This window comes from Cajanus cajan, chromosome 4 (genome assembly GCF_000230855.2).
Source record: "Cajanus cajan strain Asha chromosome 4, NIPB_CcT2T_4, whole genome shotgun sequence".
NCBI lineage: Eukaryota > Viridiplantae > Streptophyta > Magnoliopsida > Fabales > Fabaceae > Cajanus > Cajanus cajan.
The window spans coordinates 54547558-54619646 of record NC_138520.1 but is presented as its reverse complement, the minus strand read 5'-3'; the positions used below and the strand labels follow the sequence as shown (position 1 = coordinate 54619646).

Below are 72089 nucleotides of genomic sequence, written 5' to 3'. Positions count from 1 at the left end.
GGTTTAATCCTTTAACTCCTTTAGACTTGATTCTTCTTCCTAATGTTGAACATTTCATTCATAAGGAAGGGGCTTCAAGAGCTGAGTTTGTTAAGAAAATTCATGAAAGGATTAAAACTCATATCCAACTCCAAAATGAGAAGTATGCTCAACAAGGAAATAAAGGCAAAAGACCTATGATCTTCGAGGAAGGTGATTCGGTTTGGCTTCATTTAAGAAAAGAACGTTTTCCAAAACAAAGGAAGTCCAAACTCAGTCCTAGAGGAGATGGTCCCTTTCAGGTCTTACAGCGTATCAATGATAACGCTTATAGACTTGATTTACCCTCTGATTATGGAGTAAGCCCTACTTTTAATGTTAGTGATCTAAAACCTTTTGTAGGTGCTAGTGATGATGAGGAAGAGTCTTCAGATTCGAGGACGAATCCATCTCAAGAGGGAGGGAATGATGGAAAAGCATGGGTTAAAGGCCCAACCACTAGAGCTATGGCCAGGAGATTACTTGAAGACTTGTTAGCTTCAAAGCTTAGTGGGCCCAATGGGCTTGGTGGGCCTAGGGTGCTTCTCACTTGGACTACACTTGATTGAACACCATGTTTTATAGCACATTCTTAGAATAGGAAGTTACTTTGTTTTGGTCTTGTATTTTGACCATAGTTTAGGGTTTTTGCATTTTGGGCTTGTATTTGGGCTTCTTGGCTTTGGGCTTTTAATACCCAATATTTGGCTCATTTTCTTTCTTGTAATTTTTCCTATTCATTGTATTTTCTTGACCATTGTATTTAGGTCAATAGATTAGGATTTAAGGAGGATTAGTAGTTTAATTGGATTAGGTTAAACTAGGTTTAATTTATGATACATTTAAGTTACATTTTGAGTCACATGTTTTACGCCACCTTGGCTGAACATGAGTGACTCAAAATTAACCCTAAATGCATCTTAAATCACACCTAAATGCACCTAGCCTAATGTGAACCGGACATGACATGTGTGTGTTAAGTTTTGAATTCAAAATTTTTGAATTTTTAATTCAAAACTTGGCGCCACATGTGAAGCCTTCACATTGGCGCCAAGGCTCTTGAATCTGGATCCATTTAAACCCCTCCTTCACACATTTGTAAACACTTTGAGTTGAATGAAATTTGAGAGCAATATTTGCCAAGTTTCCCTTCAAAGTCACCGAAAATTCTCACCTCAAAACCCTAGGAGAGTTCATCTTTTTCCTTCTCTTTGAAGTGAGCAATCCATTGCTCCTTAAGCTTGGATACTTCCTTCCAAGCTTAACCTCATTCCTTCCGAAAATCTTCCTCCATTAAAGACTCCATTCCATTCGTTCTTAAGCTCCTTGAAGAAGATCCGAGCTAAGGTGAAGCTAAGGAGAAGAATCACATTCACTCCTCCTACCTTCTCCATCAAATATGGAAGATGATGATCAACCCAAACAGATCCCTTGGGATCCTAAAGTGTTTGGCATACCTAGTAAAGTACCCATGTATATAAGTCAGAGTGACATATTAGAGATTACAATTGTGGATATTGTAACTATTTGAATTAGTTTTAATTTTGTTTTGTTGCTTTTATCTAAGTTTATTTCTAACCTTGTAGATTTATCCATAAGTTGAGTGTGGATAAAGGGAATGATAACATTTATGGATTTTTGGAACCCGAAGCAATCCAAAAAAGTGGGAACAAAGCAGATGAAATAGAAGCTTGCATCCAGAATTCGATGTTTGACTCAAATAAAAATATTTACTTGGCCCCTTACTTTTATGAGTAAGTCTACTTGTATATAATTGATTATAAAAATTTTTAAAATGTATTCTCTATTACTAATTATTTCTCAATACAGTGCTCATTGGCAACTTATAATTATCTGTCCTATGGAGAATAGATCTTTATGCTTTTGTTCAATGTATAAACCTCCTCCTGCAAACATCAAACAGTTATTAGATAAGTAAGTTGTTTAAAAAAACTACTTTGATTTATTGATTATCATTACATTTTATTTTAAACTATAATAATAATATCATTTTATTCTAGGACCATGGAAGGATATCATATACTTAGGGGTTCAAAGTCGAAAAAGAAAATGCAGTGGTTATTTGTTAAAGTAAGAAATTTTTATTCTAATAATGATATTTTTCTAAGGTATTTTGTTTTGAATTACCATTGTTATTAAAATTAATTATTATATTGTTTTTGTAGTCTCATAAACAAATAGGAAATTATGAATGTGGATACTATGTAATGGAGGCAATGCATACTATTGTTAATTCACAAATAGTATCTGGGTGGACTGAAGTAAGTTTTACAATTTTGAAAGTTTTTATTTTAAATTTTCATTTTGTCATGTTTTATGAATACTTCTAATTGTTCTAATTTTTCTTTATAGATATTTATAGATCGATCACCATTGTCATCAGAAGACATCAACATCATTAGGGAGCAATGGGCTACATTTTTCATTGAAACACTAAATAGTTAGGACTTATTCTTTATGAAATACTTATTATGTATACATTATTGTATTGAATATGTTTCCGAAAAGTTCTCTTGTATTTTGTATGTAATCTGGTCCATTGAAAATATATCATTTTCCTGGTATTAATTTGCAGGTTTTGTTCAGAAACCTTCTCAAAACAAACTAATCATTTTAAAAAAAATTCACAACTTTTAAGATCGGTTATGGTAATAGCCAATCTTAAAAACTGGACTTTTAAGATCGGCTATCCCAATGACCGATCTTACAATTTAGACTTTTAAGATAGGCTATTACCATGACCGATCTTAAAAGTCTAGCTTTTAAGATCGGCTATTAGCATGATCAATCTTAAAAGTCCAGCTTTTAAGATCGGCTATTATCGTGACTGATCTTAAAAGTTGGACTTTTAAGATCGGCTATTGGAGTGGCTGATCTTAAAAGCTGGACTTTTAAGATCGGCTATTGACGACCGATCTTAAAATGTCTAACTTTTAAGATCATCTCTTTTAAGATCGGTCAAAGAACCGATCTTAAAACTCAAAAATGACCGATCTTAAAAGTGTTTTTTCCACTAGTGCTACCAGGGCAATGCACAAAGATAAGCCAACGGCTACACCCTGAACTAAAAAAATAGCTTATGGCTGATATCTTTAAAAATGCCAACCTTTTCGCATGGTTGAGCGTCGACATGCCAGGTATAGATCCCAATCTTATCTCCCACAGGTTGGCGATCCATAAAGAAGTTAAGCCAGTGGCCCAGAGAAAAAGAAAAGTGGGAGGAGAAAGACGACAGGCTATCGCAACCGAGACTCAAAAACTGATGAACGCCAGCCTCATTCGAGAAGTCTGATACACCATATGGCTGGCCAATGTAATACTCGTCAAGAAGATCCTAGGGAAGTGGCGCATGTGCATCGACTACACGGACTTGAATAAAGCTTGCCCAAAGGACGCGTACCCCCTACCGAGCATTGACAAGTTGGTCGACGGAGCCTCTGGCTATGCCCTCCTCAGTTTCCTGGATGCGTACTCTGGATACAATCAGATCATGATGTACCCAACAGACGAGGAGCACACAATTTTCATCATCGATCAGGTTAACTTCTACTACCGCGTGATGCCCTTCGGCCTCAAGAATGCGGGAGCCACTTACTAGAGGTTGATGTACAAGGTCTTCCGCCAACAAATTGGGAGGAACATGGAGGTTTATGTAGATGTCATGGTCGTGAAAACCACATCGGCCGAAGCTCATGCCGCTGACTTGGCTGAGGTGTTCAACTAGATACGGAAGCACAATATGCACTTAAACCCTGAGAAGTACGTCTTCAGAGTCCAGGGAGGTAAGTTTCTCAGCTTTATGATCACCAACAAGGGAACTGAGATCAACCCGGAGAAGTGCGAGTCCATCATACAGATGCGAAGCCCCCAGACTATTAAGGACGTTCAAAGGTTGGCGGGCAGGTTAGTCTCTCTCTCACGCTTCACACCCAGGTTGGCAGAAAAGGCAGGACCCATCTTCACCCTGCTGCGAAAGTCGAAGAACTTCGAGTGGACAAACCAGTGTGAAGAAGCTTTCAAAAACTTCAAAAGCTTCCTCGCCACCCCACCAGTCTTCCAAAGGTCAGACCATTGTTCTGACCTCCTACTCTACTTGGCTGTAGCAGAAGAAGCCATCAGTGTAGTAATAGTGCAAGAGCGCCACAAAGAACAAATCCCCATATACTTCATCAGTCGAGTCCTCTAGGACACAGAAAAATGATACTAGATGATTGAAAAGCTAGCCTTGGCACTAGTCACGTGTACTCGGTGTCTCCGACCTTACTTCCAAAGCCATCAGGTCATCATAAAGATAGACTACCCAATTAAGCAGATACTAAGAAAACCAGAGCTCGCGGGATGCATGATCGCATGGTCAGTAGAGCTGACCGAATTCGGCATCAGATACGAAGCCCGAGGATGGTGGAAGTGAGTAGAAGTGGTTGATGTTCTTCTTCACTCTCCACCTTAAATCCCTTTCTTCTCTTAAGGTTGACACGCCAATGAAGAGAGAAACACCTTGAAGAAGCTTCAATGATGGAGAAGCAACAAGGAGGTTCGGTAGCTTCTTCAAGAAGCTAGAAGATTGAGGCACTAAGGCACAAAGGTTGGAAACCTTTATGAAGGAACCTAGGGGAGAAAGTTCTCCATGAATTTCTAAGGCTTAGGAAGAGATAATTTGAGAGAAAATTCTAATTATTATTCATCCAAAGTGAGGGAAAAGGTTAGAGTTACAAATATATAGAAGGAGGTAGCTTAGGGAGCAAGCTAACTTTAACCATGGTTCAAGTGAACCATGATTAAGTTGCTTGACCGTCCAAGCTAGTTAAGAAGCTTGTGGAGCAAGCTTCTCACTTAGCTTGCTTGGGAAGCAAGCTAAGGAGAAGCTTGTAGCACAAGCTTCTCAAGGCTTCCAAGTGTGAGAAGCAATTTGGCCAAAGGTAAAAGCTAAGGCAAGCTAGGCGGCCTTGGTTCCATTTTGCTCCTTGAATTAATTTCAAAAATGTTTGGTTTGGTCTAGTTAGGTCCATCCAAAGATGATGAGACCTAGCTATATCAAACCTATGAAAAATTAGGAGAAAAATGAGTCCAATATGTAAAATTTTGCCTAGGCCCAATTCTGGCCCAATTACTAGTCACACCCTCAAGCATTGCTAAATGCCACCCCACTTCTACTACTGAAAAAATAGAAAATAAGTGTACTTCAAAATTAGGTTAAATGGAGTCAAAGTCTCCAAGTAACCTTCCCTAGAAACAATATACAATGATCAATAAAATGAAATAAAGTGCCTCATAAATACAAAGGCAAAAATAAGCCTATACAAGAAACTACTATATTTACAAACATAAAAAAAGGTCTTCAAAATCACCCCATTCCTATTGGTTCCTTTAATGTATCACCTCTTGGATTCCTTGACCTTGGCATATTTCCATCAGAGTACCTCTTAAAGCCCAATGCCTAGCAGATTTCGTGGCCGAGCTCACCCCAACCTCTATAGAAGAAAACCCAATCTGGACCCTGCACGTCGACAAATCCTCCAACACTAAAGGCAGAGGTGCAGGAATCATCCTTGAAGGCCCTAACCAAGTCATCATCGAACAGTCCCTTAAGTTTGGGTTCAAAATCACCAATAACCAGGCAAAATATGAAGCACTATTGGCAGGATTGAGGTTAGCACAGGACATCAGAGCACAAAGGGTGAGTTGCAACAATGACTCAAAACTCATGGTGGAACAACTCAACAGAGCCTACCATACTAAGATACTACCACGTAGTGTCCTAGTGGATGTCATCCTTCGAGGAATTTACAATACGCCACGTGCCCTGGGAGCAGAATGTCAGGGCCGATCTCCTGTCCAAGCTCGCCAGCACGAAGTGCCCCAGACAACATCGAACCATCATCCAAGAGACCCTTAACTCCCCTAGCCTAAATGCCAAGGTCGTCAACACCAATGACGTTGAAGATAAGGAGTGGATGACTGACATCTGGAACTACTTAAAGGAGGGGGTACTACCCGAGGACAAGGACACAACTCGGAAGATGAGGGTAAAATCATCTCAATTTGTCATTATTACGGGCGAACTTTTCAGGAGAAGCATTTCGGCTCCTCTGCTCAAATGCCTAACCAAGTCTCAGGCTAGCTACGTCATCGAAGAAATTCACCAAGGCATATGCGGCATGCACTCTGGCGCACACTCCATGGTAGCCAGAGTAATCTGAGCTGGGTACTACTAGCCCACGCTAAAGTTAGACTGCAAAGACTACGTACAAAGGTACAAGGTGTGCTAGCAGTTCAGCAACGCGCATCGACAGCCACTGGAGGTCCTCCACCAAATGGCGTCCCTATGGCCCTTTGCCTAGTGGGGAATGGACATCCTCGGACCATTCTCCCCCACTAAAGGCCAACTAAAGTTCCTCCTCGTCGTCATCGATTACTTTGCCAAGTGGATTGAGGCAAGCCCGCTCGCCAAGATCACCACCGAGAACGCACAAAAATTCACGTGAAAGAACATCATTTGCCGATTTGGCCTCCCGAACTCTCTCGTTATCAACAATGGAAGACAGTTCACTACCCAAAACATTGAAAACTTCCTCCAAGAGCTCGGCATAAAACACCTGGCCACCTTTGCAGAACATCCACAAACCAATGGTCAAGCTAAGGCCGCCAAAAAATTCATACTTCGAGAACTAAAGAAACAGTTGGGGAGTGCTAAGGGACAGTGCGTTGACGAGCTCCCAAGCATCCTCTAGGCATACCATTGCACCTCGCAGTCGAAGAATCAAGAAACACCTTATAGGATGACCTATGGGTCGGACGCCATGATCCTAGTTGAAGTTGGCGAGATATCTCACCGGTGGTACACCTTCAATAACGAGCAGAATATCCAGGAGATGACAACCAACCTCGACATGATAGATGAACTCAGGGAGGAAGCTCAGATTAGAGAGGAAGCCTGCAAACTCTAGGCCTCTAGCTAGAAGATACAACACGAGGGTCCGACCCCGATCTTCCCGGGTTGGGGACCTAGTATGGCGACTGCAAGGTGAAGCGAGGAAGAACCCGACAGAAGGAAAACTTGTGCCCAACTAGGAAGACCCTTTTCGAGTAACTGATGACCTAGACAACGGGGCGTACCGATTAGAAGAACTCGGTGGCAAAGCCATCCCGAGAACATGGAATGTCACGCACCTCAAGTTCTATTTTAGCTAAATTGTAAAACGAAAGTGTTGTACTCTTTTCCCTACTTGATCTTTCTTCCCAAAAAACAGAAAAATGGGTTTTGGCTGAGAGGGTTTTAACGAGGCACACCCTTTGAATCAATAAGAACAACTCCTTTTCTCCATATATTCTTAAACTGAATCATTTAGCCCATATTTAGCCAAGGTCAAATTCGAACCTTGGTGCAATTTTTATGTAGCCGAAGATCGAATTTGAACCTTGGTACAATTTATAGTTAGCCAAGGTCGAATTCGAACCTTGGTACAATTTATACTTAGCCAAGGTCGAATTCAAACCTTGGTGCAATTTATACGTGGCCAAGGTCAAATTCGAACCTTGGTACAATTTATAGTTAGCCAAGGTCGAATTCAAACCTTGGTACAATTTATACTTAGCCAAGGTCAAATTCAAACCTTGGTGCAATTTACACGTAGCCAAGGTCGAATTCGAACCTTGGTACAATTTATAGTTAGCCAAGGTCAAATTTGAAACTTGGTGCAATTTATACATAGCCAAGGTCGAATTCGAACCTTAATACAGTTTATATTTAGCCAAGGTCAAATTCAAACCTTGGTACAATTTATACTTAGCCAAGGTCGATTTCGAACCTTGATACAAATTGTACCCAAGGACGAACTTGAACCTTGGTACGATTCATACTTAGCCCAGGTCAAGTTTGAACCTTGGTGCAAATTATAACAACGCATGACAAAATCAAAAGCAAAGTAAGATTCATTTGAACATAAATAAATATTCATTACAAGGTCTAAAGATACATAAACAATAAAAACCATGAAAAATCCTAGTTTAAACAGTGGTGTCTTCACTCAAACTGTGACACCCTCTACCCCAGCATTAATACACAATAAATGCAAACAATAATTTTTTTCTTTTTGAGTAAATAAAATCTTTCATAGTTGATAACATCTTTCATGGATAAAACAAATGTCCCAAATATTATTAGTTAGAAGGTTCACATTCGTAACTCATAAACCATAAAAAGTCAACATGTAAGTATCAAAACTCAAGAATCATGGAAAAAAGAATAAAAGAAATATAGATTAATTCCAGTAAAGGTGAAAGTGCCTCCTAGTTAGGAATTAATTTATAACTTCCAAATCATGTAATAAAAATATAACAAAGATACACACTTTGGCCTTTCATCAAGAACATTCAAAATTACAATTCTCAACATACACTTTCCTTGGATTCAATCGCTGCAACTATAGACTTCATCTATGTTATACCTTCGCTAGAAATTACAAAAGAAAAGAAACTAAGGTTTTTAAAACAATAATATCCTAAACTAAGCCTAGTTATGCCCCGATGTTACATATCCTATTGGAGCATGCCCAACTGAAACCTTAAGTCTCATCACCAATATCCTCATGATGATGATCACCTGCAACATAATTTAAACATGTACAAGAATAACAAGGGAGTGAGAAATATCTCACTCAGTTCCAAGTGCAGAAATAAAGGTTAGATAGCACACACACACAACAAATATAAGTCACATGTAAACAATACACATACACAATCAATATCACATGCACACTTATTTATAATGCAATGATGTCATGGACTTGATTCATAAATGCATGCATGTGGCGCCATACGGAAGTTTCATGTTTCTCATCATTTCATCACTTAGCTTGTTACATCACTGGTATGCGGCCTAAGCGGAACACCTGGAATAAGTCATTTTATCACATAGCTTGTTACACCACTGGTGACCCTAAGGTATACCTTGTTAGCTTGTTACATCACTGGTGACCCTAAGGTACACCTTGTTAGCTGGTTACATCACTAGTGACCCTAAGGTACACCTAGTTAGCTGGTTACATCACTGGTGACCCTAAGGTACACCTAAAATATCTTAGTACATCATTGGTATACGGCCTAAGCGGCACACTTGGAGTTATATATGTATATGATGCATGTCATACATTCACTATTTCATTAACTCAACATTTCACTTATTACCTCATAAGGTTCGCACAGGAATTCACGAAGCACTTTAGTTCATATTAAAATTTATCTATTCTCAAAATTAATCACATAATTATTCATCATTTCTAACAAGGAACACAACAGAGTAATCAGAAAGTAAAATAGAACACATTCATACTTTTCACGTTCCTAGAAACATGCATCAAGCAAGGGATTGGGGGCCAATCCGACTACCCAACAATTATTCCCACATTCCCGAGCGAGGTTTCTCACTCCCCCCTTACCTCGATAAGCAGGAGCTGAAACTAGAGTAGAATCTTGCTAATCTCCTCCTCTGGATTCCCCTTGGTCTTTAGAAGGTTTAGAAGAAGAAGAAGTCAGAAGTGAATAGTATGATTTCAAAACAAGCCTGAGCCTCCTATTTATAAGCATTCAAGGGTGGCCGGAACAGCCTATTCTCAAACCAGAATGGCCCGTTCTGGACCCATCCTTTATATGCAAAATTTACAACTAGAACGGTCTGTTCTCAAAACCAGAACAACCTGTTCTCAAAATCAGAACAGCCCATTCTGGGGTTAATTTTAACACATATTGACCATAATTGGAGCGGCCCGTTTCTAACTTGGATTTTAGGCCATTTTATTTGTCTGGAATGGCCCATTCCACTTTTTGGAACACCCGTTCTGCTTATGGGAACGACCCGTTCCACTTTTTGGAACGGCCCGATCTAGCCTAAAAAAAACAAAATTTCATATAAAAATTTAATTTTTTTTATAAATATTTAAATTTTTAAAAAGATCTCTAAAATGTTCTATAAAATCCCCTTGATAATTATAATTAACTATGTAGAAAATTCGGGATGTTACACGAACTCTCGAGATCATCCTCATTCACTAATTGGCCACCCCGAACGTCCTTATTAGTGTCCATCAAGGAGAAATCGACACCCGGGGCAAGCAGTTTGGCCTGACAAGCTATCTTCACAAAGCCTTTCTTGTGTTCAACAAGGACAACCCGCTCGGTATCCCGGAGTTCATCTTCCAACTTCTTCTTTGAAGAGGTAAGTGCCTCAACATCAGACTTCAAAGCGCTTATCTCCTCAGCTCTGCCCACTAGGAGAACCTCATCGCACAAACCCTTCTCCTTGGCCGCCCGAAGTGTAGACTTCAAGGCCTCGTTCTCCTGCTCAAGTGATCGGGCTCGACCAGAAGCGGCCTCCGCCTCGCCCTTTGCAGCCTTGACAACCTCCAGAAGCTCACTAACCTTAGTAGCATATGCCTCATTAGCCTTCACCGCCACTTCCAGGGATTTTTGTGCTTCCAGTGATCTATTATGGCAATAGATCATTGCATGAATACCTCGACTGAATCCAAACCGCTAATCAGACCTACCTTCTCTATAATGGCCTTGTCGGCCTTGAAAGCTGGATTCTCCTGGTAGAACCCCTTAGCAGTAAGGTTGGGGTTTCACAGCGATGCCACATCAGGCGACATGCTGACGTGATCCACGAGAAGCAAAAGGGCGAGTAACATCAAACCTCTGATATAGACATCTCGACCTCAATCCAACACACCTTGGGGTCAACGAAGTAGCCGGTAGAGGAAGCACAGACGATCCCCCTGGCTTAGGAACCCTGCGAGCCACCACTTCGGCATTTGTAACAGAAGGCGCCACCTACAGTGATCAAAAAATGCATAAGGTAACTTAGAAAATTAAATCACACTTTACAATGCGAAGTCAGCCTAGTACCTACTTCTCTGGGATAACCTTAGGAATAAGCTCCCTAGCCGGAGACTTCACGCAGGAGCTCACAGTCAAGTCTATGGTCGCCGGCTGCTCAGGGGCGGTCGCGGTCACCTCCTCCATTACTGGGCCAGAAGAAGCCTCGCCCGCCTCCTTTAGAGCTCTCTTCCTCTTGTGACGAGGTTTGATATTGGTGGTCCCCTCCTCGACATTATCATCGACCTCGAGCTCGTCAACATTGAATTTTGCCTTCAACTTGTGCCACTTGCTTTTCCCCATTAACTCTGCAAAACAAATAGCACAAAAGGAATAATTAGGGCGACAACGCTCACTCAACATGCACAATGAAGCAATGGGAAGACAAAATACTCATTCTCTAAACCCTTTTCTTTGATCGTCAAATCGGCTAGAGCTAAGACAAGTTTGCAGTCCAACGGGCGTGGAAACTCCTCCAGATTTGAGATGTCGTCTTTGTCAGAATGCAACAGACGAAGATAGCTCAACCCATTGAACTTCACTGGGCTCCTCTACCAAAAGAAAGGGAACCTCGGCTCCCCCTCGTGATGGAAGACCTCGTCGGTCCTCGGGTCAGAATTCACAGGCCGGATCCAAACGAACTCCTTCTTAAAATTTTTATAAGATTGGGAGTATAGTTGGAACAACCCCCAACTTTACTCTCATTGAGGGATACACAACCCAAAGGAGGTTTGCCCAACTTAAGTTGGTAGAAATGTAGAAAAATAGACAATGACGCACCCATTCCCAAGGCCGAGCACAACACTTGGAAGGCTTGCAAAAATCCCTAACTGTTGGGATGCAACTAGAAAAGGGCCACATTGAAAAACTTAAGAAAACCACACTCAAACTCGGTGAATGACAAGCAAACACTGAGGTCTCTAAAAAAGCAACGATACATGTAAAAGAATAGAGTATTTACAGTACCCGCCATATACACACACTCACTGGGTTGGTAAGGCTCAACCCGGATGAGCTTGGAAACGCCCGACTTGCAGATTGTTAACGACTTCAACAGAGCGTTCACCTCGAGAAAGGTTCTAAGCTTGCTCTCAAATTCCCCCACATCCCCCCTAACCCACTCATAACCCGGAACGGAGATAGTGGGGTGTGAATCCTTGGGGTTGTTTCCCCCTCCTCTTTTTCTCATCACTGGCAGCTGACAATGCATCCCCTTGCACCTTGGCCTTTCCTTTGGCCTTCCCAGAATTAATCCCAGGGGGAACAGAACCCCGCTCTCCCTCACCGACCATCACTCGAAAAACGACTAGAAAAAAGGGATGAGGGAAATGAAGGAAGGAAATACCTGATATTCCCAAGAGGACGAACCTAAAAAACTCGCAAACGGCGACGACAGACGGCAATGTACCAACGAAGATAACAACAAAGAGAAGAAAGTCACTCAACTCACAAACGTAGCAATGGGAAGACAAGTTTGAAAGGCCATAAAGAATAAAGAGGGAAGTAGTGTTTAAAACGAAAACGACAAAAAAGGGCAGGAGCATTTAATAGAGGGTGATAATGACAGGGTGCGTGTCCCATCATTATGAGTCGTCACCCCTTATTACAGCTGCTTCCGTTCGAGAAACGAGGCGATGCTTGCAACACGTGGCCCTTGGCCCAACAAGTAGAAATGAAGGGTCATGACCCTCAAAAACCACCTCGGCACTAACTCCTCGGCTAATAGCACTCGGAGATCAGGGGGCTAGTGTACTACCCACATCGGTATCAGGGCCCACATCGGTACCAGTGAAATCGGGCCACATCAGCTTACCAAGTCGACCTACCATCCAATTGATAAGATAAACCAATAAGATCTCAGCCTCGTCAAATCATAACCGATTCCACTATCAGTCGTGGAGAAAACCTTAATTTACATCAAGGTACGTGCATTATATATACGAGACTTACATGCCCATAAAAACTAACTTTAGCATCAGAGTCTCTTTTGTAGGTACCCATCCCATCTCGGCACGACCGACGTAGAAGAGGCTCATCGATCTCATCAGAGTGATCACACCCCTCAGGCCGATCTCAAGTGAGAACATTATTATGCCTTTGGTATTTACACAATGGATAATTGATTACGGATTTTTGTATTAAGTTATTGTACTTTTTATAACTGATTATGAATTTTTAGATAAATTGATTAAAAACTAGAACTAAATATTAACAATAAATTTGTTTGTTTTAATTATTAAAGGCTTACATATGTTTTTAATCCCTTAAATTTAGGATAAATTTATTTTTGATTTCTCAAATTTAAAATTATTGTTTTTAGTCTCTGTAATTGAATTTTTTTTAATTATATAGTCTTTATATTCAAATCTTGTTAAGAAATTTATCAAATATTATTACATAAAATCTACCTATTGGTATATATGTTAGTGAAAATATCACATTAAATCTAATTGATATTGCATAATCATCTTAATTTGTCACTTTTAGATATTGGTGATCTGAGAGGTTAAAACAAAATTTTTGAAAATTATAAAGACTAAAAATAACAATTTTAAATTTGAGAAACTAAAAACAAATTTATCTTACATTTAAGGGACTAAAAACATATTTAAGTCATTATTAAAATATTAAAAATATATAGATATTAACAATTTGATATCTTTTCATTATATGTACTAAATATTTTTTTTATTTTCATAAAATATGTAACTTTTGAATTTTGAATATTTTATTTAAGTTTTCATAATATTTTTTTTGATATATTTATTTGTTTTAATTATTAATACCAAATAATTATAAATTCTTAGTAACAATATTTATTTATAATTATTAGTCATATTATGACTTTGGTATAAAAAATCGATAATTCATTACAGAATTTTTCCTACTGAATGTTTTATGATGCTGTTAAAGTTTCCTATATTAACGTGTTATATAATAATAATAATAATAATAATAATAATAATAATAATAATAATAATAATAATTTTAATTCTATATAATATATTGAATATTTTGGTGGAAGTGTTTAGGAGAAAAAAATACTGAAAAAAATTTCCTCTTTATATACATGAACATATTTTTATTTTATTTAACTTGAATTTTGAAGTAAATATGTTTTAAATGAATATTTTGTATTTTTGGAAAATTTTAAAATCAGTTTTATTTACATGAATTTTTTAAAAATATTTTTTAAGAATATACTTTTGGAGAATAATTTGATTTAAAAAAATATGTTTTAAGAAATTCATTTGATTAATGTTATGGATTTCAATTATTTTAATTTGGTTGTTTTTGTGGATTTTTTGTTTTGAGAAATAGCTAATTCTTTTATTTGTTGACATAAAATTTATAATTATTTTTATTAAATTTTACTCATTTATTTTGTCCAATTTATCACTTACATTATAATTTTTTTAATTAATTATAAAGGTGTAATTTATTATGTTTTTATTAATTATTGTAGTATTAATTATTTTTATATATTTATTTGTTTTTAATTATTTCTAATATCAATATATATATATATATATATATATATATATATATATATATATATATATTGTACTATCCACACCGCGAAGCCGAGCTCGAGCTCGGCATCACAATGCAGATTGACATCGGACACGCGCTAGGCAACATCGGCCAAGACAAGGCCCGCTATCTAAATAGGTCATGACTGATCTCAGGCCCAAGGACCAATAAAACTCTAATTCACACAAAGGTACGTGCATTACTTATACGAGACTCATACATCCACAAACATTAATTTTAGCATCGGAGTCTCTTTTGCAGGTACCACCCCCACCTTGGAGCAGCAAGCGTACTCACAGAAGGAGGCTCACTAATCTTGCCTAGAAGATCGTCTCTACGACCGATCACAGATAAGAACACACACACACATATATATATATATAATGTAAAAGGAGATTTGGAGGGAAGAAGAAATTGCAGAATTTCTTCCTTTTATTTTTATATTATTAACAGATAAATCTATTTTGAGAATTTAATTTTAGGATTCAATTGTTTGACCATGTTACTTCTTAAACTCACTTCTTGAGGGAATGCAAACGAGAAGACATCTTTAGGTAAATGACCAATTCTTAACCTTAAATTCACTAAGCAGTTCACTACAACTTATGATATTTTAAATATAAGCTTTTGATCTTAAATGACAATCAACATTGCCTTAAAATTAACTATGTACACCAAAGTGACTTTAATTAATTATTTCAAATCATCTATATGTTTTCGAATTTATGAAATTTTAAATTTAAATTAATTAAATATTTATGAAACCTATTTTCACTGATTACTATATTTATAATACGATTACATAGTTTTTTTTTCTAAAAAAAATTGTTGCTAGCAAGAACTTTACATCATAAATCATATTTAATTGATTTAAGAATTAATTAACTAGTTATATATTCAACAAACAATATTTAACTTATAAAAATAAAATTTAGATACAATACTATAGTATAGTCAGTATTATTCTCAAATTTGAATTAAAATTTCATTTCTTTAATATATATTTATGTTTAATGAAAATCTTAATAATACTCATATACATTATTGAGATATAACTCCAATTATAATTAGAGAGTAACGTCAATATATAGTATTGAAGAGTTGGAACACAATAACAAAACATCATAACTTCCTTTTGTAACATAAAAATGAATAGTAACGAAAAAAGAAGTGTTTGTCTGGGAAAAAAGACAAAGATGGAACAGAGAACAGGATCCAACATCAGAACTTGCTTGTGTAACATAGAAACGAATAGTAATGGAAAAAAAAAAGATAGAGATGTAACAGAGAACAGGGTCAAACATCAGAACTTGCTTTTGTAACATAAAAATGGATAATAATGAGAGAGAAAAAAAAGTGTTTGAAACAACATGGATTAACTTTAGAAACTTAGAAATGGAGGCTATGTTATAAGAGCACGTTTACAAGAGTTGGAACAATAACAAAACATCAGAACTTACTTTTGTAACGTAAAATTGGATAGTAATGACAAAAAAAAAGTGTTTGGTTGAAAAAAGAAGACAAAGATATAACAAAGAACAGATCAGGTAAGGTGCTGATTCTATTATTTCTATCACCCATGATTTAGAAACTAATGAACCTATGAGTTTCTTAAAACAGTAGCGTTGCTGCACAACATTATCTAACGAAACTCGATCGTTAGTTGTATGTTTACTGCTCATTATGTTTGCACGGGAGTCGATGCGTTTGCCATGGGAAAACGAGGGTTTGATTTCTTCCTAGTACTCAGAATTATTAAGCTAGATTGGTGTTCAAACCCTACTTTGATTCTCTTAAAGATCGTTAATTGAATTGAGCACTAATTTGTTCTACAACTAAGACACTTTAATTTTGTTAATGTACAAGGTCCTCTCTGATTTTAAGTATGGAGATACAAGCTAAGTAATCCATAGTAGGTTATTATTTAGGCTTGCTATGTGATTTTTTACATATGTAATTGAGTACCTCTAGTACTTCCATATTATATATATTACTTATTGCTTGGCTGATAAAAAAATAAAGAATTATTAAGCTAGAATGATTCTAACAAGTTTCATCTTATTAGAAGAAAAAACTCTCCCAACATAAGTGTAAGTTAGTTTCTCAATGAAGTACTAATTGTTTTTTTTATTTATACTCTTTGAAATATTATGTAAAAAATAGTTATTCTATTTTATTGTTTCTCTTAAAAGAAGATTAATTATAATTTTATATATGTAAAATTAATTATTATTTATTTATTTATTATTATAATTGTAGTATTTTGTGATTAATTTTTTCTTAAAGTTATATTTTGCATCACGTTGAGGTTATTATTGTTTTATTTATTTATTATTAGAAGTACTTTTGTATCTTAATTTTATTTGCTAATATAAGTTTTTATTGATTAAAATACTGTTTTAGTCTATATAGTTTTATAAATATATAAGTCATTTTTGTCTCATGTCCAAGTGTTCTTTAATTTTCCTTTTTAAGAAAGCTCTCCAAGTATTTTTTAAACATCAAAACCTCTCTAGACTTCAACATCAAGTATTCCCTAAACAATAAAATCTCTTCAGACTTCAAGTTAAAACACATAGTTTAAGTTGAGTAAGTTAACAAAAAAACATCTTACAAACAAGACGTGATAATACATATTTTAAGTGTAGATTATGAATAAAGAATATTTTCATGATTTTGCTTCTTCTATTTTGTTCTTGTTCTTGTTCTTTAAGATGTTCAAACTTCTTTATATAAATAACTTTTGAAGATGACTGTTGCAAATCCTTGAACTGTAGTTGTTGACTTGTTTCATCTTGCTTCCTTGTAGAGTTAGGTGTCCATATTGATATAATAAATGTTTGTATTACATGTGTTTCACTAAATGGTCATTTTTTATCTGATCAGCAAAGTTAGTTATCACCTTTAGAATATAAAAGGAAAGGAATTGTTGTGTGTCTCAGTTGAGAATGACTTTTAGTTGATTTCACATATACTTCAAGATATCTCCTTTTCTTTTATGAAAAATGAAACTCATCCCTTTTATGTGTTGTGAGTACCAAGAAATTTTTATTCCTTTGATTTGTTGAGGAATAATATGAAAGCACATGATAGAAACCTAAAACATAATAAACTAAATAGGATATTCAAAGCATTGGTCTTAGATAGACAAAGTGTGCAATCTGAAAAACTATCATGCATTTCAACATTTAGTATTATCTTTGCCTACTATTGTTTTTGAACTTATTCTATTTTGAATCAAATGCAAATCCTTTATCCTTAGACGTGTTTTATGAACTATTATTTATTTCAAGTAAATATTTGTTCAGATGAGATTCCCTTACTTCATTACTTTTTATGAGAATGAGAATTACGGGGTAGAGGGTGCTCGTTGCAACACATATATGGCGACGACGTTAGTACATCACACATTCACCCGCTTCATCCCAACATCGCTATTTTTTGCAAGTTCTCATCTTTGATTTCTCTTTTTTGCATGTGAATCTTTCAACTAGAAAATTTGTTATATTATGTACGTTCTCGACAAAGAATAATATAAGATGTATCTTGCCTTTGTGATAAGTTGTAGAGTGTTGTAGTCGTCTTATGTGTGTATTGACTTTTCGTCTTGGTCACGAGAACATCACCACCTGTGAAGATCTTCTAGTGGTGGTTTTGGGTGGACTTAATGAACATTCTCATTATGTGTTTCCAATAAGATAGTCTTCTCCATTAAGGCGGGAAACCTTGTAAAAGAATTTCATTTGGGCAAGTATTGCCCTTTACTACTTCTCATCTTAGGATTTTTTCCTTCAACATTATTAGATACTCAACCCCAACAAAGGCTAAGCTATGATATATCAAACTGTAAAGAAAAGAAAGACATTAGAAGGGAGTTGAATAATATAACTACAAGAAAAATTAGGATTATCTACGGAAGAAATCCGTAGATAAGCATGAAAATCCAAAGATAAGTCTTAATTATCTACGGATTATCTACGACCAAAAATCCGTAGGTAATAAGGTCGTAGATAACGTTACCTACGGAAAATTTTTCGTAGGTAACGAAAATTTTTCCATAAGTAACGTTACCTACGAAAAAATTTTCGTAGATAACCCATGAAAGTTGTTATCTACGGATTTTTTCCATAGATAACGTTATCTACGAAAATTTTTCCGTAGATAACCCACGAAAGTTGTTATTTATGGATTTTATCCGTAGATAACCTTTGAAAAAATTTTGTTTAATTTTAATAAATTTATTAATGTAACAACCCTCATATTTGACCTCTCAAGGATGTTATTTCATGGCACTTCACTTTTCAACGTGTTTTGTCCTTACTACACATTTTCTAGGAAACTTCCCAGAAGGTCACCCATCCCTATATTACTTCAAGTCAAAGACGCTTAACTGTAGACTTCTGATGAGATAAGCTACCGAAAAATAGATGCATGTTGTCAGTATAAGTAGTACAAATTAATTCATTTAAGTCATCCTCAACTATACAATCTCATACTTATACTATTTTTGGATCCCTCTCATTTTGATGTGTCCAGACCGCTATAAAAATATATATAATAATTATATTACCAATAATAATAATTATATTATATTTAATTAATATTTATTTATATATATAACTTACTTGTATAATTAACAATCTACTTATTTTTATTTAAAATTAATATTATAATACAATTTATTTATTATAAATTTAAAAGTTTAAATAATAATTTATATATTTTAAAATGATAAGGGTTATAATAACACCGGTATGACTTTTACTAAGTATTACATTGCTCAATAACTTTATATTAAATGTGAATTTTGTAAATTCAACCGTTAGATTGAATTTTGTTAAAATTGAACAACAACTTGAAGGTAATCAAAGTGTTCATATTTTAGTATATTTTGAAATGTATATATCACGTCAATTTTGTTTTACAATAATAAAGTATCAAATCATCTTGAATTAATATAAAATTTTGTATATATGAGTTAAGAGTAAAAAACTTTCAATCTAACGGTTGAATTTATAAAATTCACATTTAATATAAAGTTATTGAGTAGTGTAATACTTAATAAAAATTACACAGTATTATTATAACCCTTCTCTTTTAAAATATTATTTTTATAAATTAAATTTTAACATTCTAAATAAATTATTAATTAACTTAATATATTTATTTATCTTAAATATATGATATAAAATTCAAAAAATGTATTTATTCTTGTTTTTTTCTAATTATCAACCATTAATAAAATATTAATTTAAAATCTTATCTAATTATATCATAATATTTTAATATCAAATTTAAAATCAAATATTAGTATGTTATTTTTTTATCATCATTAATTAATTTATAAAAATATTTGAAGTATTAATTAGTATGTTATTTTTTAAGTTGAGAAAGTTAATAAAGAAATCATCTTACAAACAAGATGTGATAATAAATATTTGAAGTATAGATTATGAATAAAGAATATGTTCATGATTTTGCTTCTTCTATTTTGTTCTTGTTCTTATTCTTTAAGATGTTCAAACTTCTTTATATAGGTGACTTTTGAGGACGACTATTACAAACCTTGAATTGTAGTTGTTGATTTGTTTCGTCTTGCTTCCTTGTAGAATTAGGTGTCCATTAGTGTAATGAATGTTTGTATTAAATATATTTCACCAAATGGTTATTTTTTATCTGATCAAGAAAGTTACTTATTATTACCTTAAAGGTATAAAAGGAAATGAATTGTTATATGTGTCAATTGAGAATGAATTTTAGTTGACTTCATATATTTCAAGATATCTTGCTTTTTTTTCTGATGAAAAATAAAACCTTATCCCTTTTGTGTGTTGTGAGTATTGAGAAATTTTTATTCCTTTGATTTGTTGATAAATAATATAAAAGCACATGATAGAAACCTAAAACATAGTAAATTAAATAGGATATTCAAAGTATTCGTCTTCGATAGACAAAGTGTTCAACCTGAAAAGCTATTATACATTTAATATCGTCTTTGCCTACTATTATTTTTGACATTTGATCTTTTTATGTCAAAAACATTCATTTATTAATATTAAAAAATAACTTTTTATGGATCCTAGATCGTCTTTTAATCTAATTGTTGGCATAGTGATTTAGGCACCATGGGCTCATATGACGTGGGACAATTTTAATTAGTATGTTAAACCCATATTTGACTACTGCCTTGTGCAAAAACTTTTCGGATCAACAACACTCATATTATTGCGCGTGAAGTTAGTCTCTTAGTAGATTGGTAGATATTCATGGTAGGATAAAAATAATTATTCCCTGCAACTCAATTTAATTGTAACTTTAACATTTAAAAATTTCTCAAAATAATTAATGTTGTTACTTTTCAATGAAATATTAATTATTTTTTCCTAATTAGCTCATTCATTAATTATTCAACTACAATTATTGAGAGAATGAGGTTATAATGCTATCATTTTCCTAATAAAATATTACTATTATTTTAATCAACACACACTTATCTCTTAGAAAATTGTGAACACTTGGATGACGAAAAAAATATTACAAAATGTAATACTAACATTCCTCTTTTAGATATTACTTATTTTAATTACCGTACACTTATCTCTTAAAAAATTGTGAACACATTCTTGTGGTTGTGGTCACTTAAAAAACTTTCTTGTTTGTTTCGTATGGCCGGTTTTTACACACACACATATATATATATATATATATATATAAACTTATGATTATATTAAATATTATACTATTTAATAATTATATTAATTATAAATTTTATAAATTCAATTATTAGATTGAAAGTTTATATATATATATATATATATATATATATTATTAAAATACTCTTTAATGTAAAATTTATATTTTTATGTTAAAAAAATTTCCTATTCTAGTGTACACATTATTTTTGATAATTTTAATCTTGATAAAAAAATTATGATAATAATTAGTAAAGATCATAAAAGTTTATTATTTAAAAGTTTTATCCATAAAAAAATTATGAAATTATAATAATTACGCATTCCTCCCACTAGCATGTGTGCATTTAAAGGGAGACCTCACAATGTCTTCTTTTTCAATAATATAAAAATACGTGACATATTTTGTGGGTGCAATGCTGCATGATCTTAGGTATGGACGTCCAATAATATAGTAGCATATTTTAACTTAGGAGAGAAAGAGGTACTCCATGCCTATGTAAAATTACTTGCGCTAATTATAATAGAATAGTTGATAATTATTATGTACAAAAAAATTTGTAATTCTTTTATAATTTCTATTTAACATTTTTTTTTATTTTTATTAGAAAAGTTAAAATAATCTCAAATAAACCGTACGCCAAAATAGAAAATTTTCATTATATACACGTATAGCTAGATAAAATAATAATAATAATAATAATAATAAATAGCGTATCCTTAGCCATCTCAAGTATACATAAATTCTTTCCAAAATGACGGTTTTTCGTTAATAAAATGGAAAATTCTATAGTACCGGTTATAATTGAGGGATACCAAAACAATCTAACGTTTTTATTTATTTATTTATTTTTTATTGTAGTTACTTATTTTCATTTTTATCTTAATTTAGTATTTTTAATAATTTGTTTTTATAAAATTTTCTAATCTTTATATATTTTTTTAATATTTTATCTTACTGTAGCATCTATTATAATTAAATAGTTTAATATTAATATTTTGTTAATACGTTTTAGTTTTTCTTTGATTTTAATTTTTTAAATTTATAGCATAAATTAGTTTTTTAGTTATGTTATTTATTATTTTTCTTTTTTTATTTTAATGTTTTTATGGTATTATTACAACCTTTTATTTTTAAATTTTGTAATTTTATCACATGTAAACAAAATTTGTTATGAGAATTAAAATTTTAATTATATTTTCTGAAATAGTCTTTTTATTAATTTTATACTAATTTCTAATTTGAAATTTCTGTTGCTTGGAATTTGTTGTTTGAGTTTATTTATCCACATAATTTGAGTTACTAAAACCCTTCCATTTTTATGCTACAGAATCAGCTCCTAATAAAATATGAAGCGCGAGGAACGCGAAACACATATATAAAAATATATAATAAAGACCACGAGGATCGCACAAATAATAACCTACACGAGCCGCGTAAATTCCGAACGAACCCCATTCGTGAGTGTCTTTGACACATCACTCTTCACTTCTATTTAGGTCTCAGCATTATTTAAACCCGGTCACGCTAACATAGATTGAGTCATTTATAGTTTAAACATTAAACACCAACCGTGTTTGTCGGTCCCCAACAACACTGCACCATGCTAGACATCCAAGGCTACCTTGTGCTGTTCTTGCTATGGTTCGTATCAATCATTTTGATCAAATCCATCTTAAAAAAATCGCAATGCTTGAGACTCCCCCCTGGCCCTCCAATTTCGTTTCCACTCGTTGGACACGCACCTTATCTCCGTTCTCTCCTTCACCAAGCACTCTACAAACTCTCCCTGCGCCATGGCCCTTTGATCCACGTGATGATCGGGTCCAAGCACGTGGTTGTGGCATCATCAGCGGAATCCGCGAAGCAGATCCTCAAAACCTCCGAAGAGGCCTTCTGCAATCGCCCGCTGATGATTGCGAGCGAGAGCCTCACGTACGGCGCCGCCGATTACTTTTTCATCCCGTACGGAACCTACTGGCGGTTTCTCAAGAAGCTCTGCATGACAGAGCTTCTTAGTGGGAAGACTCTCGAACACTTTGTGAGTATTCGAGAGAGTGAAATTGAGGCCTTCTTGAGGACCATTTTGCAGATTTCGACCGCCGGAAAGGCGGTCGAAATGCGGCCGGAGCTCATAAGGCACACAAACAACATCATCACGAGGATGATTATGGGTAAGAAGAGCAATGGTGGTGACGACGAGGTGGCGCAGCTGAGGAAGGTAGTGAGGGAGGTGGGAGAGTTGCTTGGGGCGTTTAATTTGGGGGATGTGTTTGGGTTCATGAGGCCTTTCGATCTGCAAGGGTTTGGGAAGAAGAACATGGACACGCACCACAGGGTGGATATGATGATGGAGAAGGTGTTGAAGGAGCATGAAGAGGCTAGGGCAAAGGAGGGTAAGCATAGTGATAGGAAGAAGGACCTTTTTGATATTTTGTTGGACCTTATTGAAGTTGAGGGCACGGACAATAAACTCACCAGAGAGAGTGCTAAAGCCTTTGCCCTGGTATGTGTTTTTTTTTTTTTTTTTTTTTTTTTAATTTATTTTTATTATTATTCTTTTTGTTTGCATTAAGGAATATTGGATTTCTATGAGACATTCACTACAAAAAATGTTCCATATAATAACATACAAAAAGTGTCACTATAGATATAATATACATAAATATATACCTATTTGACATATAGCTACATGTAATTTTAATGTTAATTTTGAATAAGATTTAACAACATATTTTGTGTTACTATAGTCTATACCTATACTTTTTAACAATATACTAACTTATATTATATTTATTGTGCGGGGAAAAGTAATTTTTAGTAACACCTATTGTGTCACGTGTGTATCACTATATGACAATTTTCTTGTAGTGATTTCTTCAAAATTACTTCAAGAAGATTTTTTTTCTTCCAAAAACTAAAATTCGTTTATACATAAATAATTTTGTAAAAGCTATCTCTTATTAATTTTTTGAAAAACTTACTTTTAACTCATGCATATAAATTAGTTTTAATTGATCGAAAAATTTATTATGATTTTTCTTCTTATGTTTCTCTTATATAAATGTTTATAGAGAAGTTTATCTAAATATGCATGTTTTTCTTTCGTAGCTAGCATAGTAAGGGTATCTCTAAAGGATTGAGGTAAATACCCAAATTGTCATTGGTAAATTTTAAAGATATTATCATATTCATTCTCGAAACTAATTAAGATTTTGTGAAATATGTCATAGGAAGGTCAAATTCACAATCATAACATTCAAAAACTCAAAAAAAAAATGTAACTAAAATGATAATATTGATGTATTCAAAGACAAAAATGACAAAAAAAAAAAAAAACATTAAATTTAAGAACTTATTTGATATTTTATGTACTTATTTGATAATTTCTTAATTTCAAGAATTAATGACACAAGAAAGTGATTGAAATCTGAAGAGAAAAATCATATTAATGTAAACATGTAACTCGATGATAAAAGGAAATACACTTAGAGTATCGTAATAACACTCAATTTTCTATTATTAGAGTTCATTTCATTTTAGGTATTAAAATATTAGTATATATTTATTTAACGTTTATCCTTTTGTACATTTTAATTTTTGAAGTAAAAAATTTATGTAGATAGAATTATTATTTAAATAGTTGAAATAAAAATATATTAAATTAAAGTTATGTGTATAAAAGAGTACGTAGGGTTGATTGTGGGGTTTAGCGCTTCATTCAAGAATTTTGTTTAGATCGAGTTGTTAGTTTGAAGACAAAAAAAAAAAAAAAAAAAAAAAAAAAAAAGCTGGCTAGATTGCTTAAAATAATAAAATGATGTCATTACATGAAAATATAAAATATTAAAGTTCGGAATTTATGTAGGTTGCTTCGTTGGATATGTTAATAACTTAATAAGCCTAAGTAAATATTGGGAACTATGCAGACAAAGATACACGAGATCAATGTTAATTAATTTAGGCTAATAATTAAATTGGGTCAGGAATATCATGCAAAATACAGAGGAGAGAGAACATCATTAACGGAAACTTATCCAACCATTAATTATAAAATATAACTAAAACCCTTAAATTCTCTCCATATAGATTCTCTCCATTTTATAAGCTTTATAATTTTAATAAAATATAATAAGAAAAAAAATCAGCCATGAGATCATCCCCAACATGATTAACCAAGTTTTACTTGTAGTTGTAATTATTCCCGTCTAAAATTTATGCAGCATAGCATTATTTCAACGATCAGAATCTGATTGTACCAAAAATAAGGAGTATTTTCACGTTAGTTCTAAATTATTTTTTATTTCTAAGATTGTTTTTAAATAAACTTTTAATTCAAAATAATAAATATATAAAATAATTTTATAATTATCTGTCGATTTAAATTAATAAAATAAAATATTAAATAATTTTAAAATTTTTTAAAAAATTTGTTAACTTAATTTATAAGTTAAAATTTTTAAATTTAACTATTAAATTATTAAAATTTATATAAAATATAAATTATTAAATAGAATAAATTTAGATAGACTTCAACGTCTCTCTTCCTTTACCTTTATATATATATATATATATATAACAAAACATAAATATAAAATAAAAAATAATAAAATTATAGAATATAAAATATAATATTATTAAATATACACTAATAACATGGTGTTAATTGGACAGGACATGTTCATAGCCGGCACAAACGGCCCCGCAAGCGTTCTGGAGTGGTCACTAGCGGAGCTGGTGAGGAACCCACACGTATTCAAGAAAGCAAGAGAAGAGATCGACGCAGTTGTGGGCAACACAAGGCTGGTGAAAGAATCAGACATTCCGAAGCTACCGTACCTGCAAGCAGTGGTGAAGGAAACCCTAAGGCTGCACCCACCCACCCCAATCTTCGCGAGGGAAGCCATGCGAGCGTGCCAAGTGGACGGCTACGACATTCCCGCCAACTCCACCATCATGATCAGCACGTGGGCCATAGGGAGAGACAAAAGCTACTGGGACAAGCCTCTCGAGTACAACCCCGAGAGGTTCTTGCTTGCTGACGACCCTGGCAAGGCCAGAATGGACGTCCGGGGACAGTACTACCAGCTGCTGCCCTTCGGCAGCGGCCGGAGAAGCTGCCCCGGCGCCTCGCTGGCCTTGCTCGTCATGCAGGCCACGCTCGCCAGCTTGGTCCAGTGCTTCGACTGGGTCGTCAACGACGGCAAGAGCCACGAGGTTGACATGACGGAGGAAGGGAGGGTCACTGTGTTCTTGGCCAACCCTCTCAAGTGCAGGCCTGTTCCACGTTTTACTCCCTTCGCTGCTGCTGCTGCTGCTTCAACATGAATGTCTTGTAGTGATTCATTGGTATCATAGACATTTACTTAATAATTTCTCGTGAGATATGTGGTTTCATGAGTTATGTTTTTTTCTGCGTTTTTTTTTAATTAAAAAATATATATATTTACTGTGTTTTTTTTAGTGCTTTGTGTAAACTTGGTGACAGGGCTGTTTAATTAATTACGAAAACAAGTGTTTACTTATTTCCTGTCCGTTTCTCCTAGGGAGCATATTTTGGGTGAAGACATTCTCCTCGAGGTCGAAAGAAAATAGCATTCTAATGTACGAAAAATTAGAAAGAAATGAGAATTATGTAGCTTGTCGGGGATATATCTTGAAACTCTTGCAAATAAGTCAGTTTTATACATAATGTATACATATATACATTCTTAAAAAAAACACTCATCACGCTGGATCTATTTTTTTTATTCTTTACAGACCCAATAAAGGTTAATTTATTTAATAGATAAATGGTATGCATCTAACACAGTTTGTAGAAATCTAAACATTTAATTAATTATGTCAACAAGTAAGGACCACAAGGAGATGAAAGACTTGGGACCGGACTTAATTAAACTTACATCAACGATCCAAATGACATTACGTAGGAGAGTGATGGAAACATTCCATTTTTTTTTCCTTCTATTTATTCGATCTATTCTTCAATAAATTTATTCAACCTGTTTACAGATGGCATGGATTTTGTGTATATTTAATGGTGGGAACAACTGACTACCAACAAACGACTTCTTGTAGATGATTTGCCTTGAGGAGGAACTCTATTCTTCAAAGTTTCCTAGCATTTGAGTTGTTGAGGTTTCTATATTTCACCACGGAGAAGAAATGCAATTAGGGAAGTATTGTAAACTAAATTTAGAGGCATGTAATAAAGCGGTATATTCATTACTAGAATTTATTTTTTTTTACATGGGACTTTTCACGTAGGTTGTGTAAAAATTCGTAAAAAACATGATAAATTCATTTTAGCAGATTTTTATCCCAAATAATTATTTTGTGGATAATGTTTTTGCGATTTTTAAACTTTCCTACAGATATTTTTTTTCAAGAATTTTTTTTGCAAAAACATCTTAGAAATTATTGTAAAAAGTTTCTTGTGAGTTCCTTATTTGTAGGTAATTTGAGAATTTGAAATTCTAAAAAGACATTGCAGTTAATTTTCATATGAATTTTGGTAAATTTCTTGTGAATTTCAAATTTGAAAGAAACTTCATAGGTGAATTTCTTAAGAATTAAAAAAACTATCAAATACATTTTTAGATTTTTTCAAATATTTCAATATATTTATATAAATTTATTATTTATTTGTTTTAGAAAATTTAATATAAATATTTTATTACTATTAGAATTTCTCTAATTACATGAGAATTTTCTTATAAATTTTGCATAAAATTTTTCTTATAAAAACACATTTTCAACAATTTTTTCTGCAAATTTTAATCCCCATGTAATTACTTTGTAGATAATGAGTTTTTATAGATTTTAAATCTGTAGAAAATATTCTGTGGATTTTCCTGTAAATTTTTTTCATCACAGAAAACGTTTTTACGAATACTTTTCCAAGAAAGTTTTCCACAGATCTAAAACTTGTAAAAACAAAACCCGCAGATAAATTTCCTGCAGATTTAAAAGCAATAGAAATTTTGAGGTAATTTTTCACGTGAATTTCAAACTTCGCGGGTATATTTCCTATGATTTTTATTAAATTCGTAAGAAATTTCACAAATAATTTTTCTGCAATTTTTTAAAAAAAATAACAATTATATTATTATATGTAATATATACATATAAATAAATTGATTACTATTATATATGATGTGAACAATAAAATTTTATTGTATTACTTAATATTTATATTATATTATATATTTTATACAATTCGAATTGTTCAATCAATTTTCTCTTTCATATAATTCATCTCTGTCTAAACTTACAGTAAATGATATCCAGTTAAGTTGAATGTAATTTTATGTTAAATATATTGGATCATTTAAACCAAAGTGTAATACGCTTCCTCCTTATAGGCCAAAATAAACATTGTACCACCTACAAAAAACAAAGTAAAAATATTAGTTCAAAAAGATAAATAATAAAATAAAACTAATATTTCTATAATGAAAACTAATATTTATGTCATCAAAATTTGTACAACACGCCATTAAATACCAAAGTAGCTCCAGATTATTATCTATGCTAAATTCAAATATTTTAAATTCCATACAGTGAAATGTTTCATATTGAATGCAAACTCTACGTTTTTTTTTTTAATGTTTATTATTCCCCAAAATAATCGATTCAAAAATTTGGATATGAATAGACATATTTTAGCTTTAGCTTTCACATTTTGTTTCAAATAACTCAAAATTTCTCATGAGCTTTACCTTACCATGTCCAGACTGGTCCGCATTTTAAAGCACCGGAAAGGTTCTACTAGCATGTAGATAAATATAATATTTAAAATTATATTCAATTATATTTAAAATAACTTTTAATTCACTGATAATATATTAAAAACAGAGAGGTAGAGAAGGGGAGCACAGTGTTGGAGAACCAATGTATTGAGAAGTATAATTCTCTTGTTTTCTTGTTGCATATGCATGTTATTTCCATAGAAGAAATCCCATATTGCTTGAATAACTTAAAGTGTTGAACCTTTATATATAAGAATGTTCTCAACTCTTCCAAAGGAACAAGCACAGGGTGTTAGAATTGTGCATATGAGAATGGATTTTATGAGCATGTTATAGTTTAAATTTGTTGATTTGCCTCTCCTATGCGTGTGAAAAATGAGAACTGAAAATATTTGATCATCCCTTACAACATTTTTTTTATTACAAAAAAGAAAGAGATAGCTTTGATATATAGCTGGCCTAAAGTGGAAGAGATAGTTCTCGTCTCTGAATATAAATACTATATTCTCGTCTAAATTCAACTCAAAGTCCTGATAAAATAAAAAAGTATTTCAATCAGATTTTTATGAGTTTTATTGACTACAATTATATGTTCCAGTATTTTGCAGTGTAGAAAAATTGAAATACGAATAAAGCATCAATTCCCTGTAAGCATGGACTGCATGGTCAACTTAGTTACCTGATCGAAATCCTTGTTAATGGTTTTTAGTAAATGATCAGATGGAATCATGAAAGGAGGACAAGGAAAACCATTTGAAGTGAAAAACTGCATTGAAACGTGCAGAAATTTTAGGAGAACATTAAAATTAGAAATATTAAACAAAGTACCGTGAAAAGATGGAGTATATATAAAAGGGATAGTTCCTAACCTCACTTGCAGCAAAAGCGAGTCCAAAGTAAACAGTTATACCAGAAGACTGAATGCTAAGGTTGAGAAACTTCACTACTATGATCATGGGACTGATGCTCTCACTCTCAGCTCCTAAGAAGCTCCCAAGGTTCTAATCCAGTTTCAAGCTTGCATCAACATAATTCATTTATTGGCTTGTGACAACAATTTATTGTCCCAACTTAATGTTTCAATAATGCATAATAAGGGGAAGGAGTGGAATAAAATACATTATATTGATCCAAAGAAAAAGATAAGTACCAACTTTCACATAATCAATTCTAACAGACTTGACATACCATTACAAGAAGAGGACTCATTAGTTCAGTTTGTGATGATACTATAAAATTTCAAGGCATATGCATCCAATTTCCAAACTCAATTAACAATAACAATCAAAAGGTAGAGAGCAGAAACCAACCTTTTACAGGGTTCCCTTTCAGAAAAATACCTTACTCACGCATCCCAGTGAAAAGCTACACATCGCAATCTAAAGCTTTTAAGTTTGCATACTAATAAGGTAAGCATGGGAGGAAAACAAATAAAAATAGTCCTAAATTAGTTATCGGGTTTTTTTTTTAATGTGTGCCTGAGATACACTTTAACAATTATTAAAATTCATTATTCAATATTTTTTTTAATATATTTATTATGTGAGAGAGTAAATAATAATAAATAACATTAACTCTCATATTTAAAACTAATTTGATGTCATTTTTAATTTTATCCTTCCTTTTTTTTTTCATTCCCAATCAAAATAATAATGAAACAGATTTTAACAATATTTCACTTAAAACATTAGATATTATTTTATTTTTTTAACTCTGTTATGTTTTTGTTGCTACTAGTTTAATAATATTTTATATTAATAAATAAAATATTATGTAATAATATTTAATAATTCTTTTAACAAGTAATCAGTTAATGATATAAACTCTTGACTTCACACCTACTCATTTGGTCACTCTATGTACATATGCCTCAACCTAGCTTCCATATCGTTCCACAAAAAATCTGAAGGAGACAACTTAGGACATTTTCTCATTCAGAAGCCAACAGCTCACTAAAGGGTTGTCAACTTTGGCCGCTTTAAGCACCATAACTTATATTCTATAGATAAATATTTTAATTTATAAAATATTTTATTCACTTCTAGTTTTTATGTATCTCAATTGAGACACGTATCATAATACCACATGTCTAAACAACTTCACCACTTACTCAACTCCAATCAATTATCAACTCAAAACATCACACATCATCCTAGATCAATGCATAGTGAACCATAATCATACAACATCATATTGTATAAAAGTAAGAAATACACTTCAAATATTTCCAACACTTAGACAAATAACCATCAATTTTTTGTCTAACAAACCATGCTTGACACCATTCTTCGCATGCCCGGTGCCATAATTGAGGCATAGAGCCTCTAACTCACCAATGCTTGGCGCCAAACCACCTATACCTGCATGAATGAGGTACAAGGCCTTTGTGTCAATCATGCTTGGTGTGGATAAACCCATGTTTGACCCCATTCAGGTACGCAGAGAGCCTTAGCTTAATTCATGCTCAACATCACTAAACTTATGCTCGACATCATTTAGACAGAGAGCCATAAACTTAATCATGCTCACTTGACATTACCAAGGTAGAGAGTTCCTCAAGCAATCACACCCAATGCATTTCATTACCCCATCTGGTGTGACTAAGGTAGAGAGCTCCTTATTGACTCACATCTGACGCTATTAATACTATAATCAACATAGTCAAGATAGATAACCCCTAACTTGATCCACGCTTGATGCCATGAAGAATTGCCCGATGCCATGATGATTTTTGCACATAGGAGAATCATCAAAATGACTCAAACATGCAAGTCACACCACCAACATGAAATAAAAAAAAATATATCATATATACATTATAAGAAACTCCAAACAAACTCAAAATAGTACATGCAATCATGGATTTCCAAGAATCATCCAATTTTCTTTAGAAAACCAGAGAACCTAAAAATTCAAGAAATTCAAAATCCCTTTTAATTCAATCCAAACAGCCAACAATTGATGCATGCAATTCATCAAACAAGTAGTGTAAAGCAACAATTCATCAGTCACTAACTTTCATTACCTCTAGTTTTGAAAATAAAAGACATGAGGAAGAAGGAAACGAACTCTGTACAATTCTTGACTTGAGATTCTCAACCCCAAAAGCTTGAATTTTAGACTCTATCAACTTTGATTAGTTGTAGGAAAGGTGTAGATGGAATTAGTGGAAATAAGGAAAGGAATAACTGTTTTGGCTCTATAGTCTTAATTTCTCTTTAACTTCTCTCTACTTTTCTTAAAGCATGAGCTTATGAGGTTCATGTCTTAAGAAAAATATTATATACACCCTTCTTTGAGTTAGGCCAAAAGACTCTAACTTAAAACTACCACACCAACCACTAAACTCTCAAGGATCTCTTGACCCTTAGAGTTCTCAAACAAAAATAATTACGACAAAATAATATTTAATCATATAATTAATTAAGAAGGTATAAATTAAATCATATATTATTACAATAACAAAAACCATTGATAGTTGACACAAGTGATAACAATTTGTATTTATTAACCAAGTTGTTTAAGATTCAAATCATGAACTTAAGTATGGAAATTAACAAACTATGTTGGAAGGAAAATATCACCTTGTATGTGCTCACGGTCTTCGACATATATTAGTCACTACTTCTGGTGAAACTTTGTACTAAGTGATTATCCAAAATGTAAAGGTATCTGACAGGGTTGTCCCAAGGATAAAGCTTTTAAAGTTCAAGCTTTAGCCCACTAATCAAAAATTATTTGCTATTACATTTTGTAAAGCAAAAAAGGCAATATATATTAGTAAAATGCACAACATATAACTCTTTCATTTTAAATGCAAAAGTTTATCTTAAATTTTGCTTTAGGCCTTTTATCATTAGTGAACTGACCTTGGTGTTGTATTCAAACGAACTGTTGACATTTCCAAATAGTGTGGTTTTAAACAATTCCAAATGTTTCAAAATAATAAATTGACCATTTTTGACAAGTTTTAGACAAAAAAGCATGGAAAATAAATAATATTAGTTTCTGCATGATACATGTATATGTAACTGTGGCTACATAGTATGTCTTCAACCCATCCTCATGGAGTGATAATACACAAAATTAAGGTTATGTATATTATACTCATAGAGAAGGAAACTGGTGCATTGTCTGGTTGGTTAAGGAAGGTGTCTCATTAGTTTGTAGTATATTTATTTCACCTACATGCCCCCTGATTTACTTTTATTTATTCATGATGATTTTTCTGAAACCTTCAACTCACACCTTATTGCAATGTTATTATTTCATTGCTATGCAATGAGTGTGAGTTTCAGAGTTTCACTATTTAAGTCCCTTCTAGTGTCTTTCTTTTTCCTACAACTTTCAACATTTTGGTACCCTTTCCAAGTGTCAAAGAGATGTCTCTAAATAATATGTTTGTGGTTGAATTATTTGATCTGTGGGGAATGAACTTCATGAACCCTTTCCATATATCCTTTATATATAAATATATTTTGGTTGTTGTGTATTATGCGTCTAAATAAGTGAAGGTTGTGGCTTTACCTACTAATGATGCTCGAAGTGTAGTTAAATTTTTAAAGAATTTTTCTTCTTAATTTGGGACACCCTCAGAAATAATAAGTGATAAAATGACGCATTTTTGTAATAAATTATTTTGATAATTTATTACAAAAATATGGTATAACTCATAAAGTAGTCATCTTTTATTACCCTCAAACTAGTGGCCAAGTAGAGATATCCAATATGGAGCTAAAAAGAACGTTTATGATGTGTTTGGATGAGAAATTTATATAGGGTAATTTATTTATTTGAAGAATTTCAAATTCTTTGAGGTGAAATGCTTTGTTTGGATGAGGAATTTACAAAGAATTTGAAATCCAAGCATTTGTGAAATTTCTTAAAATAGTAGAATTTCAAATTCTTCCAAAAATGGGAGAATTTGAAATTCCTCATATTTGTTTTTCTTATTTCACCTATATATTTTATCTTATCTCTTCATTCTTTTAATTATTAGATATTCAAAAATATTTTTAAAATTATTTAATACTATCTTATATTAATTTTTAAAATTTTTAAATATTATCTAATATTAATTTTTAAAATTTTTAAATATTTAAAAATGGATTAATATTTATTTTTATAAAATTTAATTTAAAAATCTCAACATATAAATATATTTTTAAAATCAATTTTACTATGATGGAATCAAATTATCATATTCAACCTAACAATTTAAAATTTAAGAAATTTGAATTGACTCATCCAAACAAAATATTTTAAGAATGATAGAAATTGAAATCAATAATTCAAATACTAAGAATTTAAAATTCCTTGAATTTGTAAAATTCCTCATCCAAACACACTATTAGGAAAAACTGTTGGTGTGTATAGAAAGGATTGGTCTACTAAATTAGATTATGCAATGTGGACTTACAGGACAACTTTCAAAACTCTCATTGGCATGTCTCCCTACAAACTAGTCTTTGAAAAAAAAATTGTCACTTACTTGTTGAATTGGAACACAAAGCTCTTTAAGATCTTAAATATCTTACCATTAATGTTAAGCTTGCATGTAGTAACAGACTCTCACAATGAGTTGGATGAGATTCGAATTGGAGGATATGAAAATTCCAAGTTGTACAAAAGAAGACAAAAAAAATGGCAAGATAATCGCATCAAGCTCAGGAAATTTAAATTGGGGGAGAAAGTTCTCTGTTATAATTCCCACCTACAGTTATTTCCAGGTAAATTGTAGTCTAGAAAGATTGAGCCTTTTACATTGGTGCAAATATTTCCCTATGGGGTACTAGAGTTGTCCATGAAAGATAGGACAACATTTAAAATAAACAAAAACAGAGTCAAACACTATGAGGATAGCCTATTATAGGTTAACTATGTAGTTGACTTTAAAGGGACAAATGAACTAATCATTGTACTATCGTACTTGAGACCTTAAACAAGCGTTGCTGAAGAGGCAACCTGGAAAAAAAAACCGAGAAAGAAGCAAGGTTATGCTCCCAGTTAGCACTACCATGCATATCAAGTGACTATTGGCCTAGCACGATTGTGCTTAACACATGCATGGTCGTGCTTCATAAGGGAAAATAATTTTTAAAAGGGTCACAAGCTATAGGTTGCAAATGAAGCTCCCCATATAACTTCACACTACTAGAAGGATTGTATTCTAAGTCGGTTATTTTGCCATATCTACATCGGTTTTAAAACCGACTTAGATAAGGCCGTCGTAGATGAATGATCATATCTAAGTCGGTTACGTAAAAACTGACTTAGATGTACTTATACATCTAAGTCGGTTTTTAAAACCGACTTAGATGTACTTATACATTTAAGTCAGTTTTTACAAAACTGTCTTAGATGTGCACATACATCTAAGTCGGTTTTTATAAAAACTAACTTAGATGTATATATACACATCTAAGACGGTTTTTATTCAAAACCGACTTAGATGTGCATATATACATCTAAGTCAGTTGATGCTTAGAACCGCTGTAGATTGTCTAACATCTATAGAATGTCTAACATCTAGATGGCACCAATAAGGAAGATTAAAAAATATTGATCTCTTCTTCCACAAGTTTTTCTCATTTGACTTCTTTTGAGTTTTTCCAAAGATAACATTTATGTCCTTCACCAAATCATAAACTTGTTCACCAGTTAAGGGTGTCGGTGCAATTTCATGTTCTTGACACCCATTGAAAGCTTTTTTCAATCTCCGATATGGGTGATAAGGTTTGAGAAATTTTCGATGCCTAGTGTAAACAGTTTTCTTTCCATTCTTCAGTTGTAGGTAGCTTGTTTGTTGTTCACATATAGGACATGCGTGATGTCCTTTAACACTATACCCGCTCAAGTTCCCATACGCTGGAAAATCATTAATAGTACAAAATATCATTGCACGCAACTTGAAAGTTTGTTGTCGATACCCATCAAACACGTCAACCCCTTCTTCCCACAACATTTTCAAGTCCTCAATCAATGGACTTAGGTAAACATCTATGTCATTTCCCGGCTGTTTTGGGCCGGCAATCATCATACATAATATCACATATTTTCTCTTCATGCACAACGAAGGAGGTAAATTGTAAAGTGAAAGGAGAACAGGCCATGAACTGTGGTTGGTGCTTAAGTTACCAAAAGGATTCATTCCATCTGTCGCAAGACCAAGCCTTAGGTTTCTTGCCTCACTACCAAAATCTGGAAACAAAGCATCAATTTTTTTCCATTGTGGAGAATCAGCCGGATGGCGAAGCAAGCCATCACAATTTCTCTTGTTTGCATGCCATGTAAGGTTCACTGCATCATTTTCATTAGCAAATAATCGCTTGAACCTTGGAATGATTGGAAGATACCATAACACCTTTGCTGGAGGCCCCTTATTTGCTATATCTTCATCATTATTACCACCACCATCCTTTACTTTATATCGTGATACCCCACAGCGGGGACACTTGTGCTCTGCTTCAAACTCTTTCCTGTACAATATACAATCATTAGGACATGCATGTATTTTCTTGTATTGTAAACCCATGGGACACAAAACCTTCTTCGCCTCATAGTGACGGTCTGGCAAAGTGTTGTCTTTTGGAAGCATTTGCTTCAACAACTGAAGCAACTCTGTGAAACTTTTATCACTCCAACCATTTCTTGCCTTTAAATTCATCAATCTTAACACGGCTGATAATCGCGTGAAGGTTATACAGTCAGGAAACAAAGGTGTCTCTGAGTCACTTTTTAAATCATCATACACATGTGAATGTGCTTGCTGAAAAGACTCTTGTCCCACATCACGAATCATGTCCTCTATTTGGTCATCCATTACTTCATCATCTTGCTGAGTTTGAGACACTGTTTGTATCTCTTTATGTTCACCATGCCATATCCATGTTGTATAACTCGTTAGAAAACCATCACAGATAAGATGGTCCCGTATTTCATCAATTGTACGTCGCCTCCCATTTAAACAGTTAACACAAGGACAATAAAACTTCCCACTCAAATCTGATTGATTTCGTTGAGCAAATTCCAAAAATTGTTCAACCCCATTTTGATACTCATTGGTGATTCTTTTAGAATTCATCCAACTACGATCCATTCTACATCACAAATGCATGATATAGTTAATATGCCACATCTAACATTTATTTAATATGCCAAGATCAATCCCTAAAATACACCTTGTTCAACACTATAGAAAAGGGGTATACAGACTTTTGCCTGTCATGGCCACAATTATTTGATAGGTCTATAGAAAAGGAGATACTAACCACTCCTTTATTTTAAGGATCTTTTAATAATGTCAATATATGTCATTATTAGATGACACAAAATATACACTACAAAGTGATGTCAATATATGTCATTATTTGCGGAATATATAAGAGTATATATCTGGCCACGACAAAGAGTCACTTACACGTAACGCATATTGGATGCTTTACACCATGACAAAGCCACTACTTTATTTCCTTTTCCTTTTTATATTTTTTCTTATAAACAAATCCTGCATTCATCAACTAATATACTACTTTCACTCTTTATATGAGAAATAATTTATAATATACCTTTTATAAATAAAAAAATTGTGTAAAATATCCTGTCATTTATTTCTTGTAAAAAATAGAAAAATAGGACAACATCTTATTTTGATTTTGCAGAATGTTTTTTAATATATATTTGAATAATATATTAATTTAATGTACGTTAATGAAGTACTAAATAATTACAAATGAATATGAAATTTTAAATGCACTTACCAAAAACTACTCTCATATTTGCCTTCAAAAAATTATCTCCACGTTGGAAAATATTTATTTCTATTATGGAAAAGATTTGGCAAATTATTGTTATGTTTTTTCTGGAAATAAATATTTGAAATTAAAGAAACAGATTATTGTGTGTGTCAAGACTTTATTATCGAGTGGTATGGACGTGGAGCTTTTGCTACATGTGGAAACGCCCACGAAGAGAGACAGTGAGGGGATATAAGATGTTTTTGGTCAGGGCTAAAAAATTATGACAAAATTGGGTTTAAATTTATTAAAGCTGCTATATATCTAAATGTGAAAAACAGAAAGTGACAAGTGTAATTACCGTGTGGTTGGATTTGTACCAATCTCCAATGAGAACAGTGTAATCTCTAGAGAGATCAGGGAAGGGTACTGAAATTCTTGGTCTGCTGAGAATCCTGATTAACATTAACAACATAGAATCAGAAACAAGACCAAGATTATATACTAGAAAAAATAACGGGAGAGAAAGATAGGAGAGAAGGAGGTATTGTAAAATTCAAAGTCAATTGAGATTCATCTAATGATACAATTCAATATGTAGCTAAACTGTATCAGATTATGGGATTTATATCATGTATCACAAGATTTTAATAACTTAGGCTCTGTCGATAAAAGTTAAACTGCATTTATAAAGTTTTTTTTTATATATATAAATCAGGCACCTGGTCCTGGTACACAATGCAAATTTAATAATCATAACAACATTTATTTGATATGCTTGAAAAATAATTATACTGTATATAATGATAAAAAGAACTTTTTCAGTCTTTACCAGATTAATGTATGAACTTTCATATTTACCTTAGCTATTCGCTTTCGGAGGTAGTCATCAAATATAACATCTTTGACAAGTTCATAATCACCATCACCCTAATGGATAAAAACTTGTCATAGGAGGAACAAAAGAACTTTTTAGAAATTAAATAAAATGAACACAGTGAGCAAACTCACCTTTGATCGATATGGCATATTGAAAACAATACCCTCAGCTATTCCATAAGGATTTCCATCGGTATATACCTAGTGTTACAATTGCAGACTTAGTGATTGAAATAGTAACTCAAAAAATAAGAGAATAAACAGGCATCAAATAAAAACTCATCAAATAAAAACTCATCTAATTCTTTAACAAGTAAATACATGAGATCATTCAACTGATATCAAAAAATAAGTGAATTATTTTTTTGTTGTTTATATTCAGAATTGGAGCGAGTAACCTCTAATTACAATCCCTAACTTGCATTTTTATCTTTTGGATAATATGTTGTCAGTTTATCTCAGACTCACAGCTACAGATTCCTGTACATAAATTTTTCTTTTTTTGTGAATGATAACTTACATCTTCAAGTTTCATAGTTTAACAGTTCAGCTAACTTCATGTGTTGGAAGGCTATGTGTTTGTTGGTGTCTCTATATTGAAAGCCACCACATCCATAGTAACAACTTTTAGTGATAGAGATGAATGAACCCATTTAAGTGTTAAGAGAGAAATAGTTATATGGAGATCTTGCATGAATATTAGTCTTCTAAATACAGGTCAAATATTTTGATGAAGACTGTTTTATAATCAATTATTAGATGATTTATTCTTATAAGTTGTGTATTGCTTAAACTTGCTACATATGTTATGATAATATAGAATTTTATTCTTACCAAGGACGACCACTCCATTGGAAGATATATTCAAGTCTCTTTTCTGGTATGTCTTAAGGACTAAATTATTTCTTTCTTACTATCATTACAAGGATGGAAGATGTTTTAGAATGCCAAAGTCGATGCTACATGTTGAATCCCCTTCGCATCCCCTCTTATAATTTCAAAATGACTTAACCCCTCCCCCTTGCAAAACACGAAGAAAACTCTTACTTGCAATTTTGTAGTAAGCAATTAACTCCCCTGGCCGTTCAGTTTAAACTGGTTCAAAATCCAAGTGCTGCATCAAACTATTATTATTAGTAAAGAGAACCCGATTTTTTTGTTATCAAACTATTAGATCTCTCAATAACCACAAATCAGAAATTATTGAGACCAAATGATTTTACTGAGAGCACAATATTGGTTTTAAGTCTCTAGCATATCACTATGCCAATAAATTTGAAAATGAGTAAGAGGGAAGAACTAATTCGGCTTATCATGGACAAATCTGGACTTAAAATTGAAGGCATTTTTGTCCTAACAGTCTGACATAGGTACATTATTTTGAGTGTATATTGAGTTGTAGCAGTCAAAATTGTGAAACTAGATTTTCTTTGGTTAGCATTAGCATAACAGCTCCTTCACAAAATTACACTGATAAAAAAGCTTAAGAACTAAAAAAAACCTTCTTAACTTGTGGTGAGAGAAAGAATATCACTGTGAATTGTGAAACTGTAAAACACAGAATGAAATTCCTACGAAAGAAAGATATAATACGAATTGGTCAGAACATACTACGACTCAATCCATCAAATCAAAAGGCCTTGGAAAGCCTGGTTGGTTACAATTGCAATCCCAAATAAAATCAAATACTTATAAAAGTAACAGCTTTATGATGTAACAATCCATTAATTATAAATATAAGGGCACCGATATGCATTGGTAAATTAATTTGTTATCCTGATAACTAGTCAATCATAAAATGTTTAAACCAGTCATTGGGTTGTTGTGCATGATAATAATTACCATTATGTGATTGACTAATAAACCCACACAAGCAATACATATTTTGTTAATAACTCCATGATTGAAACATGATAATCTCACTTTTACTGAGTGATTTAAACGAACCAACATGGTAAAACAAATTTAAACCAGCTCTGAAGAATCCTTTTACAAAAGAAATAATCAAAAGAAAACTTGTAACTTGCAATTAAAGAACAAAACTACATTCTTGTTTGGCTGGCAAATTGAAGAAACTAGAAAGTAAGAAAACCTTAAAACGAGATGAGCATTAGCTCAGTCAGATATACAGAGATACATTTATAATCGACAAGCTCCAACAAATATTCACATTCACACGCCAAGAAAGGATTGAAAAATAGTTTGACAAGTGCAGGGAAACACACATGCGTCAGTTTTTCTTTATCAGTATAAATTAAACTCAGTACGAAGGAGTTGCAATAGCTGACATGCATGTGCCAGTTATAATTATATTTATAAACATGAGTTCCTTCCCAAAGAATTATAAAAAAAAGGGAAAAAATAGACAAAAACAGGAGGCAACAAGGTCAATAAATCACATCTATACTCCAAGATTCAAATTAACATATAACACAAAACCACACCAAGCAAAGCAGAGAAAACACAGGAAGATCAAGGCATCCTTGCACAATATAAACAATATTTATAGAAGCATGGAGAAGAAAAAATGAAAGAAAAAAAAAGAAACAAAAGAAACAAAAGAACTTGACTTCTTAGAAGCAGAAAAGAGAAATGGATAGCAATAAAGTCAGCAGAGAAGAAGACAATATGCTGTTGATATGATTAGTCAACACAAGGACAGTGAATATAACCGCCAGGAGCAGAACACAGTTACCTACATGTAACACCCCAAATTCTCATACTTTAATAGAGATAGACAAATGATGCAAAAACTATGAAGCATTTAATTGATTAGCTGAGAGATTCTCATCATCATCAAGTCCCAAAATAGTATAAAATAAGCCCTAGTTTCTGGTAGTTCAACTCCAACCCAAACATACTGTTAATGTTTAGGGTTTAGGGAAAACAGAGAACAAAGAACAAAGAAGAAGAAAAGGCCAGAAGAGTCTCAAACAAAGAATAAAACAGAGCAAAGTCATGGGAACACCTCCGCAAGACGAAACGCAAGGTTCTCTTTGCAGTGGCTAAGGTTCTCCGTTTTCTCCGACGGCTGCACACAGACGATGGCAGAATCGAGCTTGAGAGCGGTGAGGTACCGATTGGGGCGGAGGAAGTGAGCCGAAGGGGCAACGTCCTGCGAGAGAAAGAGAAAGAGAAAAGGAGAGAATGTTGAAAGAAGGGAGGTTAAGTGGCGGGCGCAGGAGTGCAGGGCGGAGGAGGTGGAGGCCAGAGAGAATGTGGCTAGGAAACTGAAGGGCTCGCATGAATTGAGAGAGAACGCGCGCGAGATTATGTTTGGGTCTCCATCTAAGTCAGTTTAACATAAAAACTGATGTAGATTACTTTAACATCTAAGTCGGTTTTATTATAAACAGTCGTAGATATATTTGTGTAGACTATTCTACAACGGGTATTGTGTAAACCGTCGTAGATTACATTCCTTTTATTTACAAAAATGTCACCGCATCTTATTTTACATCGGTTTTTAATAAATCGACTTAGATTGAGCGACTTAGATTACTCCTTTTGTAGTAGTGTCACTTTGAAAAACTTCTACATTTTTTCCTCTCTTCTCCCTTTCGATTACACACAGACGTATTTTACCTTTTTGTTACATTTGTTTCTTTTTCATATCTGCATGGATTTTTCATCTCTGTTTATGGTTTTTTGGCTTTCATCACCGCTCTGTATGCAATGGCATAGTTTACAAACTTCATCGCCGTTAAGCATGATTGTGCTTCATTATCAACAAGATCGTGCTTCTATTCTAGCGAAAGCCATGCTTCAACTATAGCATGGTCGTGCGTCCCGAAAGCAAGCTCGTGCATATGCTCCACTCAAACCATGCTGCTATAACATGTTTTCCACTAGCATATTTTCTAACTCTAATTTTTCTACTTGGATTTTTCTGACTTATTTGTTTTTATCCAGATATGGAATATGGATACTGCATGATCTTCTGGTGGTACCTCTTCCAAATGTCCATGCTTTGGTCCTCGTATGTGTGGTGTCGGTGCACTTATGAGGGCAGACCGCAAACAGGAAGAAAAACTAGGTAGTTTATCCCTATTCTAGATGCTTATGCCAAGCATTACACCTAGCTAGCTAACTATCAATGGCACACACTAATTAATAAATGATAAAATACATGATAAAATCAATTTTTTTTTGGTGACACTCACTATACTAAGTTACTCAAGAAATGCATGACTATATGGCACAAAGAAATAAATCTTTGCAAGGCACCCCTTTGAGACTTTTGGGATATTAGAATAATCTTGATACTCTAGAAAAACGGACTACTAGTGAAATGCTCAACTAAAAAATAATAGCTTTTAGACAACATTCCTTTGAGACTTGTGTGTCAAATGCAAAACATCTGAGTAAAAGATCCACACTTATATGGCAGGTAAGTGCCTTTTTAAGTAGAAAACTTGAGAAACATAGAAATAATTATGAGTTGTTCTTCTTGACCCAATGTTTAAAATTAATTAACTTAACAAAATTCTGCACTTGAGAACCTTTGAGCAATGATGATCTCTCTTGTCCTAGACTCTGTTAATAAAATTTTGAAGACAACACATGAAGTTCTTAATTGTTAGGGAATATATTTTCACCTATGAGTAGTGATAATTTATCTTTATTTTGGCTCAAGAGTGAGCAAGATTTAAGTGTGGGAAGGTTGTTAAACCATTAAGATGTTACATTTTGGGATAATATTCATTGATATTTTGTATTAATTTATTGTTAATTCTTTGGTAATACTTCATTTTTTTTTATTAAGTGTGCGCAAAAATGAAAAAAAAAAACCTAAATTCAGGTGAAATATGTGCAATTAAATAGCAAATGGACCATTACGCGATGCATAGCAATGCCCCAAACAAAATCAATAAAGCACGCCCATGTCAAGAGTATGATAGTACTTGGTTGATGAAGCATAACCTTCCATCCACCTAGTGGAGAAGCAAGACTACACTTACTCATATGCACGGTCGTACTTGGTCGACTAAGCAAGCCTTGTTCATTGAAGAAGCACCCCCATGTTCCCTCTGTCCTACACTAAAGTATGCCATGAGTACAACTGTACTTCCCTTATGCTCGATCGTGCTTAAAAGTTTGTCATTATGTGTTTTACTATAAATAGAGATGTCATAGCACATTGTTTTCATCAAGTTTTTAGCTCTATTTTCTCTTATATTTTCTTTCCTCTTGTATTTGTTATTGATTTTTTGTAAGAGGGAAAAGGTCAAACCCTTGGGGGAAGGATTCATGCTATCATGGGTAATAATTATTTTCCTTTGTTTAATGTGTTCTAGTCCTTATATTTTAGGATTGTAATGTAATTGTTCTTTGTGAAGTCCAAGGACGACTTCATGATTTATTTCTATTATATTTCAAATTATTTTAGTGTTTTAAATTCTTATTTCAATTAATTGAAAGTGCACGCTAAACACTTTTAATTAACAAAATCCTAAAATAATTGAATTCTAAAAATTTGCATGACTAAGCTATTTTTTTTAATTTTTAGTTAAATTAATTTATTAATTAATTTGATTTTGTGTGCAAATACTTTATTTTGATAATAAAACTCTTATAATCAATTTGAGTTTTTTTAAAATAAAGATTGTTGACTTATCGGAAACATAGGACTGTTAATTATTTTAGAAATAAAATTGACGATATTATTTTATAATTTAAAAACTTTATCTTGAGGGATGAGAACAATAAATTATAACTCTAAAACTTTTATTTTTAAACTTTAATAAAAGTTTTCTAGAATGTGGTTCTTAATTTTTAAATAATTATATTCTTTCCAATCAAATTCTATTTCTTCAAACTACTAAAAATTAAGAGTAAATTGATAATTATTTAAACTTAATCATTTAAGTTCAATATCTAAACTTTATCCTTTGTTGTTATTGCAATATAATAATTTAGACTTGCCTTAAGCGTATTTTAGATCTCAATCAAACTAAAGCCTTATGTCTACGGTGATAGTGAAGGATCGATACACAAATTTCTGACTATAACACGCCACAAATATTGTGAAGATTAGCATCATGTGTCTTCCTTTGTGATTCTTGGAAGAGAGAGATAAATGACATAATTGAGAGTTTTCATAATTCAATGTATCATTCAATCAATAAATGATAGTTGAAGTGACTAATCATCATTCAACACAAGACAACATTTCATTTAAGTTCCACATCTTCCTCTTATAAGCTATAACCTGTAAAGAACACATAAAAATAGCAAAGGAAAGATATTAACACTAACAATAAAAAATGGTAAAAGCAAACAAATGGTTTGTTTGTTTAAATTTAATATATAGTTACATGTTCAACTTATAAAGAGAAAAAATTACCAGATGGCCAAAGTTAAGATTATTATTATATTTTAGTTCAGACAAAGTTTCTTCCTCTCTTGCTAGAAGTTGAAACTTATCGTTGACAGGATCTAAATTGCCATCGCCACTCACAATGTCAAGTTGACACTCATTTACCAAGTACAATTCAATTTCTTCAGTTTGTAGGGAGGTTTCCATGGCAACATACTGTAGATAGTAAAACAACATTAGCATCAATAATAGATATACTAACATGTGAAAGGTTTCACAGAGATTGGAAAACATTTACCTGACAAAGTTTCTTGACTAGTAATGTAGGTCTGCAACTAAGGTATGGCCTTGGCAAATTCGGTACTCTTTTCTCCTCAAAAGAGACAAGTTTGATAAAGATAACCAGCTGAAATTATATTGACCAAATCATTGATTTTATCATTAGTGATTGTAGTATAATAGTCAAGTGGTGCATGATACTTAGGAAACAATAATCAATGATAAAGAGAAAACAACATTTTTTTTAATCGGGTAGGAAAATATAGTAAAAGTAGAAGATAATTATACATTTGATAACAAGCTTTGAACTACCGTTTAATAGGATGCATACATTCACTTACATAATACATAATTAAATAAGTAAACTATAAGATGTTAGTTTAAAAAATTATAGTTTATATACATAAATTTTAAAGAAAAATTGAGGATATTTTAAATAGAAATCACCTAACATTCAAACCCTTGTGCAAATACACATAACTTATTAAACACGTGCTTTAACTCCTACATTTAAGGATTCTCCCGTGCAACCCCACTCCACCATTATCATTCTTCAAATAATAAAATGATCATTTGATTACATATAGAGAAAATTAAAATTCTATCATAAGTAATACAAAAGCCCTTGCATCATTCAAGATCTTCAAAAAATAAAATCCCTTAATAAAGTTTGCAAATGTCTCCTTACTTTTGTTTTATACTAATTTGAGAATTTCATATGCAAGTATACAACCCAAAGTTTCCATCTCATTGATTTTGTGCTCAATTGTCAACTTAAGAGTTATATATAGGTTTGAAGAAACAAAGTACCTCATCATCATCTTGTCCCGAGCTTCGAAGATGGTCTATTAGTCTAGAAAGGCGTTTGTTTCTAAAAGCAGCAACATTTTTGGCAGTGTTACGGGTGTTTCGTTGACCATTTCTCCCCCACACAAGTGCATTGGAGGAACTATGGATATCATTAATTGATAGTAGTTCAGAGACAATTCCACCACTTCTATTTGCGATTGCCACTTCATTAGTGACATCATGAGGAGGACTTTGTGCCTCCCCACACGTATTACTTTGTTCTTCTGCCTCTGCCTCACTGGTGTCACTCATGACTTCTACTTCTTTCTCTTCTAAATTAGGAGATAAGGCCCCTCCCCTATTCCTACTAGATTCAGGGTTTTCAATTGCATTTTTGAAATTTCGTCTTCTCCTTAGATTTGAACTTCTTAAGTACTTTACTTTTGACCTCTTGATATAAGTTGAAGCAGAATGCTTCTTTCCTAGTGCAGCTCTTTGTCGTTTAAAAGTCTTGCTATAAGATTTTTGCATCCTCTTTAAAATGACAGAAAAAAAAAAAAAACTCATATTATTATAATTAGAAACACTTGTAAAATTCATTGAGAAGAAAATGTGGTTCATAACATATATTGTTAATACTATTCACAAAACAAATCAAAGATTTATAGAAACTAATCTACTTGTAAAATTGTAGTCTAGTTTTATTTTTGCAACATCATACAACTAATCTATATTTAGCTTTAAAATTGGCTAATGAATATGGGTGAGACGGGTTAGTTACAAGGAATACGGTTCCTTGTCAACATGCTAGTGCAACAAAGCATTTCTAATGATTTGAATGAACATGTAGAAATATGTAACTAAAGGATTTTCCGTTGGAAGGGAGAAAAATTCTAATCACATGCGTAGTTTACATGTCTTCTTTTTTGTCTTGAATTAGAAAATGATACTTCAACAAAAGACTTACCTAAATGTTTCATTATAGAACAAATAATTTTTTTTTCTAATTCAAAGGCCAAGTTTTGCATAATAGTTGAAGTTGTTCAAGTCAAAGTTTTGACTATAATATATATAAGCAAAATAGGTCCAATCCTCCCTAGAGCGTAGTCAATTTAAATTAAAAAAAAAATAGGTTAGTTAATTTGGCTATTACATATTATTATTCTCAGGTGGAATGTCTCAATTTTATTTCACATCTTACAACCAAAAACGTTTAGGGCCATTCTCTAGAGAATTTATGACAAACAATTTAAGAAATATTATGATATTAGTCTCACCTGCAGACTCTCAACTTCGTCATCTGATAATGCCAGTTCCTGATCCAAAACATTATTAAAGAATTTTTTTTTTTCTGTTTCAAAAACTCTAAATAAAAATGCAATATATATGGATATTACCTCCTCCTCGTACTCATCAATATTAGGATACAGGAGGGCAATCAAGGCATCGAAATTGGGGTCTTCCCTTAGAGACCGACGACTTGAACAATGTGTACGACAAGAAGGGCATTCATTGTTTCTGCAATAACATCATTCCATAGACATCAATTAGAAGAAGTTGGAAAAAAATTAATTGCAAATAAAGTACAATCATCCTAACTAAATATTAAAAGAGTTAATCACTTATATATTATCGATGTAAATTTTTTTTTTTATACTGACAACCAACCATATCTCTTAATATAGTATCATGTTAATTATTTATTTAATAAAATAAAAATAAAATAAAATAATTTAAAAGATATGATTGATTGCCAATATAAAAATTTTTACATCGATAATGTATGGAAGATAAAAAATGGTTGTAGTTTGATGATAAACCCAAGGCGAAATGATTTCTCTATGCAGTCTCTGCAAAAGCGATGCATACATTCCATTACAGCTCTTGTCTTTCGAATGATGCCTACACATATATATAAAAAAAAAATATAATTAATTTTATGATGTATATATTTTAGTAAGTAGGCAATCAAAATAATGAAAAGAATAAAAGGTTGAATCTTGCATATATATGTTGCACAAAGTCATTGAAAGTTTATGCATGTACACTATACATACATTTGAGTGTATATATATATAATACCTTCCAAAAGGGGAAATTTTGTGTAACAAATCAGTTGTTGCTTTAACAGTTGTTTATATTAGTGATTCAATAAACTTCAAAGTTTAGTCAATTCCCTGGTAAATTAGCTTTAGCTCCCTCAAACATAGTGTGAGAGATGGTGCATTTGAGATTGCTTTCAGAAGTTGAGACATGAACCACAAACATTATTAACAAAAAAACATTGATTTAGGACAATTTAAATTGATGGAACATTTTGATACGCCAACCATTGACGTGTAAAAGGTTGTATCAATCAGATAAATTAGACATTCTTTGGTGAGTTTGCATCCACCAAGCATGAGAGAAGAGATATGTTTAGCCTATATATACCATATTGGTTTTGGTCAAAATATCCCTAATATATTAGCTCTCTAAGTGAGACAAAAAATCCATCAGCCTGAGGCTTTTCTTCAATGCCAACAAAGTAGTCCAAATTACTAACATCTTTAAGAGAAAATAGTAAATTGAGCTTTAATGATTAGGTTCTGAATTAGTGCATGATTGTTACTTGTAACAACAATATCATTAACGTAAATTAACACATAAAGAAGGTTAAAGCCCTTGGTGGTAAATGAAATTACGGTAAAGTAGACTATATATAATTTGTCAAACTAGACTCAAGGAGTTTATTTTAGACCATAGATAGTCCCTCCAAATTAAAGTTGCGGTGAAACTCAAAACTTGGTGGTTGAGTGATGAAAAATTCTTACATGAGGTTTATTGAGAAAGGAAGTGTTGACATCAAGTTGGTTAAAAGGCTAGTGGTATATTACGGTTGAAATCAGAACAACACAAATAATGATTGACTTAATGGTTGGAGAGAAAGTTTTAGTAAAGTCGTGACTAAAATGTTGATGAAATATTTTGACCCAAAGCCTGGCCTTATATTTATTTTCTATATTCTATGATTTTACTTTTACATGAAATACCCATTTTCACCCAAAGGGTTTTTTTGTTAAGGGCGAAGGCAAAAGCGTCCAAGTATTTTTGTATTGGAGTGAATTAATTGTATACATACTGAATTAGAACAAGACATGCTAGATTAATTAGGACTTTTTTTTTTGTTGTTGTGGATTTTGGCTTCATATGTGTAAGCAATGAAGTGGGATTAAGTCTTTTCTAAATAATCCTTAACTTTGGCCTAGTTTGCATGGGATATATATTTTAAGGGCTTGAAGGGGGTAGTGTCGGTGGACATTAATTGAGGGGAGCGTGAAATAAAGGGAATGAAGAAAAGAGATTATGAATAAATTGAGTGAGAAAATAGTTGACTTAAAAAGGGGAATGGTAATTGGAGAAAAAGTGGAGATCGAAGATGGGGAAGAGGATGGGAAAAGAAAAAGACATTTTTGTGATCAAAATTAAAGTTTGTTTTATTGGGAAAAACTCAAGTCTCACATCGACTAGAGATTAGGCAATTGAATAATATATAAGTGGAAAGCAACCCTCACCTTACAAGCCGGTTTTGTAGGGTTGAGTTAGGCTTAATCCACTATTCTAACATGGTATCAGAGCCATTTAGATCCACTTTAAAAATGGGTCACCCACCATTGATGAGGTGGTGTATTGGGAAAAACCCAAGTCCCGCCAATCCTAGATCATTAAAAAGGGTCACCCACCATTTATCCACGTACCAAGCCCAATAGTGCTGGACGTGAGGGGGTGTATTGGGAAAAACTCAAGTCTCACATCGACTAGAGATTAGGCAATTGAATAATATATAAGTGGAAAGCAACCCTCACTTTACAAGCCGGTTTTGTAGGGTTGAGTTAGGCTTAATCCACTATTCTAACAGTTTTTGTTAGAATGTCTAAAAAAAACTTTTAAAAGTTAGACAAACTATTGGTTAAAAAAATTAATGATGGGAAAATCGAAATTGAGAGAAAATAGGAAGCTGATTAGTAATGTAAACACTTATGAGAAAGGCATGACTTCAGAATTTAAAAGGATATGACATATTTCGTTTTAGTCAATTTTATATGTGAGCACTTTTAAAATTGAGTGAAAATCCATCGATTTTAAAAATCACATACGGTTATTAACAAGTGGTCTTATATGTTCCTCTACCCAAAAAAAAATTGGAAGTTGCTACTGTACCCTTGATAAATGAGGGATTTTGATATTGTATACAATATATATGTACACATCATTTAAATGTCATGTCAACTTTTTAAATAAAAATTATTTTATATTTAAATTTTTACATTATTTATTTTTTAAGATTTTATTCACCTTTGCAAACTTATTCCTGCTGAGGTCAAGTGTTTCAACCGCAGGAAGAAGCTGCAGAGACTCGTCCATGAGAACTAAGCCATTACACGCACATGACACAAAAGACAAGCGGTTCCACTGCGGAAACTTCTTCACCTCCGTTATCCTGCTAGCAAACACGTGCCGCAGAGCATCCTAATAACAAAACTCAACACTCAGCAAAATTGCGAAGAAAGAAAGCAAATAGAAAACAAATACGACTCACGGTAGAGTTGTGACAAACGATCTTCTCGAGTGTGTGGCGGAGCTCGAGCAAGCCTTTGGCGGCGGAAGTTGACAAGTCGCAACCTCTGAGTTCGAGAACCTTCAAGCACTCTAACGGAAGAAACGACAAGGGCGTTGGATCCCTGATTGGATGAGGCAGCACCGAAACGACCTTCAGCGAGGTGAGGAGGCGCAGGATCCGGCGGAGCTGCTCCAGGGCTCGGTGGTCGCCGAGGTCCGACACGTACGCTCGGAGGTAGTCCACCGGGGCGCCGGAAAGGAGGCTTTCCAACTCGTGCAGCGCCTCCAGCCTCGATTGCACGTAGTGAAGACCCGCCGGATTCAGCTTCAACACCAAGGCTCCTTCGATCAGAGGTCCCACCTGGTCCTCCACGAAGTGCACCAACTTCTCGAGGTACCAATCTCCGGTCACAATCGCCATTCTCCGCCGACGAGGTTTCCGCGCACACGTCAAAAATTAGGGTTTTTGCAGCGAGGGAAGAAATAAGAAGCCAGAAAAATTTGAAAAAAAAATTAAAAAATATGAACTTCATGGATGTGAATTTTAAATAATTAAAAAATTATAAATAATTTGAATTTAGTGACATGTCATCATCGATATCCTTCTTTATAAAGAGTACCGTAGAAATTCTCAAAAAAATTCCACCCATTGCACTTGCTACTCATCTACATCAGCAAGAACCACAAATGAAAAATTCATCCCACCGCACTCACCACCTATATGCATTAACAAAAACACCACATGAAAAAATAAAATCCACCCCCACCGCACTCGCTTCGTGTTTAATTACCACTTTTTCTTAATTTTTTTTATTTCAAATCTCTTTCTTCCTTACATATCTCTTAACATTCTAACTAATTATTGTTAGTTGCCTTTCTCTCTCTTAACATTCCATATAATCAAACTTGTTAGCTTAGAATATTAAAACTTGAATGTATGTGATTTTTGACAAAAAAAAAATAGTGACATAAAAGTGTTGCAGATCTATTGCAGTTGTGTGTTCCAATTATTTTACAGAATTTTTTTTATAATAATTTAAAAGTTCATGCATTTGCGGACAGTTGAAGTTGCAGAGAGTACTATATTATATAGGACTCACAATTTAGAACCATGCTCCAATCAAAATGCGGAAGACGTGGCAACCATCCCACAAGGTGATTACGATACAACAAACACCCCTTGGTCCTGGCGATTGTAACCACCATCGACTCTCTTTGAAAATACTAGTGTTAGAGGAGAATGCAGAACCAAGATATAAGCAACCCTCACATGTTTTGAAATCAATGGAATAAAGAAATCCAAGTAAGTTTACTACAAACACCCACAAGATAAAATTCACCACCCTAATGGCCCAAGCTATTGAAAAACTTTGATGGAAATACTATATTATTTTTTGGTCTTAGATTGATATGGTTTGAAAATATTTGAAGCTTCAATTTTATTCTTTTTTTTATTTAAGACAAGTCCAAGTAAGTTTACTACAACACCCACAAGATAATGTAATAAAGAAAGGTGAAACCAATCGGAATAAATTAACAAGGACTCTTATATGTTTTGGAGGAAATATGAGAAGGCAATTTGTGTGCCTCGCTTAGCCAGCAAAAGGATCGAAAATAAAAAATAAATATTTTTACTGAAGAAATTTACATAATTTGGAAACTAATTTTTGTACATCAACATTGGGGTCCTAAACTGAATTGCAAAAGAAGAAAAATACCCCAACAAAGGTATAAAAGTGTACTAGACTAAAAAAAATATGATTGAAATACAATATTTAAAGCTTTTGAATAGTCTAGCAATGAAATAGGGGAAAAGAAACAACAACATAACGTATATAAGCTTGCCCAAAATAGATAAAGGAAAATAGGATATTTTGGTCAAGATGTATTAAGGATAACGAAAGGAAAGCTTAGGACCCAAGTCAAAATATAGAGCAAAAGAGAGATATTCAAAATTGTGTAAACAACAAAGCTATAAAACCTATGAGCCAAACTATGAAGTTATTTAAAAAATGGTGATTAAGCATAAATCAATAGGAGAGATAAGGACTATAGAGATAGAGAATCCATTTTATTTTATAGTAAGAAAGTCTACAATAGAAATCAGTTACGTTTTTTAAGATTGAGTAAAAGATACCAAAGCAAAGAAAGAGACCTACTCATGATTTTTATTGACATAGAAAAAGCATGTGATTGTTCCGAGAGAAGTATTCTGGAAGGCTTTTAAAAATAGAGTTGCTTGTATGGCTTATATCAAGGTTAAACAAGACATGTACGATGGGGTAACTACTAGTGTGAGAACTTCAACAAGAGAGACCGAGGACTTTCTAATAGGGATATAGGATTACTAGCTTGTATGGATTCCAATTTTTAAACTTTCATCACACATCAAAAAAGCAATAAATTGTTTCTCTTAAGTCTATTTTGATGCCATTATTCCACTAAATAGGTTATATATTGACAGGTGAGAGGGAGAGACAAAAAGAGAGGTGATTAAATTTTGCTGTATCTTCACCCTTCCTTTTCTTTAATCTGACAACCAATTTGACTTTATTTCTTTGAAAATTATAATATATACACGTACCTAGACATATTGGGCATTGAACGTCCTTCCGAACATCTTCCAATTGTATCATGCAAGACCTACAAAAGAAAACAAAATGAGGATACCATGTGTAATTTGAAAAAGGAAGATTCAAGATTGTCAAACATCTAAGAATTTATGTTAAATCATGTAGTTTTTTCCTTGAGTTCTAAACTTGTAATATTTAACTACTAAAAAATAATATATATATATATATATATATATATATATATATAGAGAGAGAGAGAGAGAGGACCAATTATAGTATCCAAATATAAGTTAACCTCATTCATAATGTGGAAAATAAATATAATATAGACAATAGATAATAAATAATAAAGAATAAAAATTTAAAAACTTAAATATATTTAAGTCTTTTAAATTTAAGGTAAATTTATTTTTAATATCTTAAATTTAAAATTAATTTTTTTAGTCTCTTTAATTTCAAAAAATCTTATTTTACTCCTTATATTCAAATTTTGTTAGAGAATTTGTTAAATTCTATTACATAAAAACCATCTACTAGCATTCATGTTAGTAAAAATATTTCATTAAACTCTAAATATTCTATAATTATCTCAATTTATCACTTTTAGATATATTATTAGTGGTTTGGAGACTAAAACAAAATTTTTAAAAATTATTTTGAATTTGGAAAACTAAAAATATGTTTAAGATAAATTTAAAATATAATTTAATAAGATCATATGAAAACGCAAGTGTTATGGGCAATAACATATATCATGAGTAATGAGTAAGAATTAAAGAGTAAGAATGACGATGGTAGAGCACCACTTAAACATCACTTGTATCATTCTTATTATCACACACACGCTAATAAAAATAATAATTATTATTATTATTTATTATTATTATTATTATTTTATTATTATTATTTAATCTTAACTTTCTTTCTTAATCTACCAACATAACGATACCGTTGAATATATTCTAATAATACATAATTGTTAATGACAATCATTATTAGACATTTTTAATATGTAATTGTTAATAATTCTTGACAACAATTGTCATAATTGCCCCTAACTCAGTTCCTGTAATTTAGCTCTTGCTAACTAAAAATCTGCCTTTTCCCAAAGTTGATCTTTCTCATTATTCACTTCAATATCATATATTTATCCATTTTCATTTAAGGTTTTACTATATCCCAAAATTACAAATATTAATTATTTTTTTTCACATTGCTTTAAGTGATGGAACCTTTTATCACAACTAAAACATATAGCCTTGTTTTTCCTTTTCATCAATTTGTAGTGTTGGAAATAAGAGGGGTTACACTCTTGGGAAAATTCCAATATAAGGTCACAAGAAAATACATAATCGGAACTTATACCACATTTTAACTATAATATATATATATATATATATATATATATATATATATATAAAGTTTGTAAGTCTTTTTTATTTATGTTAGTCAATATACTAATTTTATCTTATGTGGGACTTCTCATTCACATAAACATACAAATAATTCCTCCAAGTATAAGTCTCTTCCACATTATATAATGTCCCTTAAGTAGTGACCTTTTTTCATGTACAAGTAATTATATAATGTCCCTTAAGTAGTGACCTTTTTTCATGTACAAGTATTTAATGGTAGTCTTTATAACTTAACTATTATTGTCGATATGCTCTAAATACTTGCATTTTTACTTGCATCATCATTAGGCCCCTAAAGTTTAGCCATTGACACTAATATAATATAAATACCTAAATCTTTATTTGTATCACTTTGTTAGGACACTAAATGTTAGCCATTGTCATTCGTATACTCTTAGATACTTACATTGACATTAGCTCATATCGGAGATGTCGATTGAACTCTACATTGCCAAAATGAATTTTAACATAAGGGATCCCAACAAATGGATCATTTAACACCTCACAAATTTAACGGTTCAACGACTATACTTCATAACACTTCGTATGATAATACTTCACTTAACTCCTTATTAATCATAATTCTTCACTGGTCAAAATCCTTCATGACTAGTAATTTTTTAGATGTTCGATTGCTTTATAGGATCAATGAAAGTCCTCGCAAGCAAACACACAAGACTCTTCGGTTTGATGTATCATCACCATGTACTTTATGATAAATTTCTCAAAAGGTCACCTCCTAATTAAATTATTTCTAGTCAAACACGTTTAACTATAAAGTTCTTAAGTTATGAGTTATCAAAAATTATATACATCTTATTGGTATAGCTAATACTAGTTATATAGCCTTTAGATTCCTTTTATTTCAATCTATCCAGAATGTCACAAGCTCACTCTCTTCCTCATAGTTTGTCCTCAAGTCACATTGTACTAGAAGAGTGGATTTAATTTGATAACATTTGTAACACCTCTTATATTCGACATCTCAACGATGACACTCCATGACATTTTCCACAATGATAATTCACTTTTCATTAGTCAGAAACTTCTGTGAGTAACTCTTTTTGTGATGTCTAATAACTTTTTAGGGTCTATAATTATCTCCACAAATAATATAAAACTTTTTAACATATTTTATCCTTACTCATACTTTTTGGGAAACTTTCCAATAAGTAACCCATTCTTGAATTATTTTAAGTCAAATAAGTTTAAATATAAAATTATGAATAATGAGCTATCAAAAGATTAGATATATATTTTATTAATATAGGTAACAATAATTAATTATTTTTAAGTTATCCTCAACTTTATACTCATATATATACAACCTTTAGATTCTTCCTATTTTAAAATGTTTAGATTATCACAAATATCAATCGCCCATTCTATTACCTCAGTACTTATATAAGTTGGGTGGTTAAGTTACACCATTAACTCTTATATAACTTATTGAGAAATATGTGATAGATAATATTGAGAACTCGAGACCATAAGTTAATTAACCACAAAAATAAATTTATATCATATTTTAATCCAAATAATATTCATGAATAAGAAAGCAAAATAGAACTCATTTTGTACACTATTTAAATCATAAGAGACCAAAAAATATTTTCAATAAAAATCCTCCAAAATACTCATACATATGTTCTATATTGACAACGTTAGACTAGGATGACCTTTCACTGTATTACTTCATTTAATCCTAAAATATATTCTTATTACAAAGAACCAATATAAAACTAGTTAAATAGATTTAAGTACAAATATAACTTAATATTTACATTGATTTCCTTGAAAATTATTTCTTCTTCTTTTAAAAAAAAACAAGAAAAAAAAACAATAGTATGATGATTGATATTATAATATTAACGAAATATTATGGGAATCGATAGTTTTAACCATTGTATTTATTTAGTTTATAATTGAAATTGCTAATAAATTTAATTGTCTTATCGGATTATAATGTTATACATTATGAGTTATGATATTGAGAAGTAATTTATAATTATTAATATTATTTTATTTATTTTGTTTGAAGTTGTGATTTTACGTTATTTCTCTCTCTATTTTTTCTTGGGTATCATTCTTAAAATAAAAAAAAAATTGTTAAAGACATCGTCACACTAATGTTGGCACCTTGTCCAGTAGGTATTCAAACTTTGGATCGTGATTTTTCAAGAGACTAACTCTCGCCACTTTTTTTTTTTTTTTTTTTTTTTTTTTTTTTTTTTAATATTACATAATATTATATTAAAAAAAATAGTTAATTATCATGGTTAAATCTTTAAACCTTGAATAAGTTTTTTTAACCAATTCAATATTCAATCAACTTTAAGATTGTATTTGGATGGAGAATTTAAATTTTTTTTGTTTTGAAGAATTTTAAATATCTTAAGATGAAATGTCTTATTTGAATAGAGAATTTTTAAAAAATTTTAAATTTAATTATTTATAAAATTTCTTAAAATAGTAAAATTTTAAATTCTTTAAAAAAATTGAATTTTTTAAAAATATTTTTCTCCTTTCTTATCTTACCTATATATCTTTTATTTCTTTATTTATCTCATAACTCTTATATTTCCTTTGTCTCCTTCTCTTTCATCTAATTATCTCTAATACTTTATTTTCTCTCTCCCTTCTCTCCTTCTCTCATCTCTCTCTCTCTGAATCCTTTTTTTTCTCTCTCCCAATTTCTTTTCTTTCTTTAATTTTGATCTCTTTTCTTTTCCCTCTCTCCTATTTCTCTTTTCTCTTCATCTCGTTCTCTCTTTCTATTTTGTCTTTACTTCTTTTTCTTCCTTTATTTTTCTCCTAACTCTCTCACCTCTCATTCAAAGTTGACATAAAAAATATCAATAATTTTTAAAATATTCAAAAATATTTTTTAAGTTATTAAAAATTGATTAATAATTTTTAAAATTATTAAATATTTAAAAATTGGCTAATATTTATTTTATAATTTTTAATCTTAAAATCTCAATAAATATATATATATATATATATATATATATATATATATATTTAAAATCAATTTTACCATGGTGCAAATCAAATTACAATAAAAAAAATTAAAATTTAAGAAATTTAAATTAACTTATTTAAACAAAATATTTAAAGAATGATAAAAATTAAAATAAAAGTATTCAAATTCTTAGTTCTAATATTTAAACAAAAGTCTTTCATGCATCTTAACTCAAAGAAATTGAAAAAAAAAAAAAAACGTAAAAACGAATCATGCTAGCTTAATCAAACTCATGCCACTGAGAAAATCCAAAGGGTAGCAAACTAGAAAAAAGTAGAGAAAATCAAAAAATGAAATTGAAAGTAAATAATGGAGGAAAGGTGGAATAAAGAATGGCTAACATACTTTTCAACATCATCAGGGAGCATTGATTGGCTTCGAGGACCTAAACATGCATTCAACAGGAAACAAAATAAATATAAGTATTAATAATACGAAAAATAAAAAGCATGACCACAAAACAATGAAAACCATGAGAATAATTGCCGAAATCAAGGAATAAAAAAAATACTACAGATGTGGATGAGATCTTAGATGATTGTGAAAATAGTTCAAAGAAATTAAGATTTTAAATTGTGGTCGCCATCGATATAGTTGATGTTGTGAGAAATTAGGAACAAATGCAGCCGATCCAACAATAATTGTAGTTGCCGTAATTCTAAAAACTAGATGTTGCAGCCAAAGTTTAGACAATAATCGTTTATTAAAACTTTGATAACAATTATTTGCATCACAAACCTGGGAGTGGATCTTCTGGAAGCTTTTGCTTATTTCTCTTACTATGCATAGTGTCAACCTTTGTCGCACACTCGCACCACTTCGTTGCATTTGAAGAGAGGAACGCATAGGTTGTGGGAGCAGAAGAATGGTGGAAATGAGAGAATGAAGTTGAAACTTACGCTATTTTATACAATGTTGTGGTCGTACGTGTAACGTACCTCGCTGGTGTAGGTGCACCGAGTACTCGAGTTAGCTTAACCAATGAAACTTGGCTATAAAAATTGTTAAGAGTGATTTCGTACCTTTTAGTGGGGATTTATAATCAAATTTGTTGATTGTTACCAAGATTGCTGTCACCGTGAAGGTTTGTTAGTTGGGTGCACTAGCAAGCATTTGATATTTTCCTTCGATGTAATATTTGTTTTCCTATTTATTTCATTTTCCAACTATGTTGATTTTCATGGATTCTGGCTTTATTTTTGTCATCATTATCTTTATTGATGAATTTTTTTCATCAAAGGAAATTAACTGATTAAAATTTAAGTAAATTAAATTTCTCTAAAGAGATGCATGCATTAGACTATCAGTTTCTTATGTTGAAATATATAATTTAGTTCTTTTAATTTAACATTATTAAAGTAAATTATATTTTTTCATTAAAAAATGTAAATATTACATTGCCTTTCAACCTTCATTTTTATGTTAAAATTATAGAAAAATTACATCTTCTCTTAAGAAATATGAACATTATATTATGTAGCATCCTAAACATACCAAAATACGAGGTTTTTATAAAAATTGTACATTTGAGAATGACTTAAAAGAATTAATTAGTATTATTTATACCAATAAGATGCATCTATTTTTTGATAACTCATCATTTAAGAATTCACATTTAAGTATGCTTGACTTAGAAGTTTAGGGATGAGTGACCTTTTACAAAGTTTCCTAAAAAGTATGTAAATGAGAACAAAGTACACTTAAAAGACTCATATTGCTTTGTGGGGACAGTCAATGGATGATCTTAAAAATGATAGAACATCTAAAAAAATAGCTACACATGAGGGTTTTGACTAATGAAAGATTTTAACTAACAAAAAGGTGAGTGAAATGTCATGGAACAAACCCGTTGAGACGTCAAATATGAGAAATGTTACATATTATCTCATTTCTTATGTTAAAATATATAATGTAGTCTACTTAACTTGAATTATAATATTTTTATTCTAAATATATACTAAAATATTTGATATTACCTTTAATATCATATTTATTTCATTTTCCAAGTTGGACTTTTTTTCCTTATATTATTATAATAATAATAATAATAATAATAATTATTATTATTATTATTATTTATTCTTATCTCTATGATCTTTATTGATGTATTTTCTTTTTATGGGTTGAAGGAAATCATTAAGGCCGCATACCAGTGATGTTAACAAGGTGTACCTTAGGATCACCGACAGTTGTAACATGCTAATAAGGTGTACCTTAGGGTCACCGACAGTTGTAATATGCTAACAAGGTGTACCTTAGGGTCACTGACAGTTGTGATACGCTAACAAGGTGTACCTTAGGGTCACCAACAGTTGTAACATGCTAACAAGGTGTACCTTAGGGTCATCGACATTTGTACAGGTGTGCCTTAGGGTCACCTGTGATGATATGTGAAACTTCTTTATGGCGCCACATGCATGCATTTATGAGTCGAGTCCATGACATTATAGCATGATAAATGAGTATATATGTGATATTGATTGTTTATGTGTATTGTTTACATGTGAGTTATATTTGTTGTGCATGTTTGTGCTATCTAACCTTTATTTCTTCACCTGAAACTGAGTGAGATGTTTCTCACTCCCTTGTTGTTTTTGTATATGTTTAAATTATATTAGCGGCACACCTGGAGTAATATATGCATATGATGCATGTCACACATTCATTATTTCATTAACTCAACATTTAACTTATTACATAATTTCATTTAGTACATCATGTCATTATTTTTCATAGTCTCATAATCATAGCTTGTCTCAATGGTTCATTCTTATGTTTCATTTCATTTGTCCATATTTCACATGGTCATGTCATAAATACTCCTCATAAGGTCCGCACAGGAATTCACAGAAAACATTCTTATTCATATTAAAACTTATTTATTTTTAGCATTAATTCCATATTCATTTATTATTTCCAACAAAGAACAAAGTAGAGTAAACAGAAAGTAAAACAGAACAAAAGGCAAGGGATTGGGGGCCAATCCGACAAACAAACTATCCAACAATTATTCCCACACCCCTGAGCGAGGTTTCTCACTCCTCCCTTACCTGGATAAGCAGAGTTAAAACTTGGGCAGGGCCTCCTCCTCTGGATTCCCTCTTTCTTTCCCTCTCTTTCTTTCTTTCTTTCTCTCTCTCTCTCTCTCTCTTTCTTTCTTTCTCTCTCTAAGATTTCACTTTCTTATTCTGTTATAAAATTTTCACCCCCCTGCCCCTATTTATAGGCATCCTGGCGCACCCGGAATGGCCCGTACTGATTTCGGAATGGCCCATTCCGGAACCTTCAAATATACGTAAAATTTTAAACTGGAACGGCCCGTTTTCAACTTAACTTTCTAGGCAAGTTTAGAATTCCGGAACGGCCCGTTTCCCTTTGGGAACGACCCGTTCTAGAGAAACCCAAATAGGCTTCTTTTCTACTTTGGAACGGCCCGTTCCACTTTTGGAACAGCCCGTTCCAGCGTAAAGAAACAAAATTTTATTTAAAAATTTTCACAAATAATTAAATTATTACAAACCTTTAAAATATTTTATAAAACCTTTTAATTAACTACAATAACTATATATATATATAAAAAATAAATAATAATCAATATTGTAATAGTAGAAAATTCGAGGTGTTACAATTCTCCCCTCCTTTTAGAAATTTCGTCCCCGAAATTTACCTGAAAACAGAAATGGATAAGCTTCTCGCATCTTGCTTTCTAATTCCCATGTAGCACTTTCTTCAATATTTCCTCCCCAAACGACCTTAACCAAAGGAATTTCCTTTCCTCTTAGTTGTTTCACCCTCGTGTCATCAATCCTTAAAGGAATTGTTTCATAGGTAAGATTATCCTTCAACTGAATGTTGTCAGATTCAATGATATGAGAAAGATCATGGACATACTTTCTGAGTTGGGAAACATGAAAGACACTATGGAGATTTGAAAGAGATGGAGGCAAAGCAATTTGATAGGCTACTTCACCAATCCTTTTAAGAATTTGATAAGGACCGATGAAACGTGGAGTAAGCTTACGGGATTTCAGTGTTCTGCCTACTCTTGTCCAAGGAGTGACTTTAAGGAATATATGATCACCTTCTTTAAACTCAAGATCTTTTCTTCTCTTGTCATTATAACTCTTTTGCCTACTCTGGGTTGCTCTCATCCTCTCTTGGATCATCTTAACCTGTTCAGTAGTTTGTTGAACTATCTCAAGTCCTAACATGACATTCTCTCCAGGGTCTGCCCAACATAAAGGTGTTCTACATCTCCTACCATACAAAGCCTCATAGGGTGCCATCCCAATACTGGAATGGTAGCTATTATTGTAGGTAAACTCTATCAAAGGTAGGAAACTATCCCAACTACCCCCATGTTCCAAGATGCAAGCCCTCAACAAGTCTTCCAAAGATTGTATTGTTCTCTCAATTTGGCCATCTGTTTGGGGATGGTAGGCTGAACTCAATCTAAGCTTAGTGCCTAAAGCCTTATGCAAACTCTCCCAAAATCTAGAGGTGAACCTAGGATCTCTATCAGACACTATACTAGTAGGAACTCCATGCAACCTCACAATCTCACTGATGTACAACTTGGTTAACCTCTCCAAAGGATACTAAATATTAATGGGAATAAAATGGGCAGACTTAGTCAATCTATTCACAATGACCCATATAGCATCCAAGTTTTTCACAGTCTTAGGTAACCTAACTACAAAATCCATAGAGATGCTATCCCACATCCACACAGGCACATCTAAAGGTTGCATCAGACCTGAAGGTTTTTGGTGTTCTACCTTAACTTTCTGACATACTAAGCAAGCATACATAAATTCCTCCACTTCCCTCTTCATCTTAGACCACCAAAACATCTTCTTAAGGTCTTAGTACATCTTAGTGGCTCCTGGATGAATACTAAGAATACTCTTATGACCTTCTTCTAGGATTGTTCTCTTAAGTTCTGGCACACTAGGAATGCACAACCTATCCTTAAATCTCAAGACTCCATCCACTCCAATTCTAAACTCACTTTTCACACCTTGATTCAACTTCTCTACTTGACCTAATAAGAAAGGATCTATCTTCTGACCTTCTCTAATCTCATCTATCAAGCTATTATTCACTTTCAAAGCTCCCAACTTAATACTCTTAGAGGTCAACTCACACCCTAAGCTCATATCCCTAAACTCCTCAATCATATGGAATTCCCTAATCATCAAAGAAGACTGTACACTTTCAAAGATTTTCTACTCAAAGCGTCAGCTACAAAATTAGCCTTGCCAGGGTGATAGTTCAATTGAAAGTCATAATCCTTAAGAAACTCTAACCATCTCCTTTGCCTCATATTCAATTCCTTTTGGTCAAACAAGTACTTAAGACTTTTATGGTCACTAAAAACCTCGAATCTAGACCCAAACAAGTAATGTCTCCACAATTTAAGTACAAATACTATTGCAGCTAACTCAAGGTCATGGGTAGGATAGTTTTGCTCATGAATTTTAAGTTGTCTTGAAGCATAGGCTACTACCTTACCCTCCTGCATAAGCGCTCCTCCCAAACCCAATTTAGAAGCATCACAAAATACCTCAAAAGTCTTACTAAGATCAGGTAACACTAACACAGGGGCACTAGTTAATCTCCTCTTAAGCTCTTGAAAACTTTCCTCACACCTAGAATCCCACACAAAAGGTTGGTCCTTCTTTGTCAGCTTAGTCAAAGGAAGAGCTAGCCTAGAGAAGTTCTCTATGAACCTTCTGTAATAACCGACTAGTCCTAAGAAACTCCTAATCTCAAATACTGATTTAGGTGTGCTCCACTCTAACACAGCTTCTACCTTAGCAGGATCTACAACTATCCCACCCTTGGATATCACATGTCCTAGAAAGTTTACACTATCCAACCAAAATTCACATTTTGACAATTTAGCATACAACTGCTTCTCCTTAAGGGTTTGAAGAACGATCCTAAGGTGCTCAACATGCTCCTCCCTAGTCTTGGAATACACTAGGATATCATCTATGAAAACCACTACAAATCTATCCAAGTAAGGGTGAAAGATCCTATTGATGTAGTCCATAAAAGCACCAGGTGCATTAGTCACACCAAAAGGCATAACTAAATACTCATAGTGCCCATAGCGGGTCCTAAAGGTAGTCTTAGGAACATCCTCAACTCTCACTCTAATCTGATGGTATCATAACCTTAAATCTATCTTACTGAACACACAAGCTCCAACTAGTTGATCCATATGGTCATCTATCCTAGGCAAATGATACTTATTCTTAATGGTCACTTTATTCAGTTGCCTATAGTCTACGCACAACCTCATGCTCCCATCTTTCTTCTTAACCAATAAAACAGGCGCTCCCCAAGGCAAAATACTAGGCCTAATGAATTGTTTTCCTTGCAGTTCCTCTATTTGTTTTTTAAGCTCAACTAACTCTTTAGGGGACATCCTATAAGGTGCTATAGATATAGGTGAGGTACCTGGTACTAAGTCTATGCTAAACTCAATCTCTCTCTCAGGTGGTAAACTAGACACATCCTTAGGAAATACTTCTGGAAATTCTCTCACTAAGGGAATCTCATCTACCTTACTATTAGTCTCAAGTGTTAAGGAAGCTAAGATCATGTACACTCTTTCCTATTCTTTTAAACAAGTTTTAATGTCGGCAGTACTAAGAAATTCCGTACTCTTACATTCACCAAAGGAAATAGATTTCTCAAAACAGTTTAAAAGGACATGGTGGGAAGATAACCAATCCATAACAAGAATTACATCTAATTGACTAAGAGGCGAACAAATTAAATCAACTAGAAACTGTTTATCAGAAACTGTCAAAGGACATTTCAAACACACTAGGGATGTAGTCACAGGACCATTAGTAGGGGTTTCAACAATTAAATCAAAATCTAATAAAGACACAGGTAAATTCAATTTTTGGACACAAGAGACAGAAATAAAGGAATGAGTTGCACCAAAATCAAATAGTACAACAAAAGGAGTCTCAGCTATGAAACAAGTACCTTGTATCAAATTTTCTAACCGAGAAGCTTCAGCACCACTAAGACCAAATACTCTCCCTACAGTCTTAGGACGCTCAATTTGCGAATCCAATCCAATAACACGTGTTCTTGGTGGTTCAGGACAGTGGGTGCTGATGTGACCCTTACCCCTGCTGATAGACCATGAGCCAAGGGCCCAGTTACTAGAGCTATGGCTAGAAGAATACAAAAAGAGTTGGACCTCTTGAAGACTAGTGGGCTTCTTAAGCCCAAGGTATTCTTCACTTGGACAACTCTATCATGAAGAGAAGGCCTAGTTCTATTTGTACATAGTTCTCTTGTTTGTAGTGTAATTTTTGTCTTTGTATTTGTGAGACACTTTACTTGCTTTTTCTAGTATTTGTATATTGTTTTCAAGGTAGGTTACTTGGAGAGTTTAAATCCATTTAACCTCCCTAGTTGATACATTCATTTTATATTTTTTCAGTAGGGAAAAGGGGGTGACATTTAGCAATGCTTGAGGGTGTGACTAGTAATTGGGCCAGAACTGGGCCTAGGCAAAATTTTGCATATTGGACTCATTTTGCTCCTAATTTTTCATAGATTTGATTTAGCTAGGTCTCATCATCATATGATGAACGTAACTAAACCAAATCAAGTATTTTTGAATTAATTCAAGGAGCAAATGTGAGCCAAGGCCGCCTATGCCTTCTTTCTTGTTCTTGGCCGAATTTAGCTTGTCATCTCTTCAAGGTTTGAAGCTTTCCTTGCAAGCTACTAAACCTTTGTAGGTTAAGCCTACCTTACCATGGCTCTGAAGTGAACCATGGTCAAGGTTAGCTTCTCCTACAAGCTAGCTAAACTGTGGGAGTTAAAGCTTACCTTACCATGGTTCCTAGTGAACCATGGTTAAGGTTAGCTTCGCCTAGAAGTTACGTACCTCTCCCTATATATATTTGTAAATACCTCTCTTGTACTCACTTTTGAACAATTTGAGAAATAAACTTCAGATTTCTCTCTCAAGAGTCACTCTCAAAACCGTGGAGACACTTTCTTCTTTAAGGTTTCACCAAAGGTTTCAAACCTTGCCTAGGTTGCTTAAGCTTCTATATCAAACTAGAAGTAACCGAACCTTCTTCAATGACTTCTACTCCATTAGAGCTTGCTTCAAGGAGTTTCGGATCTCTCTTCAAGGTTACCTCAAGAGTTGCTTCGGTCCTAAGCATGGAGAGCTTGAAGGAACATCAATCTCCTCCAAGTAGCTCCATCATTTTTGGTATCAGAGCCTAGTGCTCTTGAGGTTTTTGTTTCTAACTTTTCTAAGTGAATCTGTGTTGTATCTTCCTTTGTCTATGTCTAAATTTGTGTTTGCTGCATGGATCTAGTTCTAATATAATTTTTGATGGATCCTATATGTCATATATGAAGTAATTGATTCATGTTTGCTTGTTCCTATTCTAGTGAATCAATTTTGGTTTTGTGCTTTAGGTACTCTTAAACTTGTGCGTTTTTGATTTTGTTTGAGTATCTCCATTCATTCACATGTGTCCGTGATTGGACAACATGCATTGAGTATAGTTTTTGTTTCTTAATCAATTGTTTTGTCTTAGAATGTCATGTGTAGTCCTTTGTATGTTGAATCTTCCTAGACTAGCTTGTTTGACCTAATTTTTTTGTTTTGTGTTGTTGTGTCCGAATTTGTTGTGTCTTTGCTTATTAAATCTGTACCTTACTATATGTGCTTTTGTTTTACATGATTGTGTTCCTAATTTGCTATTAGTTCTAGCAAATTTCCTAGAGTTAGGTTTCTATTATGTCTTGTTAAAAGTTTTGTCAAAAAAAAAAAATTGTTAAACACTTCTCCTATTAGGTTTCTTTGTGTCTTGTTGTGTGGCTGAAACCTATTACAATTTTTTGAACCTTAAAACAGAGACAAAACAGAGGTGTAAGTGTTCTAAATGCATGAGAAAAACAAAAGAATGAGTGCTTAAAATTTGACCTAAAAATAAGACAAAATAGTGAAGCACTAGTTACAAAATGCATGTGAACACCTCTTGTTTTGTGTAAAATTTTTGCTACAGTTTTTCTACCTTAAAACTGAGACTTCTAAGTGTTCAAAAGGCAATTAAACTCCTGATTAATCAAAGAAAAAGAAGTGAAAAATATTTTGCAAAAGAAAAAGAAAGAAAATAGCAAAAGAAAAAGCCAAAGGAGTGAAAAATCTAGTAAACATTGCTCTCGGTTTTAACAATGTTTTTGCATAGAAATATCTTGTCCAGCCACATCATTTGAGTCTTGTTTTTATTTCTAATCTTAGCTTTTGATTTGGTAATCCATTCTAGTACCTTTCCTAGGTTAATCTTTGTGTGCTAGCTTTCTAAAATTGCCTTAATTTTTGCTTGTCAATTTTGTGGAATTCTTTCTAGTCTCGTCTCATTTTTCTTCTACCAATTGGTGTAGCTATTCTAAATTGTTCCTTTTCAGTTTTAAACTAATAATCCAGTCTTGAAGGTGGTTGAGTGCTTCTTAAAAGGTGTAGGAGGCCAAGGTAAAGGACATCCACTTGAAGGTTTTGGTGGTTGCTTAGGGAGTTTGTTCTCTCTTGGTGGCTAGGCTCTTGAAAACACCTAGAAGTGACTTAAATCAAGGTTGCTTCTAAAGTGGAGTGAAAACACCTTGTGAGGCTGCAACTTGGTGGCTGGATTGGAGCAAGAAGGAGCTAAATCATTTGTGAAATTTTTGTGAAAAATTAGAGACTAATTTAGTGACGGAATTTTTGGTTTCTAAAACTTGTTTTCCTTACAAAATCCGTCTCTAAATTTGTTTCTAAATTAGTGGCTAATTTGTTTTCTTTGAAATTAAGTGCAGCCACTAATTTCATTTGAAAGTGAATTTACATTTCAATTGGAGGGTGAATTTACATTTCATTTGAAGAAAATTTGAATTTCAATTTTCTTGTAAATTTTATTTTTCAAATTTTTGTACAAGGCCTTTATTAAGGAGTGTTTTGGAGTGCCTTTGGTGTATATCCATATCTCCTTAAGAGTTCTCATAGTAAAACCGTGTAATACTTGTGAGAGTGGTCCTTGAAGGTCTTTGGTACCTTTCAAGCTCTCACCTAGGTTTATATTGCTTTCCACGTCTAGTTTATGTTTTCTTGTCTTTAAGTTTTCAAGCAATTTAAGTTTTAAGCAATTTATGTTTTCATTCATTTAAGTTTTCAAGAAATTTATGTTTTCTTGCTCTTTATGTTTTCAAGCATCATATAAATTGTACACATAGGCACTTGTTTGTTATTTTTCTTTAAGAAAAGATCTTTGTGAAAATTGTTTTGTGCAAGACAAACGTACAAGGGGGTTTAGAGATTTACTTGAAGAGGCTTGGTTATTAAGTGGCTCGATAGTAGCTCACCTCCCTCCAAAGTTCAATTTGTACTCTTAGACCTCCAAGTGCCAAGTCTAAGCACTTCAAAACTTTATTTTCATAAAAACTATTTTTGTGTGAAAATACCTTCTTGAATTAAAATGTCTCAAAATTCCTCCAATAGTGAAAGTGATGGCTCTCCAAAAAGTCTTTCTTATATCACTAAAGAGCTCAAATCACTTAAACTATGGAAAAAGCAAAAGTCCATTCAAAGAGAAAAAGAAAGGATTGAAAGAGAAGGACAACTTGTTTATCTTGAGGAAGAATTGAGGATTTTAAGACAAGAGGAAGAAAAATTGAAAGAAGATATGAAGAAACAGAGAAAAAAAAGTAGGAGCTCACATTCCCAATATGCATCCCCTAATGAAAGCATGAATCAAGGGGATCACCACAAACACACTCCTAGAAGGTCCATAAGACCTAGGGAAGTCAAAGTTGACCTTCCATAATTCTTTGGTAAAGATGATGTGGAAGTATACTTAGATTGGGAGATGAAAGTTGAGCAACTCTTTGCTTGCCACATGGTAAGTGAAGAGAGAAAAGTCCCTCTGGCTACCCTTAGCTTCCAAGGGCATGCCATGTATTGGTGGACTACTCTAAAGAGAGAGAGACGCCTCCACAATGATCCTCCAATTCAATATTGGAATGATCTCAAAAGTTCTATGAGGAGGAGGCACATACCCACCTACTATGGGAGGGAGCTTATGAATAAGCTCCAAAGTCTCCAACAAAGAGACATGTTTGTAGAACAGTACAGGCAACAAATGGAGCTTTTAATGATGAGGGCATGCATAAGGGAAGAGGAAGCTACAACTGTAGCTAGATTCTTAAGTGGTCTTAATTTAGAAATAAGAGACCAAGTGAAGCTACTACCCTACAGGGACCTAAATGACTTGGTCCAACTTTGTGTAAGGGTAGAACAACAAAGAATGAGAAAATCTTATAAAAAGGATAGCTCCCACTCTTCATTTCTAAAGAAAGATCCCAAGAAGGAGGGTAAAACTTTTGAAAAGAAGAAAACTTTTGAACCCTCCAAGAGTCTAGCAACAGGAAAAGATAAGGGAAAGGGGAAAGACACTACACACACTAGTTCTAGGACTAGTGATATTAAATGCTTTAAATGTTTAGGGAGAGGCCACATTGCCTCCTAATACCCCACAAAGAAGGTCATGATCATGAGGGGGCATGACATTTATAGTAGCCAAGATGAGGCTACTACTTCCTCTAGTAATAGTGAGGAAGAAGCAAGTGAGCAAGAAGAAGGTGTAGAGTCTACTTTCCCTTATGAAGGGGAGCTCTTAATGCTTAGGAGACTCCTCAACAACCAACCTAGTGATACTCTATCACAAAGGGAGAACATATTTCATACTAGATGCAAAGTTTTAAACAGTGCATGTTCTCTTATTGTTGATAGTGGCTCATGGTGCAACTGTTGTAGCACTAGGGTGGTTGAGAAGTTGGGTTTAACTACTAGTCCTCATCCTAAACCTTATCAACTCCATTGGATTAATGAGGATGGTGACTTAGCAGTTGACCAACAGGTAAAGGTCAAGCTTTCCATTGGGAACTATGAAGATGAGGTGCTATGCGATGTAGTACCAATGGAAGCTTGTCATATCTTATTAGGAAGGCCATGGCAATTTGATAAGAAAACCATGCATAATGGCCTTACTAACGAGATTACCTTTACTCATAGGGAAAAGAAATTTGTACTTCATCCTCTTTCTCCTCAACAGGTGGCTGAGGATCAAGTACAAATGAAACTCAAAAGAGATAGTGAGAAAAGATTTAAAAAAAAAAAAGAGGAAAAGAGTGAAAAAAAAAAGTCTGTGAAACCTACGGATAGAGAAGAATCTAGGGAGAAAAGAGTTCCCTCCCTAGAGGTTGTTACTCAAGAGAAGAACTCTTCAAAAAAAAAAACTCTCTTGATTCAACAACCCTCTTATATCTTTCTCTGTAAAGGAACTCTGTCTTGCACTGCCACATCTAGTGGACATGAGACTTTACCTAAGGGGGTAAAAGCAATTTTAAAAGAGTTTGATGATCTATTTCCTCCCGAGGGTCCAATGGGCCTTCCTCCTTCAAGAGGAATAGAACATCAAATTGATTTGGTGCCTGGGGCTAGCCTACCTAATAGGCCTGCCTATAGGACCAACCCCCAAGAAACAAAAGAAATTGAGTCTCAAGTCCAAGAGTTATTGGAGAAGGGCTGGGTTCGAAAGAGCTTAAGTCCTTGTGCTGTTCCAGTGTTGTTGGTTTCAAAGAAAGATGGCAAGTGGAGAATGTGTTGTGATAGTAGGGCCATCAACAACATCACTGTGAAGTATAGACATCCTATCCCTAGACTTGATGACATGTTAGATGAGCTTCATGGAGCCATCATATTTTCTAAAGTTGATCTTAAAAGTGATTAAAATCAAATAAGAATTAAAGAGGGTGATGAATGGAAAACCGCTTTCAAGACCAAGTTTGGATTGTATGAATGGTTAGTGATGCCTTTTGGGCTCACCAATGCTCCTAGTACCTTCATGTGTCTCATGAATCATGTTCTAAGGGATTGTATAGGTAGATTTGTTGTAGTTTATTTTGATGATATTCTCATATATAGTAGGAGCCTAAGTGATCACATAGGACACTTAAGGCAAGTTTTTAATATTCTTAGGAAAAGCAACTTTTTGGTAATCTAGAGAAATGTACATTTTGTGTAGATAGTGTTGTTTTCTTAGGGTTTATCATTAGTAAAAAAGGGGTTCATGTGGACCCCGAGAAAATCAAGGCCATCCAAGAATGGCCCACTCCTTAAAGTGTTGGAGATATTAGGAGCTTCCATGGTTTGGCAAGCTTCTATAGGAGGTTTGTTCCTAATTTCTCCATAGTTGCCTCCCCATTAAATGACTTAGTCAAGAAAAATGTGGAATTTATATGGGGAGAGAAACAAGAAAATGCCTTCACAACCTTAAAGCATAAGCTTACCCATGCACCACTTCTAGCTCTACCTGATTTTTCAAAAACTTTTGAGTTAGAATGTGATGCCTCTGGAGTTGGCATAGGGGCGGTTTTGTTACAGGGTGGGCACCCTATTGCATATTTCAGTGAAAAACTCAAGGGTGCCTCTCTTAACTATCCTACCTATGACAAAGAGCTCTATGCTTTGGTTAGGGCCCTTCAAACTTGGGAACACTACCTTATTCCCAAAGAGTTTGTCATTCATAGTGACCATGAGTCACTTAAATATTTGAGGGGCCAAGGCAAACTAAATAAAAGGCATGCTAAGTGGGTAGAGTTCTTAGAACAATTCCCATATGTGATTAAATACAAGAAAGGGAAAAATAATGTGGTGGCTGATGCCCTTTCTAGGAGACACACTTTGTTAGTCTCCCTTGGATCTCAAATCTTGGGATTTAATCATATTAAGGAATTGTATACTAATGATCTCGAATTCAAAGAAAATTATACCCAATGCTTAGTAAAGCCTCAAGGAGGTTTCTATATTTCTGAGGGGTATTTGTATAAAGAAGGAAGAATTTGTATACCCCAAGGATCTATAAGGAAACTCCTTGTTAGAGAAAGTCATGAGGGTGGTCTCATGGGGCACTTTGGAGTTGAAAAGACTCTAAGCTTTCTAAAAGAAAAATTCTTTTGGCCCCATATGAGAAGGGATGTTGAGAGGTTTTGCTCTAGATGTATAGCTTGTTTACAAGCAAAGTCTAAAGTAATGCCTCATGGCATCTATACACCCTTGCCAGTTGCTAGCTCTCCATGGGTTGATATCAGTATGGACTTTATTTTGGGCTTGCCCAAGACCCAGAGAGGCATGGATTCGATTTTTGTGGTAGTGGATAGATTTAGTAAAATGGCCCACTTTATACCCTGCCACAAAATAGATGATACAAGCAACATAGTAAGTGTTCTTACCGGAATTTGGTCGTAGAGGTGATCCGTCCAGTAAGATCGGTGAGCCTCCTTCACTGGTACGCTGGGTGTTCCGAGATGGGGTTGGTACCTGCAAAAGAGACTCTGATGCTAAAGTTAGGGTTTGTATGACTATTAGTCTCGTATAAGTAATGCACGTACCTTGGTGTGAATTAGGGTTGTTTTGGGCCTTGGGCCTGAGATTAGATAGGATATGATCAGATAATATATCTTATCTGGGGTAAGATTCTCCGAGATCAGTTAT

At 33.1% G+C, this 72089-nt stretch overlaps 4 protein-coding genes across 15 annotated transcripts; 1 reads left to right on the top strand and 3 right to left on the bottom strand.

Moving 5' to 3' along the window:
* The first annotated feature begins 22658 nt into the window (after positions 1–22658).
* LOC109793235 (beta-amyrin 24-hydroxylase) lies at positions 22659–27501 on the top strand. 3 transcript variants are annotated; one of them, XM_083072607.1, is made up of 3 exons: positions 22659–23644; positions 25813–26487; positions 27151–27501. In XM_083072607.1, exons 1-2 carry the CDS (start codon positions 22742–22744, stop codon positions 26464–26466), a joined length of 1557 nt encoding a protein of 518 aa, XP_082928733.1. In that variant the 5' UTR covers positions 22659–22741; the 3' UTR covers positions 26467–26487; positions 27151–27501. The 3 variants fall into 3 exon arrangements, with proteins under 3 accessions (XP_082928733.1, XP_082928732.1, XP_082928731.1); XM_083072606.1 differs by lacking the exon at positions 27151–27501 and adding an exon at positions 26685–26790; XM_083072605.1 differs by lacking the exon at positions 27151–27501 and having other exon boundaries at positions 22660–23644; positions 25813–26790.
* Positions 27502–28291: 790 nt separating this feature from the next.
* On the bottom strand, positions 28292–41874 carry LOC109804077 (uncharacterized). Of its 10 annotated transcripts, none has more exons than XM_083072599.1 (9): positions 41472–41874; positions 40005–40074; positions 39551–39617; positions 38636–38704; positions 38486–38554; positions 37986–38079; positions 29759–36988; positions 29569–29655; positions 28292–28524 (listed from the first exon to the last, which is right to left on the bottom strand). In XM_083072599.1, exon 7 carries the CDS (start codon positions 36985–36987, stop codon positions 35362–35364), a length of 1626 nt encoding a protein of 541 aa, XP_082928725.1. In that variant the 5' UTR covers position 36988; positions 37986–38079; positions 38486–38554; positions 38636–38704; positions 39551–39617; positions 40005–40074; positions 41472–41874; the 3' UTR covers positions 28292–28524; positions 29569–29655; positions 29759–35361. The 10 variants fall into 10 exon arrangements, 8 of the variants coding, with proteins under 8 accessions (XP_082928725.1, XP_082928726.1, XP_082928727.1 ...); XM_083072600.1 differs by having other exon boundaries at positions 40014–40074; XM_083072601.1 differs by lacking the exon at positions 39551–39617.
* Positions 41875–44654: 2780 nt separating this feature from the next.
* LOC109803377 (putative E3 ubiquitin-protein ligase RING1a) lies at positions 44655–58289 on the bottom strand. The gene is made up of 9 exons (XM_083073612.1): positions 58241–58289; positions 57848–57887; positions 53074–53132; positions 47711–47792; positions 47168–47408; positions 45912–46424; positions 45121–45228; positions 44850–45038; positions 44655–44714 (listed from the first exon to the last, which is right to left on the bottom strand). The coding sequence occupies exons 1-9, from the start codon at positions 58287–58289 to the stop codon at positions 44655–44657; spliced, it is 1341 nt and encodes a 446-aa protein (XP_082929738.1).
* LOC145957068 (uncharacterized) lies at positions 49359–51078 on the bottom strand. Its single transcript, XM_083073294.1, has 2 exons — positions 50470–51078; positions 49359–50399 (listed from the first exon to the last, which is right to left on the bottom strand). The coding sequence occupies exons 1-2, from the start codon at positions 50908–50910 to the stop codon at positions 50199–50201; spliced, it is 642 nt and encodes a 213-aa protein (XP_082929420.1). The 5' UTR covers positions 50911–51078; the 3' UTR covers positions 49359–50198.
* Positions 58290–72089: the final 13800 nt, after the last annotated feature.

Coding starts and splice junctions, on each gene's coding strand:
- LOC109793235 (XM_083072607.1), top strand. CDS start 22,742: ATGCTAGACATCCAAGGCTACCTTGTGCTGTTCTTGCTATGGTTCGTA. Junction 23,645..25,812: donor GTGCTAAAGCCTTTGCCCTG/GTATGTGTTTTT, acceptor TTAATTGGACAG/GACATGTTCATAGCCGGCAC.
- LOC109804077 (XM_083072599.1), bottom strand. CDS start 36,987: ATGGATCGTAGTTGGATGAATTCTAAAAGAATCACCAATGAGTATCAA.
- LOC145957068 (XM_083073294.1), bottom strand. CDS start 50,910: ATGGCGATTGTGACCGGAGATTGGTACCTCGAGAAGTTGGTGCACTTC. Junction 50,400..50,469: donor TCGTTTGTCACAACTCTACC/GTGAGTCGTATT, acceptor TTTTGTTATTAG/GATGCTCTGCGGCACGTGTT.
- LOC109803377 (XM_083073612.1), bottom strand. CDS start 58,289: ATGCATAGTAAGAGAAATAAGCAAAAGCTTCCAGAAGATCCACTCCCA. Junction 47,409..47,710: donor GAGAAATCATTTCGCCTTGG/GTTTATCATCAA, acceptor ATGTTATTGCAG/AAACAATGAATGCCCTTCTT. Junction 46,425..47,167: donor ACGAAGTTGAGAGTCTGCAG/GTGAGACTAATA, acceptor GTCATTTTAAAG/AGGATGCAAAAATCTTATAG.